This window comes from Microtus pennsylvanicus, chromosome 5 (assembly GCF_037038515.1).
Source record: "Microtus pennsylvanicus isolate mMicPen1 chromosome 5, mMicPen1.hap1, whole genome shotgun sequence".
Lineage (NCBI taxonomy): Eukaryota > Metazoa > Chordata > Mammalia > Rodentia > Cricetidae > Microtus > Microtus pennsylvanicus.
The window spans coordinates 77,238,844-77,310,932 of NC_134583.1; the positions used below are offsets into that span (position 1 = coordinate 77,238,844).

Consider the following 72,089-nt stretch of genomic DNA (forward strand, 5'->3'; position numbering starts at 1 on the left):
GCTCAGGCGCACCGGTCCCCGGGCCGCGGTGAGCTCCCCGCCACGCCACACATCAAGGCCGGGCCGGCCGGCGGGTGCCTTCATTAGCAGCCTGAAATTATAATATTATGTTAAAGAACAAAGCTGCTCCCCAGAAAAATATGTGCTGCATATCCGACAAAGATAAATTGGATTATTCAAAATATTCTTGATGAAATGTTACGTTTTGCAACTAATTATCAATCTGTTTTATCTGTAGACCAGCTGGGCATTTTTGTGCATGCAAGACCGGCCTCCGCAATGATCTTAAGATGTCACTGCGGCGTTTACATCTTTTATTTCAAGGTTTAAATAACTGGGAAGTAGCTAATGTAATTCACTGCTGAGAAGAAAGGCAAGCTTCTTGATTCCCTTCCAAAGCCATCTCTTCCTAATGAACTTCTTTGGACTGTGAGTAATGAGGCTTTATTCAAATAATGTTTAAGGAAGGCTCTGTCAGTGTAATCTTGGGAAACAAAAAGGAGGGGGGAACCAATGTTTAATACATTTAAAACATCTCTATTCAAAGCGTATTAGCCCCCACAAGCTCACAACAGCACTTACCAGTGAAGACTCTGGCTTTTGCTCCTGGGAGTTTCAACTTGCCGGCAGGCCTGCCTTCCGCTATGCGCACAGTGAAGACCTTGTCTTCCAGCAGGGATGGACCTGAGAAATACAAGATTCAGAATTCTGCATTTGTTCCCCGACCCCAGTAAAATTCTATCTTGTTCTATCTTGGGGATTGTACCAGTGTGACTTTCTGGATTTGGAGGTGTTTTCTGGTTTGAGATAGCTGGAGAATCGGATCCCAAACTGCTCACTTTTTCCTTGGGTGGCTAGAAAAGGCGCTTGGTTCCGCTGTATGCGAACTGCACTCAGCCCCCACCTTCCAATGTAGCACATGTAATTCGAGTGACTGTGGACTCGCACACGGATGTTCTTTCTGACCCACGCCGCCTCTTGGTGGCAACTCAGAGACAAATGGAATCTTCCTGACTTGTGCTTCAGTCTTTGATTTTTTTTTTCAGCCTTCTTTTGGCTAAGCTTGGTGAAGAAGGCAAGGCTGGTCTTCATTTCCCACCGTATGGATGAGGAAGCTGAGGCCAAAGAAAAGGGATGCTGGGCTGTGCTCAGGGTTACCCAGGGAGCCTCGGGGAGGCACGGCTGGCACTGACACGTGTTCTGAGTCCTCCACGGAGTGCTCCACTTAGTCGAGGATGAAAGATGATGTTGTAACTGCTGGGAGGAACACACGGGGAACCTGTCACTGCGCGGATTTCCCTGTGAGGGAGCACGCCAAGGACAATCAACAGCCCTTCTCCCACTGAAATGACAGAGCAGCATCCTTCTTGCTCTCCTAATTGATATCATTGTGACTGCTTTCCCATAAAATTATCCCCAGACAGGTTCTCAGAGCTGTCACCAAGCCATTTGAAATTTTGCATGAAGCAGATCTCTGTATGTGTTGCCTCTCCGCATGACTTCTTTCTCCTCCTTCTTTGGACTGGTTTTTAACAAAACGTCTTCTGCCTCATTACGGAAGAAAATATCTTTTGACCTATCTCTCTGGCTGAGTCTGAGCCTTGGGCATTATATTGTATAGTCCCAAGGTAATGGTCAAATGATGAAAATAAAGGGTTTTAAGAAATGAGGCTCAGACTTCCCTAAGTCCTATGGAAAAAAGAGTCTTTATTTTAAGGTATTTGTTCAACTCAGAAGATTCTTTGGTGGACTCTTGGATATTTGGGGCTCTGCTGAGGTCTCCTCTCCTTCTTGGCCACTTGCTAACAACAAATAGCTATGGGATCCTTTGTAAGAAGTGAATTTTGGGTTGTCCTTATCCGATACCAAAGTTTCAAAATACCCAGTCTGGTGGCACACGCTTGTGATCGCAGTGCTTGGGAGGTGAATCAGGAGTTCACGGTTAGTTCCAGCTACATAGCAAGTTCAGTGCCAGCCAGGGTTATGTGAGAGCCTGTCTCAAAATAAATAAAACCTGAAACAAAAACAGTTCCCTCGATATGAATGAACATATAACAAAAGAATGCAGTTACAGATGAAGCTTATGAGCCACAGAATCAAAACATCAAGTTCGGTTGTATTTTTTCTAATATCATTTCTAACCTAAAAAATGATCTGTATTTTGGAAGCCACAACATTCTTTTGTTTTCTTTAGTACAAAAGGGTAGGTGTGGGAGCTAGAGAGATGGATCAGCAGTTAAGAATACTTGTTGCTTGTTCAGAGGACTCAGGTTCATTTATCAGAATCCAGAATCTGATGCCCCCTTCTGGCCTCCTTGGGTACTGACATGTACATGGTACACATACATATACACAGCTACACATATATCCACATAAAATAAAATACATAAAAATAATTCTTAAAAGCAGAAGGATGATGATAATGTGTGTGTGTATGTGAACATGTATGAATTAATTACCTTAATGAACAATACGTGGCACAGGAAAGCCCTAGGAGTCTCCTGACTCTGTTTGCTGTGATGTCCACACCCTTGTCCACCCAGACAACCATTCTGTTCTGTGTGCATAAAGAGCTGGTGGTGTCTCTGGGCCTCAGTGGGACTTCGGAAGGTTCCTTAAATGTTAGAACACAGGGTTGCAGGGACACAGCCTTTTCTGTAAAAATAAAAAAAAATAAAAAAATAAAAAACAAACAAACAAACAAAACAAAAAACAAAACCCGATAGAAGCCAAACATGGGGACACTCACAGTGACCAACAGCAAGAGGATCAGAACTTCCAGGCCTTCCTGAGCTGTACAGCAAGCTCCAGGAGAGCAGCCTGTGCTATACAAGATCCTGTTTTTAAAAAGAAAAGAAAAAAAAAAAAAGGAAAGAGGGCAAGTCCCTCGAGTTCATGGGCTTCACTAATGCTGCCGTCTCCGCTGCAGCTGCTTGGTTCAGATGTTGGCAAGAGAGAGCGTCCACCAGCAACGTTGGATGAATGAACTTGCCTGTGTTCCTACAAAACTTTATTTATGGACACTGAAATTTGAATTTCATATATGAAATTTCATGTGTCATGAAATATTATCCTTCTTTTAATTGTTGTAACCATTTACAAATGTGGTAAGCATTCTTAGTTTGTGGGCTGTAGAAGAGCAGACAGTTCCCATATTTTTCACTGGGCTGCTGTTAGACCATGTGTTTTCCATGTTATTGGGGGCCCTTCCAGCTGCCTTCAACTCTCTCTTGATGCTCTTTGGCAGGGAATGACTCCCCTCTCTATGAATTTAGGACTTCTTACATAATGTTAGGCTCCTCTTAACTGTGTAACAAATTGCCCCGAGTTCTGCAGTTTAAACCACTTTGCGTTCATGATGTCCAGCTGAAGCTGGGGGTTTAGCACATTTTCTCTACACCTACTTAGGATTTCACAAGGCCAAAGTCAAGATGTTGGCAGGGTTGAGCTCTTGTCTGGGTGCTGAGGGAGCTTCTGCATCCTCTTGGGTCGTTCTCCAACCTCAGTTCTTCACAGGCATGGAGCTGAAGTCCCATTCCTAATGGCTTTCAGCTGGGGCTGTCCTCAGCTGGGCCACAGTCTTGTTGCTGCCTGCCTTGTGCTTTCTGCTTCCAGCCTAGGAGAGCTCTCTGCTTTGAGAGGCTGCTTTGATTAGATCAGACCCACCTAGAGTTCCTATATTAAAACCAATGGATGGGTGATCTTCAGCACATCTGTAAAATCTCTCTGCCTAGAAAGAAACCCAGCCAGGCATTCTATGTCATTTTCTCGGCCCTGCTCCCACTCTAAAAGGGGCCAGGGTCACCCAGGGGTAAGGTCCACTCCCTGACATTTTTTTTTTTTGTAAAATTCTGCCTAAAGTAGGCTGCAAAAGTTGATGACGTGTTGGGATGATTCAATTACAAGTCTCAGCTAGTGGGAAAACAAAACAAAAAAAAAAATGAAGTGTTAAATAAATCCTGGACATAAACTAAGACATAGCAACAAATCTAGACCAAGTATTCCACCAGGGGGCCTAGTAGACTTTGCTTAGACTAGGGGGAGGGGCTGAGAGGCAGGAGATGCCGCCAGTGAGGGCCTTTCTAAAGACTGTGCTCTAAGAGTGAGACACAGTACATGATGCAGAGATTTCTCACGTGCCTCCTAGCCCCATGAGGTTTCCTACAGAACCCAAATAGATTACATGTATACTCCTCTAACCTTCAGAAGTCAGTGGCTACCTCTTATGTGTGGGTCAGTGCCAGGTCCTAGAAAAGTAAACAAGCCGGTAACTGCCAGAACAAACCGGCCTGAACTGAGATGGCTTAAAACCATGAGGGTCTCTGAGCCATAGCTCCAGAGTCTAGAGGTCTGAGCTTCTAGTTGCTGTTGGCGTACACATGTGTGCTGTCTTATGCTCTCAATGTCTAGTGTTACTGGTGATCAATTGTCAAAGGCATCTGCTCCCCACCCCACCCTGCCAGCCACATCACTCCAATCTCTGCCTCCATTACTGCGTATCATCCTCTGTCCAGAGTTCACTGTGTGCAGTGTGACCTCTTCTTATGCTGATTATCTCTGCATAGACCCTAGCTAGTTCCCATTGAGATTACAGTCCTAAATCCTGGCAGTCTAGAATTGGGCGGATCTTTGTGGGTCATACAGGCAATGGGTAGTTCAATTAACAGAGGTGCCAGCTCTTCCATTTATGAGTGAGTGGCTTCTTTACTTAGACTTGCCCTCGTTTTTCCTTTAGAGCAAAATGCAGTCGTTTATGGTTGCCTCAGTGTCACCAGAACAACAGACACAAATAATCACTGTGAGTCAGATGATAGCATCTGGTTGGCCTTGTTAGGAGACACTTAAGGGCCCAGCACTCAGTCTAAGAAAGGGCTACAAGCAGCCTCATCTTTCCCTGGTCACCTGAGCTTGCTCTCTGGCATCTCATCAGCTCACCCCGACTGCCTTATATGAATATTTTCTCAGCATAGGAGGGTGCTCCCTGTAGTAATAAGGGCGGCGGGGCTGCGTCCCCCAACACCCCAGCCGCCTGCTCGGCTAGCTTATGCCCCGAAATAATTACACAGACACTGTATTCTTTTAATCACTGCTTGGCCCTTAGCTCTAGCCCTTACTGGCTAATTCTGATATCCCAATCAACCCATCTCTAATAATCTGTGAGCACCGGTCTTACCAGGAAGATTCTAGCCTAAGTCCATCCTGGGTCGGAGCTTCATAGCGTGCGTCTTCCCTGGAGCAGGTAGCATGGCGTCTCTCTCTGAGGTGTCTGCTCTGGAGAGGAGAGCTGTGGAGTCTGACCTCACTTCCTCTTCCTCCTGGCATTCTGTTCTGTTTACTCCACCTACCTACGTCCTAACCAATAAGATGGGCCAAAGCAGTTCCTTTATTAGCCAATGACCTTCCTCCATCAGCTCCCCTCAGATGCACTTTGGTGAATTAGGTTGTCTCTAGCCTAGCCCTTTGTAAGCCTCCGAAACAACAGGCAAGACTCAAGAGGAATAGTCAGTTTAGGGATGAAGTCTAGAGAAGTTGCCTGGGGGGGGGGCAGATGGAGACCCCAGGGGATTTGCCGGAGCCAGAGAGAGTGGACAGCCGGTCTAGGCATCAGACACTTGTCTGCAGCCCTGCTGTCCTTCAGGCCTCATGACAAGGATTGGGGTCTACTGTCTCCAAAGACTTCTGTGTGCAGACCCAGCCCTATCTCTTGTGGGAAGGAAGAAACAGGAAAGAGAGAGATGAATGAGTGCTGGGTGTGGAGGGTAGGGGGCATGATGCTTCCGCTAGCCACATTGTTTCAGGCCCAACAGTTTACCATACCAGGTCCTGGCTCCTCTTAGATCTGTGATGTCCAATCCAGCAACTATATATATATATATATATATATATATATATATATATACACACACACACACACACATATATACACATACATACCTATATATGTATTTGCAGACACACCACACACATATATACATACACACATATACATACATACGTATATATGTATATGCAGACACGCACACATATGGCTATCTAAATGGACTCTAATGAATGATCAATGGTCAGTTATCCACCTAAGCTACTTAATTAAAGGAAATTAAAACTTGTATTCTCTCAGTGTCACTCACCAGATTCTAAGTGCTTAGCGGCCCCTGATGGCTGGTGACTGCCACATAGGTTGCAGTACAGAGATTCTCTTTGTTGCCATAGAAAGTTCTATTGGGTGAGGTTGCTCTAAGAGCAGCTCAGAGCGTGTCTCCCTTGCCACGGTTTGATGAGTGACAATTGTGGGGACTTTATCCCTGAAAACTGAGTAGATTTTTGAACTCCTAGATCAAAGTCCTCGTGCCCATTACCCAGCGCCTTAACCAGGCCATTTGATGGGATCAGATGCTGGGAAGAACACAGGCAGAGGGCAGGGAGCTGTACCGATTCCGTCTGTACTTTTCATCTGCCGGGCACTGTGTCGCACATTAACATAGGTTAATAGTGTCAGTGATAACCACAGTCATTCAACAGGGGTCTTCTCAGGGCCACACCCTGGGTTTATCCCTCCCTGGGACAGGCAGGATCACATGCCTTTTCTCACAGATGGAAAACCTGCAGGCCTTGGGCAGCACCTGCTGGGCTGAGTGGTCTTTTGTAACTCTGGGACTCCGTCCTGAACAGGTTCTCTCTTCAGAGCCCACTTCCTAGCTGGCAGCATCCGCCTTGTCTCATGATAACCATTTGTGGAGCAACTTGGACCCCATAGCCTGCACCTCACATTCATACTGCTTTCCCCACAGGAAGCCTTTCCCTGAAGGCCTCTGAGCAGAGTGGAATGCGAACTCTGTCCAGGATGCAATGACACCACTTCTTCATTAAGAACTCACAGATGTTCTCCGCCGAAAGCTCATGAAGTCCATTTCCCACGTGGCCATCTTTGGGAATTTCTTTGACAGTGTCATTTCATAATCACATAGGGTCTTTCTCCTCTGAGGAACTGGACACACACTTTACACAGATAGTTTTTCCCAGAACGGATCAGCCAATGTAATTGTAGACACCGAGATGGGCGTTAGCCTCACCTTTCTGTCACGGTGCTTTCCCAAGTGATGGCATTTTTCTCTGTTGGGAGGTTTAAAACCCTTCACGGCTACTGTTTTGCTCTCTGGTGGAGATGGTGGACAATGGCTGAGGGATAGGAAACAAGCTACCTGGGCCCCCAAACTTCTACCCTCCCAGCTTCAGCGATGTTCTCCGAATGTAGACATTGGGAGCTTTGTGTTCTTCTCAGCCCTTTGCCTGTCTCTGAACGGCTGTAATAATGTGCCTTGTGTCCTCTGGTCTACGTAAACCATAATGTGGCAGATGCTGGGAAGGAGACAGGGCTCTCACCCCAGCAGCAGGTCTTTAGAATAAGGAAACATGTCTCAGTATCTACTAAGAGATCAGTTTGCACTCGATTTGATTTTCATGCTAAACCCTAAGAAATGATCTTAAGCAGAAAAATCAATTTCCCAGAAGTCTCGGATGTACACGGTAACTCTTATATTTGAACTAAATCTAGGTAGAGTTAAATAATTGAGCTTTCACCTTTTAAGTGTTGCCGATGTACTTCCTGCTAGGAACACCCCCCCCCCCCGTGAGTGAAAGCCGCAGCAGACCTGGCAAGATGCCTCAGTCTAGAGAAGATGGGCTAGAAGCAGTAGGAGTCACAGTGGCAGGAGGTGGCAGTCAGTCTGGACTCTTGTGTGCAGAGCAGACCTGGGAGGGTGGGACTCTCCACCATGATGGGGCCAGGAGGGTAGCACTTTCACCCATGATTGGAGCTGGGATTTGCTTCTTTCTCCCACAGCATGGGCTTGGGCACCAGGGGGACAGCCTGTGACCCTTTGGTTCTGGGAGGGGATGTGGATTGGGTGGCTCCTGACCTGGCTGTAGTTTGGTCCCGATTGGCACTTTTCAGAGGTTCAGTTTTCCATGTCTGAGATGGAACCTTCTGGTCACTGGGATGTAGCTGGGAATAGGATAGAGGGGTTCTGGCTGGTTGAGCTTGTGGTTTTGCCGTGGAGGCAGACATGGGGGACCACGCAATGTAGAGAAGCATGAGATGGGGGAGGGTCCTGCAGGAGGAGCATGGCCAACACTTGTGTGTACTCCCTAGGGTCACTTGAGAACATGGAGTAAGCTTCTACTGCAGAGTCCTGAAAGGGTATATAGGGTATATATAGTGTGCTCAGAGAGGGTTAGATTTTCTTGTAATTGTGACTATAGTGACTCTGTTCTCATTCCTATCCCTGCCAGCAGGGTGGGAAGAGGAGGAAGGGAAGGAAAATAAGAAACTAATGGATGATGGAGAACATAGGGACTGCTGGGGAGAAGGTGGGTTCTGGGTTTCCCCCCAACTTGAATGTTCCTTGTCTTCCTCTCCATCCTGGGCCTTCCTCTTCTTCCCCTCTCCATTACCCCATTCACCTGCAGAGATCTCAAAGAAGCTCTGTGAGCTAGGGACATGATGTCCCTACCCCCCCATCCCACTGTCTTAAAATTCTTTGCTCACATAGCTCTGCACACCTCTCTGAAGAATGCTCAGCCAATCGAGAGCACAGTGCGCCCATCTTCTTGTCTCAGGGGTTCGCATGTCAGAGTGGTTGCTCAAATCAACAACAGGAGACATTCCGAATGTGGATGCTGAAACACAACCCATTCACTGCCACACTTCCAAAGCTGGCCCTCAGAGTGCATTCACACACAAGCCAAAGCTCCGCCGACAGTATGGTGTGGACAGCCTGCCCAGCCTGCTCGCATGCTGTGAGTGACCCACTCCGTTTTGGAGCGTGCGTTTAACAGCTGGATGTTTGCCTTGCCAATTGAGAGTACTCAGATCCCATAATGAAGGCATCGATATCCCGTTGTAAGGATGACGTGTCGTGGGTAGATTTGGGAGATAGAAAGCAGATGAGGGTCACTTGGAGGTGAGCTGTGGTTTGCGATGCTCGTGGTGGAGGCTCTGAAATCCAAGCTCCCCCTGAGCTCCGCTGGCCTGTATTTGTTTGCTTATTTTGGCTGCTCTCTCTGCTGTTGGAATCCCTTCTTGTTTCCCTCCAGCGGGGCCAAATGACATCCATTTAATCTAAAACCATGAATTCAAGGTTCTGGGTCTGTTTCTGTCGCCAGCCAGCTGTTTGACCTCGGCACACTGCTCAGATTCTTGCTGCTTTCTCATAGTGAAGGGAGGGAGGAGTCCCCGTGTGTGACCCCCGTCCCCATGCCAGTGTTCAGCAATGCCATGGGAACTGGATTCGTGGAGACTTAGGTGGACTTGAGATGAGTTCATCCCATGATGCTCCTGGAGCAGATCCTTCATATGAGGTCATCTGGAGCCTGTGAGCAGAGGCAGGAGCAAGCATGTTGATTTCCTTCCTTACAGATTTGCTCGAAGGCGTGCTGGACATACTTGGATCTCCTTGGCTGTCATGTCTTCATTTAATTTATTTTTCTCCAGAAAGTTCCAGTCATCTCCATCTATAAGTGCAACTTCCACACCAAGAGGACTTGACTCCCTGAAGAAGACATGACCTTTATGCTGTGACTTGTTGTCAGAGTATACCTTCCCTCCTCCTCAGATGTTTCGGATGACATCAGGCAGTGAGACATGTTCTCTGGTTTGCACTATTTGCTGGCCCCTAGGGACATCGTTTTTTTGGCTTTTATCCAGAAGGAATGAACAGTAAATAGATGAAGAAGTATATTAGGCTGAACTGCTGACATTTGTATGCAGGGCAGTAAATGTTTGTAGATGAAGAGCAGGAGAGGATTTTTTTCATAAATGCTTTTGTGACGGATTTTATACTAAATCATTTCTTGACATTTCGACTAAAACCAACAGCTTAGATAATGGATCTGATGTTCATACCGTGCATATACTCTGCCTTGATAAATCCTCCGCTACGAGGACCTCCAGGAGGCTGGATTCCCTCTGGACTGGGAGAAGATTGTCTGTGGAATAAATTAACTGGCTCGGGGGAGGTTCGGGGGGACCTCAGGAGGTTGTGCAGGGTTGGGCTCCGGCTCAAACCCTGCTGGGCCCTGGGCTGAGGCTCAATTAGTGCTCTTCTTGGGTTTTAAGTTTGGGGCTGGACCCTGCTAAATAAACTCAGCCATAGCCATGGCTTTATGAGCGTTCTATCTTCTGATGGAAATATTTGCTAAGGAGAACAACAGACCTAGAGCTGGGCGGGAAACGAGGGACCGAAGGCGGCAGAAAAAGGGGAAGCCATGTTGAAAAGAGCCGCTCTAGGCCACCCCTCCCTCATTGTCCTCCACTCCTCCAGCAGACACCTAACAGGACAAACGTGCCAGCTCTTCAGGCTCTCTCGGCAGCCTGATGTGAGCTTGTGGTACCTGAGTCCAGGCTGAGGGGCATGTTTTATCTCCTTGATCTGGCTCACATCTCATGAGGTAGCTTCACCAGACTCCCGTTTCCCTCTGTCCACACTCACGGGGCTAGTGTCTCTACTCGGCAACTTCTAGTCTTTCAAGATGACTCAACTTGGAGGATAGGGAGCTAGCTTAACTGGTAGAGTGCTTGCCATGTAAGTATGACGAGCATAATCTGGGTTCCCAGCACCCATGTAAATACCGGGCAGGCGTGCAAGAGACAGGGTATCCTTGGAGTGAGCTGGTTAGCCAGACGAGCTGAGTTGGTGAGCTCTGGGTTCATGTGAGTGACCACACCTCAGTGTATAAGTAGAGAGTGATTCAGAAAGATGACCAAAGTCAACGCTGGGCCTCCACATGCTTGCACGGATGCACATCCACACAAATACACCACATACACATTTGCACATACAAAGATGGTCCAAGTTCCGTTTTCCCTGGAGCGTGCTGCCCCCTTCACAATGAGCACCCACCCTGAATTTTGTATCAGTTGTCTCTGCCCTGGACAGCACCCATGCAGAACTCAATGCTTCTTGTAGGAGGGTCTATGCATAAATGGCCATTACCAGGGGCACGTGTGATACGATACAGTGCAGATTCTTGATCCTGCATCCTCAGATGACTCAGAACCTGCGTTTGCAGCATCCGACTGGCTATAATTTGTTGGTGGGCTCGGGAGAGGAAGGATTGTCATGGTCACTTGCTCTCTGTGCTCAGCACCCATGAGGCACACCAGGGAGCATTTGTGGAAAGAACAAAAGACGGGACGGATGAGAGCTGGAGGCAAGGCAGGCTGTAAATCAGAGCCGAAACCTTGCTTTACATCTCACTGTTATTGTACATGTGTCGTGCAGTTTTCAGGAGTGATAAGTGGCCTCTGTCCTGATCCGTCACAGTAATGGATTAAGCCATCTTTCAGGAAAAAATTAAAGAGCCTTGACAATGATAATTGCTGTTAATATCACTCTGGACATAGGCTTCCTGATTGATGAGTTTGGAAAATTTGCTTCTTGAACAACAATTAAACAACATGAGGAATAGCTACTGAGACTGCCAGGGGGGGGAGGGTGAAGCCCATGGTCCCTAGTGTGACGGCAAAGGAACCGCTTCAGCAGGGCTAGCCAAGAGTCCGAAACGTGGACGTACAAACTCTGTAGACTGCGACCTGGGTCTGTGCGCAGCACAAGAGGCCAGACCCCAGTGCAAGGCGAGAAATCCATCCAGCCTGTAACCATTTGCAGCACCTTCCTGCTCTCAGTTTCCTTTTCCCATTTTACATACTCCCCCTCCCCAGTGACTAGAGCTTGGCAGCCTTCCCGAGGTATCAAATTCCAGGAGAGAAAATACACAGGTCATGTGTAAGGACTAAATAGAACCCTTCGCTGAAAACAACTTTTGTCAGGTGTCTGGGAAACAGCTCCGCCTTCAGCTACGAGTTAATCAGACATGGAGCAGCCTGCAGGGGCCAGGGGAGCAGGGCCCTCTGCTGTCTCCCGGTCCTCCCCACTCACCTTGGGCAGGTCACGCCCCTTCTGGGGTCTGCGGTGTTCTCAATGCTCTAATTAGGGCTTGGACTAACAGGGGCCAGGCTCCTTCCAGGCCTGAGTATGTAATTCTATCCTCCTCCCAATCGTCGGCAGCTGGGATTCATAAAGTGGGCTGAGCTCGGGATACTTAGCCGGGCTGTGGCTGAAAAGGACCTTTAGTTTGCTTTGCGCCTTGTGTTCTCTTTCATCTAATCGTAGAAGCAGGTGAGGGGTGCACTTTAAGGACATCCAGTGTGTAAGGCAGCTTAATCTAACCGCTCTCCACGATGACTGCTCAGTCCCGGCAAGTGCACATCCTGACGGATGCAGTGCGGGGGTGGTCGGGAAGGGGCATTGGCACATGTGAACATGGACAGGCAGGACCGAGGGGGTCCCACGCATTCCTGCCTCATCCTCCAGTCCCTAAACACTCCCCAGCTTTGTCTCTGCAACCCCTGCCACATGACAGGGCCACCTTTCCACTTAGAGAATGGGTTGGCCCCTGAACATAAGCTGGACCCCCTAAAGCCCCTTGCTTTTTTGGGGAGTTAGGTATTGAGGTTGACTAGAGGGAGCAATGAAGGAAGTTCCAAATGCTAAGATTCAGTGTAGTCTGCTCTAAAGGTGACCCTTCTCTGAGGGTGTTGTCGTCTCAGCCAGGTAACCCCCAAACTCACGGCCTATGCAGTATGGGGGTGTCTGCACCTCTGCTCACCCTCTGCCTTCTGCTGGTGACCCTCCATGTAGAGACACACTTGATAAAGCTACAACCGGTCCAGAAGGACCCGAGCTGTCAAAGGCCCTCAATCCATCTGTGTCACTGCCGTTAAATGACACTCTCCTCAGGTCTCTGGCTGCTCCACTCCCACCTCAGATGTATTTCCTCCCCAGCATGCTGACTTTCTTTCCGATTTGTACCGGTTTGCATGCTAGCACAGGGACCAGGTTCTCTGACGAGGACTTTTTCTGTCCTCTTGGGCTGGATGACCTAGGGTCACTCCTGCAAGGAGTGCGGGAACATCTTCCTATCACAGGCTGCCTCCATGGCTGGTCCTTTCCTACATTTTCTCAAACCATGTCCTGGTCTTCCCATTCCCTCAAGAGGAAGAAAAGTCATCGTTAACACTAGGAAATTTTTACCTTGTTAATTTATCCCAGATTTAGGATTTAAAAAAAAATGAATCCTCCTGCATGATTTACCCTTAAATCTAACATAGACTTGAACCCTGCCCCCAAATTTAAAGTTTGAATGACACAGGAATAATTCTTGTTCAGGTCCTGGAGGATGCTTTCTGGGTACCTTCACAGGTGGCTGATCATTAACATGGACAGCCTGTTAATGGGTTGTTTTTCAGCAAATACACACATTTAAGGGTGGATGGAGATCTAAAGATGAAGGTAAGACAAGTTCCAGTAAGGGATCAGGGGCTGAGTGAGGGTGTGACCATGTGATCACCCATTCTCTCTCTCCCTCCCTCTCTCTCTCTCTCTCTCTCTCTCTCTCTCTCTCTCTCTCTCTCTCTCTCCCTGCCCTTTCTCTCTTCCTCCTACTCTCCTTTATTCCATCCCTTCCTTTCCCCCCTTTCCCCTCTCTTCCTTCCTTTGGCAGGGTTTCCATGTAACCCAGGCCATCCTTGAACTTGTTATGTAGTCCAGGCTGACTTTGAACTTCTGACCTTCCTGCCTCTATCTCCAGAGTATTTTATATTTTTTCTTTTTTATTTCTTTTAAACTGAATGACAGCCTCTCTGTCTAGCACCAGACAGGAGATTTTTATGTGGTAGGATGAGCCCCAGTACTGCTTCTGCTCCACTCAGGAGGGAGCACAAAGAATGCCTGAGCTGATTTTCAGTGTGGACATCAACGGTGGCACCAGCAGATGTGACCAAGGTGCTTTATGTCCCTTTGCAAAGTGTCTTGGAGTAAAGGTCCCTTCAGACCCGTGTAAGGATGACAATACATCTAGAATGTCAACCTTGGACACATGGTAACCAGCATGTAAAGTAGGGAGGTCTGAGGAGCCATCTGCAAACGGGGAAGCATCTTATCCTAGCACAAGGAGGTGGCGACATGGCCGAGGCAAGGGGCAGACGTTGGTAAGGGATTCAAGCCATTCTCTGTCGTTTGTGACATGGTCATTCTGTGGGGCTTTCCTCTCCAGGAGAGCAGGTCCAGCCCAAACACACGGTGAGTTGGAATCTCTCTCAGTGACTCCTTGCTGATGCCTGTCTGTGCTCTGCCTAGAATTACTGTTTTCTGGCACCAGCCACATCTGGCTCTTCCCTGGGAAGGCTCCAGAGCTCAGTTGTGCAACTCCTCCACCAGCTATGCATTAGGTTTGTTCTCTAAAGACCCCCTACATGTGGGGGTGCACTGAAATCACCTTTGGAAAAGATCCTCAGGTCTCCCTCAGACTTCTGCTCAGCACTTCCGGTCAGCGAGTGCTTTATTGGAAGTCTGGGTCTATATGGGCCTTTGCTTTGTTGGGACCAATTCATGTCATCTTCCTTTCTTCTCTGATCTTTGGAATTACTCCATCCTCTCTTCAAGATTCATAGTAATGCTATCTTTCTTAAATTGAAAAAAAAAAAAAAACTATGTGTGCCTGTGTATCTCTGTGCCAGTATGTGTGAGTGAGTGCAGGTTCCCCTGGAGACCGGAAGAGGAAACCCCATTCCCTGGAGCTGGAATTATAGGCAATCGTGTACTACCCAGAGTGGATGCTGAGAATGGAACTTGGGACCTCTGCAAGAGCAGTGCATGTTCTTAACTGATGAGCCATCTCTTCGGCCCCTTTAGAATTCTTGTCAGCTTTTGGGGTCATTGCTAACTGCATGTGACAGGCCCACTTACATAAGATTCCTCACTGCTTTTCTGAGTTCAGAATTTCTCCATCGAGGGTAAACATCCCAGAGGAACCCGGATACGATGTCTTGGTATTCACATCTGCTGCCGCCCGAGTTCCAGCTGAGTTAGGTTTGAAGGGGCCAGTGCCTGTGTGGAGAACAGCATGGGGTTTAGGGGAGCTGGGACACCCACAGGGGCTGGAGTGGATTCTGTTCCCTCCGTCTCTTCTCTCTCCTTCTTCTTTCTCTTGGTTCACCCTCTGAACCCCAACTCCAGCTGTCCTGGTTCCTCACGTCAACATTGACCAAGTTCCACGTGAACAGGAACTACTACATGGCAGTTGGCAGCTTGCTGCCATTTCTGGTCACTTTTCTTCCCTCCAGATATGAGTCAGAACCCTCTGTGTCTAAGAGGGCCTGACTCCTGTGTGACGTCACACAGGCAGTGGGCTCTCCTTCCCAGGTCTCACAGTCTGGATGACATGGTGCCTTTCACTACACTACACCCTGTTCTGAGGCTCCCTTCAACAAGGGCCCTCTGGGGATGTGATGGAGACGGGTGGGATTTACTCCCTCTCTAGCTATTCCAGCTAGATCTGCAGCTGAACATCTGAGGAGCAAGTCTGGATATTATGAGGCGCCATGGGGGTATCAGAAAGATGAAGCCTCTGGGTGATGGTCCCAGAAACTCACCAGACAACACCAATAAGGGCAGTCTCTAGGGATTTCAGCCTTTGGAGGGAGGCTTCCTTCAGGAAACATACTAGGGAATTAGAATTTGTCATCCGGCCAGCTGAGGGCAACTGGATTATTGTACTGTATCTATTGTCCAAGAGCCAATGAAATGGGTCAGGAGAAGAATTACCCAATATGTTAGGAGGAAAGATGCCTACAAGTTTGCTATGTGGTAAATCTGAGAACTGAGCTCTCAGGTTCCTCAGACATGGGCCCTGGGCTCAGGAGAGATGAAGCGGTGTGCTTCAGGGTGGTGGCAGAGCTGGCCAGGAGCCTGTGCCTGTTAGGGAGGGTTTCCTTCTGTCCTGTCCAAACACGTGACTGTGTGTGGAGTGTGCCCAACCTTGGAATTGAATTTTAACCTCAAGGACTCATTCGGATTTAAATCTGAATGCTCCTGTGTCCTGTGGTGGTGGAGTGCTATCTGCCACACGGTGTATGCAGGTGACCACAGTGATTTATGTGGTTTGATTCTGTGTCCAAAGGTTTGGGTGCTGGAAGCTTGGTCACCACTGCAGTGATGTTAAGAGGTGATGATTCCTTAAAATAGGAAACCCAGTAAAAAGCAATTAGATCCCGTTCGTCTAGGGACAATGAGCGCAGATCAGGGTATGGATTTCATAACTTTTACGGGAAGGTGACCTTGGGTAGGCAGTGACAACTGGCCCACGTGAGTCTTCCTGCCCAGTGAGTGTTCCTTCCCTCAGGTGCTCTGAGCCAGTGGAGGTGTCCAGAGGTCACTGCTGCTGTGGTTCCTCCAGAGGCCATGCTGAGAAACAGGAGTGTTGACCCTGTGTGGCTCAAGGTGATGTGAAGAAGAAGGCAGAGGCCAAACCAAGGAGTTCAGATGGGCACATAATCTGAAGAACGTGGGACAGTTTGCTACATCGAGTTGCAATTTGTTTTTTTATCTTTCTTTTGTATGTGTGTGCATACATGTAGGTGTACATGCACGTGTGTGTGTGTGCATGTGTCTGCGTATGTATGTATGCATGTGGAGCCCAGAGGATAACCTCGGATGTAATTCCGTAGGACCTATCTACCTTATTTCTTAAAATAGAGTCTGTCACTGGAACTCGGAATTTGTCAATTTAAAGGATGGTTGGTTAGTGAGCTTCAGAGATCTGCCTGTCTCTGCCTGCCCAGCTCCAGGATCATAAGGATGATATAATGCCTAACTTTATGTGTGGGTTGTGGGGATTAAACTCAAGTCCTCTTACATGGGCAAGCACTTCCCTGACTGAGCTGTTTCTTTAGCCTTCATCCATTTATTTTCTGAATTCATTTCCTTTCTAACCAAACATAATGCAAGCCAGTTAAATAGAACGGCTCCATTTGCATTTTACTTGTTTGTTTATACTATTAAAGACAGAATCATGTGAGGGCACAGATTCAGCCAGGAGGAGCTCCTCGCAGGATTGTTTACCCGAATGCAGGACAGAGGCACTTTGGGTCCATTCAAGAAGCCTTTGCTCTCCATCCTCCCATTGATGTTGGAAGAGCATTGTTCTGGTTATGTTTCCAAGTGAGGGAGACTGACTGTGAAATAAAATGTAGAATACAATTGCAGTTTAGTCTGAAAAAGGTAAGTGCACCCATGAAGAGAAATCAGGATAATATGCCCCAAACCATAGTCATTATGAGAAGAGTAATTAGAAAGACAAAAATCTGTTTTCTTTTTGCACTCCTACGAGTCTGTGAAAAGCCATGTACTACGGTAAAATTGAAGCACACCATTTCACCTGCCTGTTTCCTTTGCCGAAACTAGAAGAGAAGGGGGTCGCCTCATCAGGGCGGAGGCTGAAGAACCAGCCCCACGTTGGAGTTTGGAGTTCTGTGCTGTGACTTTCTTCAGTGAGTCTTATGCCTGAAAGCCTACTAGGAAGTTCCCCTGGTACTCAAGCAAACGGCATTTTTCTCTGCCAAAAGCCAGGGTCAGCTGTCTAGTCTCTCTAGCCCCCACATTGAGCTGGCCTAAGGTGGAGAAGCCAGTAGAACGTACATCTGTAAACAGTTGGCTGTCCTGCTCACGGACTGAGAAAGGCATGCCGGCTCCTGCTCCAGGGATCATACCTAGGAATGGCTCTGTACAGCCCAGGGCCCTTCTGATAAAAATGTGAGGGCTAAACTCGGCTTCCCAAGTTCCTGTGTGTGGGGGCACAGGCAGAGAAAACTCAACCCCAGGATCTTGACTCTGGCAGGGAGAATCCCTGGGAGGTGAGAAGAGATGCTAGCACAGGAGTCAGACAGGTAGGGCCCATGCTAGTGGGGGTCCATAGAAAGTGGTGAGTCCTGGTCAGAGAGCAGGAGCTTGCACTTGGATATTTAGGCTGCATTTATTCACACCACTCTTCTTTTTAATACACTCATACAGCAGTGGGTTTGCTTATGACTGCAGGAGAAAATTATTATTTTTTATAATACGTTTTTTTTTTTTCAGTTTTTTGAGACAGATTTTTGTGAAGCCCATACTGGGCCCGGAAGTTACAATGTAGCCAAGGATGATCTTCAACTCCCCCTCAGGAGCGCAGGGGTTACAGAGGCATACCATCCCCCCACTTTATGTAGTGTGGGGGCCCTGTCTTCGTTTCTCTCCTTACTGCTGGGACTATACACCGGACAAGAAGGAAATTAAATGAGAAACGGTTACTCCTGGCTCACGGTTCAAGGGCACCATTCCATCATGCTGCAGAAGACACGGCAGCTGGCCCACGAGGCTGAGTGGGTCATAGGGCATCTGTATTCAGGGAGTAGATCACACACAGGAAGTAGGGTTGGCCAACATAGAATCTCAAGACCCAGTAAGCTACTCCCTCCGGCGAAACTCCACTTCCTAAAGGTTCCACAGCCTTCCAAATAACACCACTAACTTGAGACTGTGCTCAAACACATGGGCTTCTGGTGGACATTTCTCATTCAAAACACACCAGGGTGGAGTGTAGGGCCAATTGCATGCCCAGCAAGCATTATACCAACAGAGCCACACCCATAGCCTGATAATTCTTCAGAATGCCAGGCATTCTTGACACGCTCTGACTTTCAGGTCAAGGCAGAGAGGTGAGTTTGCAGGCAGTCAAGGGCTTCTTCATGCCAGTGGGCCTCCTCGATTCCCCTTGAGAGTGGCGCCCACTCCCAAGCATCACTCAAGGCCACTTGGTGCTTTGCTCAACTGATCTGATCATGGCCAATGAAGTTCTCTGAGATTCTTTGGAAGTGAACAGATGTCAGTAGACTAGAGTGCGATGAGATATAGACCAGCAGAGGAGAGGTGATGGCTGTGTAGGCCTCCTGGGTACTGACTGTTCTGAGTGCTGAAGGCAATGGGGCAGGAAAGCTCTCTTCTGTAGCAGAGGGGCTGAGGGGTGAAGAAATGAGAGGCTCGGGCCAAAGGGATGGATGCTTCAGCCGGTAAAGGTAGCTGACACCAAGCCTCACAACCCAAGTTTGTTGCCCAAGACCCATGTGGTAGAAGGAAAGAAATGCCTCCAGTAAGTTGTCCTCTGACTTCCACACCTGTGTGCCTCTGAGGACCCACCCCCTCCCACGTAATAAATATAAATAAGTAAATAGTAAAAATAAGCTTGTCACCTGTGTCGAGAATGGCAGCTGGGTCAGAGATGGCTGGATTTTAGCTGCTCTTCAATTTGGCTGGTATGGGTGCGAAGCCTGGCAGGTCCCAGGAGACGGCTCCCGCCATGGTCCTCAGGTTCTAGCCAGTTTTCTCAGTCTATTGCTGCACCTGTCCCATGCCCACAGCTGGTTCCAGGCATTTAAGATAGTTGGTGGTAATTGTCGATATGTCTTTCTGGGAGTTGAGTATGTGTCTTGTAATTAGGGGGCGTTTAGAATTCTGTGATCAGGTTTTTGCATTGTTTTTTTCTCCTCACTTTTTCTTTTTTTGCACCGTTCCTCAGGGAACAACGATGAGAAAGACCTAAAGAAGTGTCACAAACACAGTGTTAGGAATGAGCCCGGCAGTGATTTTCAACCTTCCAGACAGATGCACAGAGATGCATCTGAGGACTGGGGATAGAGAATTTTCTTTTTACTAGTCTGAAAGTTCAGGTTTTAGAACTGGGCTGTTTCTCCCCCACCCCAATCTTCTGCTGGTTTGAGAGATTTATATTTTTTCTTCTAATAAAATGGCCTGCCATTTAGAGCCTTATGTATTTGCATGTGAGAAGAACATATTCATTTAGCTCATCTGTCCCTAGGGCTTTGTTCCTTTCCTTAAGGACCAGGGCCCGGCACCCTTGTGAAGTTAGGCTGGTGCTTTTCTGCCTCTTCTGAATCATTTAGACTTTATCTTTAATATGTATTCAGATGCTGATCTTTTCAAAAATTCAGAAAGGGCTTTTGCCTTTCCCAGCACCATTCCTGGCATCTCAGAATGCCGAATGAAGCACTCCCAGCTAAAGTGAGAGTCCCCAGTTCTGCGTGGAATGTTCTTATGCTCTGTGCCATAGTTGGCGGTGACTGTTGATCATGCTTTCTGGGTGTTTCCCATGTGTCTTTTAATCAGGACTTGTAGAACTCTGTGGCCAAGACTTTTAATATTCTTCCTCCTCTTACTCTCATTTAGAGGGAGCAATGGAAAAAACACAAAGAGTTGGACTTGGTGCTAATCGTTACAAATGCCTAGGTCGGCAAGTCTTTATGAGACACCGGTGTCAAGGCTACGAGAGGCTATCTCATGGCATGCCAACATGTAACCTCAGTGTTTCTCCCTGGCAACAAAAGCAGTTTCTCCGCCATATAAACCAGCCTTATTGGGGTGGAGGGAACATACAGTTACATCTGAGACTATTTCATCAGTGTCTAGAAGTAACAAATGAGTCCAAGACCCCAAATGTGCATTTGGTTGGGGATCCCATCCTCCAGCGCTGTGGCAGCCAGACACGTTTCCGTGCAGGTGGGCCTGACCTCACCTGCTTCTGGCTGCAGGGGACCTGGACTGCTGCAACCAGAATTACCATCCCTGCTGCTGCAAGGCTAAAGCTGATGAGCCAACTTCTCCATCTGAAGAGGGACCATCCTCTGGCCAGCCCTCGTGGCTGGCCTTGTACCCTCTTCCTCTTTCCTGCCTCTCGCCCCTCCCTCTACCCCACCCACAAGGATGGAAGCTATCCTCTTCTGTGTTGGTATATTTTTAAAGAAAGTAGCCCTTCCTAAAACAGGAGTTGTGAGCCGGTCTGCCAATGCCAGGAAAACAGCTTTCTCGGCACGGCAGGTTTTGGATATCTGGAGTGACGGAGTTGGCATTGTTTGTAGAAGGTTAAGTAAGATTAATGAGGAAAGAGAGGAAAGCCCTAAAAGGATCAGCCTTTCCAATCAATGAGAGAATGCATTTAACGTGGGCTCCACCTGCAGTTTCTTTGGCGTGTGTGTCCTGATGCCAATTTGAAAGGTTTTGCCTTTAATGCTTGTAAGTAACCTACCAAGAAAGACCAGTGTGTGCTGGGGGTCTAGCCGTGCCCGATTTAAGCCTTATCCTGCAGCCCATGTATTGATCAGGAGGCATTTGTAGAAGATGGAGGCGTGTTTTAATAAGAGCCGGAGAGCAGGCGCTCTCCTCCTTATTCCCAGGACTTTAAATTATGAATTGCCACTTCAGCATCTTATTCGGCAGAGGAGAGAAGAGGGTGGGCAGTTTCACCGCGATAGAGTAATAGACACAAAATGAGAAGGTTAGGGTCTACCGAGTGACCCAGTCACGGAACCTGAGAGGCTCTCCAGAGTGGTGCTGAAGGAACTTTGGAAAAAGCAAAAAAGCAGGTTTGCTTTTAGCTTTTCAGGGAGTTGTGTGCTGAAGACCATGTAACTCCCATTTTTGGGGGGCGGGGATGGGGATTGATAGGAGGCCAGTGTCGTGGAGCTGGTTTGCGATCACCTGAAGATGAGCCCCTGCTTTCTGCTTCCTGCTGGACATTTGAATAGCAGGCTTGACGAAGCCACTTAACTCCTTCCAATTACAGGGGCCAACTGGGCATACATAAGAGGGGTGGGGGTGGCTTTCTGGTGTGCGAGCAGGTTCACGGGCCAGTGTCGTAATCAGATTCCAGAAACTGAACTTGCGGAAAGTTTGTGCTAGCCTTGTGGATTTTCATTTCAGATGTTGTCAACTCAAGGGCATTTGGGCCAATCAATATCTGCCTGTCTTCTCGCACATAGAAAGTTGGCTATTAGAAAAGAGAGGCTTACAGCAGGCTCAGCCAATACCATTAGCCCTAGCCTAAGGGCAGTTCTGTCCATGTGCCCGGATAGGCACCTGCCCCCTCCCCTCCCCCACCATTAGAGAGGCCACTTGGGATGTCATTTGGACAGAGCGGGCAAAGAGCACTTCTTTCTTCTTTCTCTTTTTTACACCCAGACTCCCCCAAAATCAATAAATCTGTTCTTTGCTTATTTTCAGAACTTTACTTCAATATAAGCAAGGACTTCCCTTCCAGCAACAAACTCCAGTAACACCATGTCAGGCTTATGTGTGTGTGTGTTTGCTTTTTCTGTTCCAATTTGAAAAATAATTGGAAATAATATCTGATTGATGTTCTCACCCCCTTCTTTCTTTTTAGCTAAAAGATTTCCTAGATGAAAGACCTTGATCCATTGCCTTTCAGGATTCAGGACTTGGTTTTCTGTTCCAGGCAGTCTTTTCTGTTCCGAATGGTTTCGTGAAATGGAGGAGGTGAGCTATTGTTCTCCTAAGCGGAGGGAACTCTGTGCAAATTGGCTCCTTGTCTGCTGCGCCAATTGCGAGTTCCTGATGTTTTCTTTGAGATTGTGTCTTTTAGGGGAACAAGAAGAGCTCTCGGGCTCAGACAAAATCCCGAAGCAGTTAGGATACCAGGAGAGGAAGGAAGAATAGTGAATTGGTTAGTGAGCGTTCAGACTGTCTCCTGGTAGGGTTTAAACTTTTGCTCAGATTGGCATGCTATTTCTCTCTGCCATTGTTCCTTTCTTTCGTTGCCTTAGTTTTTGCTCTTGTTAGAAGGAAATAATGCAGTGAGATTGGTGTGGACTGTTGCAAAGGCCTAAGGAAAATGGGAAGGGGAGGCGCTCTCAGTCATTCTAGGGGGGACACTAAGCCAAATTGGATCCAGCTGTTGGTACAAAAAGGTGCAACCAGGGCTGTGTTAGTGCCAGGGTTATGTAATAAAAAGAGATGTAAAGTCTTTGGAACTCAAAAGAGAACTACAGGAAGAAACAATTGGACCCAGGCAGAGATCAAACTTTGAGAAAGGCTAAAGTACCAGCAACATACCCAAGAAAGGATAAATGCGATCTCAGAAACAGGGACAGGGGGGATTAATGTGTAGTTCTGTGATCTAAAAATCCAGCCTTTTCTAGAGTTACCCAATACAGAATCAGTGTGTCTCTGCGGGAAATAGCATCAGAATTTAGTATTCCTCACAAAGAGTGGAGAAGCAAGGAATCCAAGCGGGCATGCCAGTCCAAGCCAGCCCCCTCTAAAACCACTCATTCTCAGGCGGAAAGAGTGTCCTCTGAGGTAAAGACATCTGTTGGCAGACAGCAGGAAAGATGGGGAATTCCCTTCCGTTCCTGAGAGAGCACAGTGTTCAGCTCTTTCTCTAAATGCGACTCAGGATGGCTTCCTCCCTGACAGTTGCTGCGGAGATAGTATAGTCTGGCTTCCTGGCACACAGTCTCTCTTTTTGTCATTGTGATTAGCAAGGGTAATTTTCTGGCATGGTTCCGGAATGGTCCATAAGGGGTTTTCATGTCTGAAAGCAGAGGAGAGCTCAAGGTGAGATGTCCTGCCACAGCAGAGAAGACAGAGTTTGACTGTGAAAACGAGAACTGTAGCCTTAGAGCGTCGGGTTGGGAACCAGGACTGCCTGGGCCCGGGGGCAGGCCTGGCAAGGTTGTTCTCAACTCTGCCACCTAGGGCCTGGCCAATGAGGCCCACAGGGCCTAGAGGACTAGAAGACACTGCTCTTCTGGACAAAGCTTTTACTCCTTGGGGGCCGGGCTAAGCAGAAGTCTGCTTTGGTTGAGACTATGGGTCTTTCTGTTGAGGTTGCCATTGTCTCATGCAATCTAATTGCACAGGTGCCTAGCTCTCTGACAAAGCAGCAAGTGGCTTGTGGGCGGAGATGTCTCATTGGCAAGAGTACACTTGCTGCTCGAGCATGACAAACGAGTCCCGATTTCAGGACGCTTATGAGAAGCTGGATATGGCTGCATGTGTGCCTGTCACCTCAGGGTGATTGTCAGGAGTAGAGAAAGGAGGATCACTGAGCTTACTGGCCACCAACCCAGTCCTGGGACTTCGTGAGCCATCTCCAGAAGATATGGTAGACAGTGACAGAACAGGACAACTGATGTCCTTCTCTGGTCTTCTGGTGAGCTCATGGACATGTGTGCTTGCAGACACACATATCTGTGCAACTGATACCCCCCCCCCCCGTGCCTTTTGCATATCCAGAACCTTTCAGAATGCCACCAGGCAGAGGTGTCACTCACATACATAAAGCCAAGTAACTCACTGAACAATGGACTTTCCCTATAGAGGAAGCAGAGCGCTGATTCACACCCTGCTGGGAAAATGGAGTACAATGCACAGCAGGATGTGAACCTCTTACTCTGTGAACATTAAGTGGTGCTCCTCTGTTGCTGTCCTAGCTCCAAGCCTGGAATTATGGACCACAGTCCGAACTCCTCCCCAGCATTTCCTCTGGCGTAGGAAGGGGATAAAACTTAGGCTGGTCTGATTCCAGCTGGGATTGGACTTTGAGATACAGCCTGGCTAGAAAAAGTAGATCACTGGGATTGGGATGGGACTTGAAGTCTCTTAGTCCAGACCTGGACCTTCTTCCTCTTTGCTCTCTTCTTCCCTAGTGTCCATGCAATGGGACCAACAGCTTCATGTTCCTGTTGCTATGCCTTTCCTGCCTCCACAGATAGCATCCATTCTTTCTGATTCCGACTTAAGCAATTTATTCCAACTGAAGTTGGAATCACCCCATCTCCACCCCTTAAACAGCTTGCCAGGCGTTTGGTCTAAGCAAGGACAGAAGCAACTAACAGAACATTCAGTTCTGTTTTGGTTGGTGGTACCCAGAGTTTTGGTGATGAGACATTCTAGAGATTCTGAAGAGGACTCACGTTCCAAGTATTATTCCTGAAGGAAGAGACTTCTGTGGCACAGAGGACGAAGAATTCTGCTGCTAACGTGTGATCTTTCCTCCGCAACCCAGAGAGCCAGGGCATTCAGGGTATTACGGCCTTCGAAAACCATGCCATCTCTAAACAATGTGAACAGGGGTCTGTTCAGTATAATATTTAGAGAACTCCTTCCTCTGGGGACACACACACACACACACACACACACACACACACACACACACACTTGTTCATGTGACTCTTTGCAGATAAAACATATACCAATTAGTAATTTTTCAATTCTTCTTGCAATGCTTTATATCCATGAAGACATGAAAACATGTTACTCGAATCTCCACCAGTGTGCTTAGAGGCGCCCTAGCTTGTGAGCAATGTGGACTGCCTTGCAACAGTCGTGTTACTGAATTCTTACTACTTGAGGCATCTGGACAGCCACTATGGCGTCTAGACGACACAACCGGAAGCTGAGAGCAGATAGTTTTGGGTCTCACCTCTTTCTTACGGTTAGATTGTTTTGCGAATTAAGTTCTCTGAAAGTCTACTTCTCCTTCTCTGGTATCTGAAGCTGGGCCACGAAACTAAAAGGTTTTTAAGTTTAAAAACAGAATCCCATCTGAGATGCCTACAGAAGTCAGTTTCTAGTCAACCCCCAGGAGCTGTGTGGAGTGGCTCTATTTACATCCTCGTTCTCCTCAACACTCCTTTCCTAGTAAGTGCAGCTCCTTTCTCATTCTAAACCCATCTCAGATTCTGATTGTTAGATGGCATCCCCTTTCCCTCATTCTGTACCTGGAAAACCCCTGATCTCTAATGGTCAATCAGGGTTTACCACTTGAGCAGCCTCAGGGCTGCCCAGAAATGAGTTCCTGGTCCCCATTAGACCTGCAGAATCCTGCTTAGAGTTTGGACCAGAGGTTTCAAAAGGACGTATACTTTCTCTCAGGTATGTGCACATGCACATATGGTGGTATACACGCAAAGGCCTGGAGTTGAGGTCAGGTATCTTTATTGTTCTCCATTTTATATATTGCGGTGGGGCCTCTCGCTGATTTGGCCAGGCTGACTAGCCACTTCTTCCTGGAACCCCTGTCTCTGCCTCCCAACACACTGGAATCCCAGGAGGGTCACTGCATGCCAGACTTTTCTCTGGGTTGTGATCACTTGGGCTCTGGTCCTCATGCTTGAGAGGCAAGCTCTTCTCCTACCGGGACACAGGAAAACATTTCTAACAAAAAAATCCTATGAGTCTCTCCTTTTATGCTGTGCTAGGGTTTGAGCCCAGGGCTTCCTTCACACCAGTCAAGTACTCTACCACCGATCCACACCGCCAGTTTGGTTCCACCTTTTAAAATGTAAAGATATGTAGGCTGTAGGCGTTTGTTCATTTGCACCAAGATGGAATTTTGTGTGACATGCTTGTCCTGTGCTCTCGAGTCAGACTCAGCAGAGAGACGGCACCAGTAACAGAGCCTGGGAGGAAGGCTTGGCAAAGTGCACAGAAGAAGCAAGACAGGAGCACAAGCGAGCAATTTTTTGCTCTAACGTTGTAACAACCACCCCTGCTTTGGGCACCATGGTGTCCATGCTGTCCAAATCTTGGATGCTTTCTCTGAAAGATCTGTTTCACTCTGAGATAGCTGTAGCGCTGCAGTGAGAAGGGACAGTAAGCCCCTGTGCAGCGTGCTCTGTGCACCAATTGCATTGATGATTGTCTTTTCTCAGCATCAGGGTGTTGCTCCATGCAGCTGGCTGGCTTTCTTCAGGCTCGCCGTCTTCCCATTCTCTTTCTTGTGTTTGTGCTTAGTTCTTGGCCCCTTTGTACATTTGTGTGTACCTATGTGTAGCACTGTCACCGCGTAGGACAGTTCCATCACGGGGACCTCTTGACACCTCATGAAATAAAATATTTAAGCATTTTTGTTGTGTTCTTGTGATTTGTCACTATTTAGAGAGTTGGGTTTTTTTCTCTTCCAATGAACAAGGAAACAAAGCTGTATTTCACACTTCAACAGTTGCCCTCCAGCTGCCTCCCCGATTGCCCGTGAATTCCCATTTGGCTCTTCAGATGGGAAACAGGGATCCAAACTCAGGAAGAACTTACATTTTGTTTACTCTGTGCCAACCTTCCCTTCTGCTGCTCACCTTCCTGAGAGTTTTAGAGTGACAGCAACTCTCCCTCATCCCTTCAGCATAGTCCTCCTCGCCATATCCCTTATCCCTTCAGCATAGTCCTCTTCACCGTATCCCTCATCCCTTCAGCATAGTCCTCCTCACCATATCCGTCATCCCCTCAGCATAGTCCTCCTCACCGTATCCCTCATCCCCTCAGCATAGTCCTCCTCACCGTATCCCTCATCCCTTCAGCATAGTCCTCCTCACCGTATCCCTCATCCCTTCAGCATAGTCCTCCTCACCATACCCGTCATCCCTTCAACATAGTCCTCCTCGCCATATCCCTCATCCCTTCAGCATAGTCCTCCTCGCCATATCCCTCATCCCTTCAGCATAGTCCTCCTCACCGTATCCCTCATCCCTTCAGCATAGTCCTCCTCACCATATCCCTCATCCCTTCAGCATAGTCCTCCTCACCATATCCCTCATCCCTTCAGCATAGTCCTCCTCACCGTATCCCTCATCCCTTCAGCATAGTCCTCCTCACCGTATCCCTCATCCCTTCAGCATAGTCCTCCTCACCATATCTGTCATCCCTTCAGCATAGTCCTCCTCACCGTATCCCTCATCCCTTCAGCATAGTCCTCCTCGCCATATCCCTCATCCCTTCAGCATAGTCCTCCTCACCGTATCCCTCATCCCTTCAGCATAGTCCTCCTCACCATATCTGTCATCCCTTCAGCATAGTCCTCACCATATCCCTCATCCCTTCAGCATAGTCCTCCTCACCATATCCGTCATCCCCTCAGCATAGTCCTCCTCACCGTATCCCTCATCCCCTCAGCATAGTCCTCCTCACCGTATCCCTCATCCCTTCAGCATAGTCCTCCTCACCGTATCCCTCATCCCTTCAGCATAGTCCTCCTCACCATACCTGTCATCCCTTCAACATAGTCCTCCTCGCCATATCCCTCATCCCTTCAGCATAGTCCTCCTCACCATATCCGTCATCCCCTCAGCATAGTCCTCCTCACCGTATCCCTCATCCCCTCAGCATAGTCCTCCTCACCGTATCCCTCATCCCTTCAGCATAGTCCTCCTCACCGTATCCCTCATCCCTTCAGCATAGTCCTCCTCACCATACCCGTCATCCCTTCAACATAGTCCTCCTCGCCATATCCCTCATCCCTTCAGCATAGTCCTCCTCGCCATATCCCTCATCCCTTCAGCATAGTCCTCCTCACCGTATCCCTCATCCCTTCAGCATAGTCCTCCTCACCGTATCCCTCATCCCCTCAGCATAGTCCTACTCCTCATATCCCTCATCCCTTCAACATAGTCCTCCTCACCGTATCCCTCATCCCTTCAGCATAGTCCTCCTCCCCATATCCCTCATCCCTTCAGCATAGTCCTCCTCACCATATCCCTCATCCCTTCAGCATAGTCCTCCTCACCGTATCCCTCATCCCTTCAGCATAGTCCTCCTCACCATATCCGTCATCCCTTCAACATAGTCCTCCTCACCATATCCGTCATCCCTTCAGCATAGTCCTCCTCACCATATCCGTCATCCCTTCAACATAGTCCTCCTCACCATATCCGTCATCCCTTCAGCATAGTCCTCCTCACCATATCCCTCATCCCTTCAGCATAGTCCTCCTCCTCATATCCCTCATCCCTTCAGCATAGTCCTCCTCACCGTATCCCTCATTCTTTCAGCATAGTCCTCCTCACCATATCCCTCATCCCTTCAGCATAGTCCTCCTCACCGTATCCCTCATCCCTTCAGCATAGTCCTCCTCGCCATATCCCTCATCCCTTCAGCATAGTCCTCCTCGCCATATCCCTCATCCCTTCAGCATAGTCCTCCTCACCATATCCCTCATCCCTTCAGCATAGTCCTCCTCACCATATCCCTCATCCCTTCAGCATAGTCCTCCTCCTCATATCTCTCATCCCTTCAGCATAGTCCTCCTCTGTGTCTTAATTTGGCAGCTGTTTTCTCACACTTATTTTGACGTGCAGTGATGATGGAATAAAAGCCAAAACTCTTTGCAAACTTGATTTTTCCTTTGCTTGCATGGTCCATAAGATGATTTTTAGATAAAACCATCCCTAGCTCATCTTTTCAGAGCAGAAAATCATTAGAAAGAGAATGAATGCCATCGTGAAGATCGGGGCACCTGCGGTAGGAATCAGGCTGTTCTGCCCTGAAACTTCCTGCTCAGTGTCCTGTAGTTACCTGGCCCACTCAAATCTCTGCTCCACAACCAGTCTCTGGGTCTTCACTCACAGTCTTCTTACTTCAGGTGGATTGTCCATACCTTCTACATTGTCGGTATGAAACTCAGTTTGTGTGCGTACAAGGAGAGCTTTGATGACCGTTTGCTGTCCTTCTCAGACATTGTCAACGCTAAGGATTTCCTATGGGCCAAGTATTTGTTGGTTGTTGAAGACACAGAAATAAACACATCAAAACTTGACTGCCTCCTGGAGTTCTGTGCCCATTGTTGCTCCACAGGGAGTCCATCTTGACAAATGATGGGGAAAGGAGGAAGTGTGGGCCTTCAGTCAGTCATCTTTGACATTTAGGCTGTAGGAGCCCAGCTGAAAAGAGAAATGTACTTGAGGCAGGAGTGATGCAGCGTGAGTGAGGCCCAGGCTTAAGAGGCAACATGGAATACTGAGGCTGGGGTGTGGATGAGAGTCTGAGGGAGTAGGCAGAGCAGGAAGATGTGGAGAGGCCAGCTTCTTGTAGGCCACATGATCTATAGATACCATCTTGTCTAATATGGTGAGTCCTGGGTTGTACGTCTCTGTAGGAGTCTGGGTCTCCTGCATAGAGGGCTCTGAGTTCTAGGAAGACGCATCTGGAGCCAGGATGTCATGTGTCTCCTTCCGTGTGGTGAGGCCCCATCAGATCAGAAGCCTCCCAGCTCCATGTACAAGGGACTCATACCAGGCACCCTTGGCTTCCCACTGGGAGCCCAGACAAATCACTCTGGGGAATAAGGGGATCAGGTTGGCTAGTTTCTCAACTTCTTTCCAGAGTAAAGATCCTATTATCCCGTGGCTTTTCTCAACAAGCTGAGAACCGCAACAGCAGGTTCTTTTATTGCAACCCTCTGTTTTATGCGGAAGCTGTGGATGGTGGAATCCACCAACGGGCTTGGAGTCTGTCATCCTGACAAAGTCAGAGATCTGATCACAGTTTTGTAGGATTTGCTCAAATAATAATTAATTTGTCACTGAGGTAGGACTGGGGTTCACGTCCATAGGAAATCTGAATGGAGTCCCAAGGTGTATGCCAGGTATTATCTCAGATCCCCTCAGCTTGTTCCACCTGTTTCCTCTGGGCTGGACATTTCTTCAGGTAGGATGACATTCACAATGAAGAGTCACTTTCACATGTCCTCTGAGAGAACCCCACGCTTCTTACAAGATGGCTCCTGAGCTGAGCTTCGCAGGCTCAGCCCAGCTCTGTGGCTGGTATCGCTGTAGTCTGTCCTCTGGGATTCCACCAACTCTCAAACCAAGTCTGGAGAAAATGGTCTATATGACTCTGGACCTCTCCTGTCACTGTTTCACGGGGACTTTTATCCTCTTATTACATATCTGTACTTTAAAATATGCCTGTGCAGTAGGGTGTGTGTGTGTGTATGTGTTTGTGTGTATTTGAGTGTGTATTTATGTGTATGTGTGTATGTATGTGTGTATGTCTCTGTGTATGTATGTGTGTGTATGTGTTTGTATATGTGTGTTTATGTGTGTATTTATATGTGTGTATGTGTATATTTGTGTATTTGTGTGTGTATTGTGTGTGTGGTAGGCTGGAGGTTAACTCCAGATGTTATTAATTTAAAGTCATCCACATTTTTTTTCTTTTTTTTAAATGGTATATTAAGATATATATACATATATGTATGTATATATATTTTTAATATATGAATATTTCCAGGTAGTGATGGTATACACCTTTAATCCCAGCACTTGGGAGGCAATGGCAGGTAGATCTCTTATGAGCTCGAGGCCAACCTGGTCTACAAATTAAGTTCCAGCACGGGCTACACAAAGAAACCCTGCCTCAAACCATAAAAAAAAAATATCAATGCAAGAATTTTTTTTTCTTTTGAGACAAGGTTTCTCACTGATCTGGAACTCACGTCTTAGACTAGTCTGGCTGGCCACTGGACTACTTTAGCCACACTGCGATTACAAATGCGTGTCATCACGTCCCATTTTTATATGGGTTCTGGGACTCTAGCTCAGGTCCTCATGTCTATGTTTTGCTGGTTGCTGACAGTCAGCTGAGCAATGTCGTAGGCTGCGTGGCATGTGAAGAAGAGGGGAGCTGGCAGCTTTACAGAAGGCTGTGCTGCCCTCTCAAGGTTCTTCAGTGTCTAATTTTCAGCAATCTGAACCACTGTAGTTGGAGAGGCTGACATGACTTAATGGCGCACTATGACCAAGGTCCTGTTCCCTCTGGCGCCCTTCCCAAAACTCTTGTTGGACCACTATCTGCAGTTTGTAGCGATTGCTTTTGGATAGATGTGTTGTCTAATTAGTCTTGTGATGTTCATCATGGTATGAATCTATTTCAGACACCAGTGACGTGTTTGCTGTGTTCCCAAAAGACTCACAGCCCTTCTGAGTTGACACATCTGTATCACATCTGTACAGAGAGGATTCAGAAACACTGGTGTCATCTAGGACGCATGGGGATGCGGGGAGTGATAGGCAACTCTTGAATCCTACTAAATCGAGAACCTAATTGTCTGGTGAGGGTTTGCACCACAGATGTGACAACTCGGGGTCTTGTCTGGATTGTTGCATCATAAGGAGAAGGAATGGGATGCATAAGGGGCAGGGGCAGGCTACATTCCTCAGGCAGTCAAACACCTGAGAGCAGCCAGGTGGTTCCAACTCCCATCTCGGGGCATGGTGCATGGTGATGCTCCTGACCCTGACCCGTGACTTCTGTTTTTCTTAGTCTATCAGCTGCAACTTCACTATGCCCCCAGATTCTTCATTTCCCACTATGTTTTGCATCTCTGCCATCTGCAGCAACGTGAGGAGAATGTATGTCTCTCAGGGTATAACTCCGTGGGGAAGAGAAGAAGCCGCTGATGTTGAAGTTAGCTGGGTTTGTGGATGGACCAGATTCGGAACTTCCTGTGGTGCTTCCTGGGCCTCTGGAGTGCCATGGTTGTGCTAGGACCTTGCGTCTGACTCTCTGGGTGCCTTCCCTCTGACTCCGGCTTTGGCTGGGTTATCTTTCCAGTGCAGCTTCTACCATCTACCAGTCCCTTTACAATGTACCAGGGCAGTGTTTGTGAATGCGCTGCATTTCTCATCCTAATGTTCAGGCACACCCATTACAGAGTGCTTAGAAATAAAGAGAAGCACACAACTCATGACCCACGCATGCATTTCATTTCTATATCCCTCTAATATCTTGGGTGTGTATTTTTTTAATATTTATTTATTTATTTTTGGTTTTTCAAGACAGGGTTTCTCTGTGGCTTTGGAGCCTGTCCTGGAACAAGCTCTTGTAGACCAGGCTGATATCGAACTCACAGAGATCTGCCTGCCTCTGCCTCCCAAGTGCTGGGATTAAAGGCGTGCGCCACCACCGCCCGGCTTGGGTGTGTATTTTTGCTAATACATTTGGGAGAGTTTTCTATGTATCATCTAACACCCTCCTTAGATATCCCTGCTCTGCTCCTTTCTTGTCTTTGCCATCACCTGGGATCATTTCCTCCTCTGCACCCTCCTCACTGCCTGCTCTCGGGTGTGCTCTGCCCCGACCAGTGCCTACAGCCCTTGCCCCAGCATCCCTTGGCACCCAGGGGCTCCTGCTCTGGGCACCAGCTACTGGGTTTGGGTCTCTCCCTTGGGTCTTAGTCACAGCTGACCCACAGTGGGTTCTTTGACTTTGTTCAAACTTCGGAGCTCAGGCTCTGTGCTTCTCTGTCTCCCTGTGACTAGTCATGCCTGACACTGGGCTACCAAAAAAGCTCTTTAGCTGACTGTGAGCACGGACAAACACTCAGTTCATGCCAGACAAAGTTCTTCCTTCGTGGCGGTGGCCATTGCAGCCCCTACCCTTGATGCTTTCCTGGTCCAAAAGAAAAGCTACTGCAATTCTTGATCTTTGACCTGAGAAAGTTGATCTCAGACTTTGTTAAACGTGATGCCCTCCAGACCTGGTCGCAGGAATGCAGGAGCAGACGCTCCAAGATTCTTGCCACTCTGAACCATTTTTTTCTCTTTCAGTTTTTGTTGTTAAGGGTTTCTCTAATCGACACACTTTAATTACAGGAAAGGAAACTGAAGCCAGGAAAGATTGGGCTGTCAATTAGCTGACTTCAAGCCTGTTGCTCTTCCTGCCACTCTGTTCCGTGTCACTAAGTGTGGCTGAGCCATTCTTTTTAATGTGCATAGCCTTCAACTCAAAGGCTTCTGGGGACGTCAGCCCTGATCTTGGGACTCTTGTTTTTTTACTGTTCTCTCTCGGTGTCTCTGTCTCTATGTTTCTCTCTCTGTCTCTCTCTGTCTCTCTCTCTCTCTCTCTCTCTCTCTCTCTCTCTCTCTGTGTGTGTGTGTGTGTGTGTGTGTGTGTGTGTGCAGGGTGGGTTTTTGGGTGTGTGGTCTTTGTGGGGAAAGACCTTTCTGCAGCTGTGTAGCAACTTTATAGAAATCCATGTGTCAGGGGTTAGTGCTCCTAACATAGGGGCCACACCTGCACCCATACTTTTTTATGATCAGACCCAATGAAAATCTCCTAGTTATAAAGATGCTGCCTCAGAATAATAATAAAAAAACTAATAAATAATTTGTTGTAACCTCAGGGTATCACATTACCACATTACTTATTATGGAACTAGGGTACCATTTAAATTGCTTATTTACAGCATTAAAATAAATAGTGGATTGGGCAATTTGCAAAGCAGAGGATGTGTTTCCCATCACACCCCTCCCCTCTCCTGCTGTCTCATCCCCCAGTCGCAGCAGACCCTCATTCTCTGCTGGCTCAGGGTTCTTTTCCCACTGCAATAACTCCATTATGCTGTTAAAGTTCAGGGTGTGTGGAGAGCCCGATCCCCGAAGGCATTTGCCGGTCTTGGTTTTTTATCTTGTCTAATCCCCGTGGCCCCCTGTCTGTGCTAACATGTGACTGCAAACATTCTATAGGATCTACCAGTTAGTTGTTCCTTGAAGGCCACTGGCCTCTGTCCCTCTTAAGGCCACTCATCTGGCCCCTCTCAGATCTCTGAGGTAGGGGGGCAGCAGGCAACGCAGAAGAAGAAATATCAAGCACATTAGATCAAATGGTAGCCTGGACCCCTAGGTGAGGAACAGAGCAGGGTTAGGGGCGTTGGAGCAGGCTCTGTCCTTCCTTGGATCACTCAGGGCTTGGACCTCAGTCTGTGAAGTGCCCCCCGCTTAAGCTCCACTAATTGGGTAGGATTGCTGCCATCTGATGAGTCATAATTAGGATAAGGCGGCTCTAGTAGGAGCCTTCTTATCGGGTGAGGGTCAGGGACTAATGACTAGCGAGAGAAGGTGAGGGTTTTTGTTGATGCCTGTAGTCTCTGTTGGGGGAAAAAAAAACCCAAACCCAGTCCTGCACGTTTCTTCCAGAGGCACCAAATCTTCCCCTCATTTGCTTCAGTGACCTCTCAAGTGCATCCTCGCCCCGAGGGCTCCGGGGCCGTCCGGCAACTGTTAAGCCCCTTGGGTTGGAAATCTTCTCCCACGTTTGCCCTTAACACCAGCCGCAGCACCATTAGCCCCAGCTGTACTGGAGCTCATTAGAGGCGATCGATGGGGGAGCAGGATAAAGAATGCCGCTGCCCTCCCAGCTCCCTTCCTGCAGATTTCCAGGCGTTCCCACGCGCTGCCTCCCATCAGTCACGCAAAACAAGGGCTTCTTTAGAAAACAAAGGCAAAGCGGGCCCGCGTCCGGGAAGTTCATATTTCTCTGCTTGGTTTCAGGTCTCAAAGAAATGTCACTGTGATATGGAAAGCACACTGCTCTACCTTCATGGCTTCTGAGCCTGGAAGGAGAGAATAAGAATGTTTCTTAATGCAAGCACGAGAGGGTCCGTCCTCCCTGTGTCGAGGAATCACGGTTATAGATCCCGGGCGCAGGGCCGAGGAGTGGCGAACTTTAAGAAGCTGCTGACCCCAGCAAGCACAGGGTGGAGGGTGGAGGTCCCGGTCTGGCCAGAAGGTGCTGCTGTAGAGCTTGCTAACTTCTGCCTCCAGGGACGCGAGAAACCAGAAGAGCCTCAGGGACAAGGCTGGAGCCTCCTCTCCCTGGACTTCTACACTTGAGCAACTTTGAGAAGAACTGAGCCGAGTTGTACCTGGGATGCTTTGGCTGTGATCAGTGGCCTTCAGGGCCTAGCACAGCAGTGGCCTCCTCTCCTATGTGTGGAGATAACAGTGGGTGCTGAGTTTCCTCTCCTGTCCTCTCCCTGACCTTGATCCCTGTCCCCCTTCTCAGCTAGGTTGGTGTATTTGTCTGCTCTCTGTTTCTTTGTCCCACAGTTATCACATCTGTCATCCTTTACCACGCAGATTCGGTGGGTGGGACCGGGAAAAGGAGAAGGTAGTAAAGACTCAAGGTTGGAGTGGAGGCTACCCTAGCTCATGCAGTGGAAACTATAGAACACTCTATCCACATTTTCTGCGCATAGCACTGTGTGAATGGAAGAGCCAACCTGAGTGTCTCATCTGGTCAAGGATGGAGAGGTTCTCAGGAACCTTTCTGGGAAAGACCCTTCAGACTGTATTGTTTCTCCTGAGCCAAGAAGGTGCTATCCAGGAGACCAAGCAGAACATATCTGGACATGACCAGCCACCTGCCACCCCAGCCACTAATCACCAGCCCCCACCAGCCACCTTCCACCCCAGTCATCAGCCACCAGACCCTACCAGCCACCAGTAACCACAGCCATTAGTCACCAGCCCCCACCAGCCACCTTAGGCATCAATCACTAGCACCTAGCAGCCACCAGCCACCCCAGCCATCAGCCACCACAGCCACCAATTACCCCAGCCACCAATTGCCTAGTAATCAGCTACCAGCCACTCCAGCTACCAGCCGTCTAAGCTACCCCAGCCATCAGCCACCAGCAACCAGTCAGACAAAGAGCAAGAAGTCTTCATCTGGAAGTGTGGGGTTCCCAAGCACTCAGAAGAGGCCCGAGAAGGGACTGGGTTTGCTTCTTATGAATTGTGCTGCAAGCTAACCACACGTTTGGAGAAACTTCCCCTCTCATCCTTATCTTGTACCTGAAATGTTTGTTTAGAATTAAACCCAACTCAAGGATAGGAGAAATATAAGACTTTCTTTGCAGTGACACAACTTATCATGAGACAGTTTTGTGGACTCTGAAACCTCCTATGTAAAAAGGATTAGAAAATTCCCGAACATTTCTAGTTCCTATTCTTCATTTTTAAATTTTTCTTAAAAATTTTAAGATTTATTTCATTTCTTTTTTTGTTTATTTATTTATTTTTTAATTTTTTTTAAAATTTATTTATTTATTAAGGATTTCTGCCTCCTCCCTGCAACCGCCTCCCATTTCCCTCCCCCTCCCCCCATCAAGTCACCCTCCCTCATCTGCTTGAAGAGCAATCAGGGTTCCCTGACCTATGGGAAGCCCAAGGACCGCCCACCTCTATCCAGGTCTCCTAAGGTGAGCTCCAAACTGCCTAGGCTCCCCCAAAGCCAGTACGTGCAGTAGGATCAAAAATCCACTGCGATTGTTCCTGAGTTCTCATTTCTAAGTATGTCTTTGTCTGTGTGCCTGTGAGTGTACTGTATGTGCACCTGAGTGCAGTTGCTCACAGAGGCCAGAAGAGGGAGCTGGACTTACAGGTGATTGTGAGCTGCTTGACATGGGTGAAAGAAACAAGCTTCGATCTCCTAGACCAGCAAGAGCTGTTAGCTGATGAGCCTTCTCCCCAGCCCTTCCATCAAGGTCAAGGGAGACTTTGAACCTATGAAACGAGAATAGTTTTTTTTTGTGCTCTTGTTGAGACCAGGTCTAATGTAGCCCAGACAGGCCTTAAATTCACTATGTTTTCAAGATTGGCTTTGAATTTTTAATACGCAGCTTCAACCCCCAACCTGCTAGGATGATAAGGATTTGGACAGGTATTTCTTGTAACTGGATATAAGAAAACTCTCAACAAGCTCAAAGAATTCAGACGTTAAAACTGCCGTGTGGGCAGTTGATTATAGAGCACTAGTTTAGGGAGACAGAAAATAAAAGTGAGAAGTTACAGAAGACCAGAGGAAAGAGATTAATGAATAAAATGGTAAAAGGGAAAAATTGTGAGCTCGGAGGGCAAGGCAGGAAACATATGCACAATGGCCATCCCCAAAGAAGAGCATGTAGTGCAGGGAGCCAGCTGGAGCTATCACTGGGGGACATGAAGGAATCCTGTGTCACCAAACAAAATCAGGCCAGCAAGGTGCTTCAGTGGGTAAGAGCATTTGCACCAAGCCTGATGACTTAAGTTTGTTCTGGGAGCCCCACAGGGTAGAAAGAGAAAACGGACGCCTGTAGCTTGTCCTGTAACTTCTACATGCTTATCAGAGATATATGCAGTTACATACATGCACACAGCAAATTTAAAAAAAATGAACATAAAATATCATGGAATTGAATTTCAAAGACTAATGCATTTAAAAATTACTTACAGTTTTGTTTTTGTACACATGGTCATTGAGTGCCTGTTAGCCACTGTGACTTCCTGGCCATGAGGGGCTGTAGTCTGGAAGAGTGAGCTAAAATTTGGCCTCAAATTTATTCTGGCCAGAGTATTTTATCACAGTAACAAAGCAAAGGCAGAAACATTTCTGTGATAAGCCTGTGTGGCCTTTAAGCCATTGGGACTGTTTTGTAGGAGGAATGCGGAAGAGTTTTGTACACGGAATGGACAAGCCTTTAAGGTCTGAACACAGAGCTTACTGTGCTGCTCAAATGGAAGCCTGGAAGTAAAGACTGCTGAGAGAGACATGTGGACAGTGGACGCCTGGCTCACGAGGTTTTGCTGAGAGAAATGTGGACAGTGGACACCTGCCTCACGAGGTTTCAGAGATGAGAAAGGACTCTGTCAGGATCTGGACTAGGGCCTTTCGTGTGGTATTGTTTTGTCAAGAATCTGGCATCATTCTGCCTGTTTCCTGATATCCAGAGTGAAGTTGCATGGAGAGATGATGGACTGATTAGCAGGACGCCATCCAAGTTGATGCTGGAGAGGCTGCTGTAATTGAGAGGGCAATTGGCACCACTGTGGAGAAGTTGCCTGGGCTGCAGTGAGAGAATGGGACAAGTGCCCTGAGGGTAAAACTCCATTCACCAGAGGATCGACTGTGTAATGATCCAAATTTATTCAAAGGAAAAAGCAAAAGCCTAAACTAAAGGAGTTCATTGCCCCGACTCCCAAAAAACATTTCCCTAGGGTCAGCACACAGAAACGGAGGTAGCTGTGGTCCAAGCAGGCCAGGCTACATTTTGAGCTAGCAGCAGAACTTGGCAGTGCTGTGTCAGCCACATGGAACTGGTTCTGGAAGCATGAATGATGTAAGATTTAGGGGGTCCAGGAAGGCATCAGAAGTCAGGGATGGTGTGGCAGGGTTGGAGCTCTTGCAGAGAGGGACTGAGAGACTGTTCTGTGAGGTTGGGAAGGTGAAACCTCAGTTACAGTGGAGACCCTGGAGTATTGGTGACGTCAGAACTAGGAGTCATGGGCTAAGGAGAGCTGCTTGTGGAGTGCTGCTCATTGGAGGAGATGCTGTGTGCACAGGCGGCAGGGTGGAGGGTGGGGTTACCCAACTGTGTTTGATCCTAGCTGTTTATATTTCAAACTCTGGATGCTGGACAGGACGCTCTAAGATTTGTTGTTTGTTCTGCTGGATTTGGAGGGGATGGTTTTGGTCTCATATGTGATCCATGTCTTCCTTTTTTGGAATCAGAACATTTACTTTATGCTGTTAGATATTGAAAGTATGAGACTTGATATGCTTTTTTATTTTTAGGAGCTCACATTGGATTTTTAAAATGTTTAATTTCTTAAAGATTATGGGGCGTTTTAAATTTGGGTTGTATTTAACATTATGAGACAAACATACAGCCTTGGGGAAAGGGTGTGAAAGTTATAGTTATGTGCACATGTGTGTCAAGTTGACCGGGGTGGGATTGCGATGGTTGGTTATGTTATGGTTGTTGATTTGATACAATGTAGAATCACCCAGAAAGAGCCTCTAAATGAGGGATTGTCTAGATCATATTAGCCTGTCTGTGGGGGGTTATCTTAACTACATTCATCGAAGTGAGAAGATAGCATCCCCTAGTCAGAGACTCCTGAACTTCTAAGAGTGGAGGAAGTGAGCTGAGCACTGGTGTCAATGCATTCCCTCCCTCTGTCCTCGGCTGTGGAATGACCAGTTGCTTCAAGCTCCTGCCTCTTGACTTCTCTCCACCGTGATGGGCTGGAGCATGGAGCTAAAACAAAACTCTTTCTTCTCTAAGCTGATTTGTCAGGGTATTCTTTTACCGCAGGAAATAAAACTAAGACAACTGAAAGGTAAGTTTAGTCATTTTTAAACTAAACAAAGGTAAGGAAAAGTTTAAAAAAGTACCTAGGCACGGTGGCATATATCTGTAATATCAGAGCCAAAGAGTCCAAAACAGGAGGTCAGTCTTGGCTATATAGGAAATATAATAACATTATATATAATATAATAAATAAAATAAGAGATTGGATAAAGACATATGTGGATAAACAAAAAAATAACCTAGAAAGTGGAGTATTCATATTAAATTAGAGTTTAAGTAGTTTCAAGTGTTTTGCTTTTGTATTGGTAAAAAGCAGAAATCATAAATTTGTATGAATCATAAACTTTTATGTGGAAATTATAATTATTAGAATATAAAATGTATAACCAAATGAAAGATAAGAGAAAAAACCACAATGTCATAATTACGAGTGAGTTTAACGTGAAACATTGCACAGGACAAGTCGGAAAACAGCAGGGAGAGTAAAAACAGGCCATATGTAAAGAGCACCAACTTGGAGTTTAACAAGGGTTAATGGGCTTCGCATCAATCATCAAAGGAGGGCAGTGTCTGCCGTCTATCTGTAGGGACTGATGACTGAAGGAAAAAGTCTTAGTTATAAAGAAACATGGGCCAACTGCACAGACCACAGTCATAGCTCTCATGAAATCACAAGTTTTAGCAATACTTAAAGGCTAATATTATATTCATCCAGTGAACACTGATAAAAGGGACCATGTCTGAAGCTTCAGAATTCTTAAAAAAATGAGACTATATGAAGATTAAGGGAACATGTTCACTGTCCATTTAGGAACAAATGAATCACATTAAGTATGGTTGCTAAATATTTACAGTTACGCCTATAGATTGTTGCTGCTCTCAGCTGTGGCTTCCGGCATTTCTTTCTGTAAGGGTAGCGGAAGTAAAGTCAATGAAGAGCCTCATAACTGGTCAGAAGACTCAGAATAGTGTCAACGGAATGCTCAGCCCTAAATGAGGCATTTGCAGCTACCACGTCCAGGCTCCCGAAACAGCGCAGAAGCTGGGGTAGGAAGAATGGAAGATCCTGGACATGGTTTGGCCATGGCGCTCAGGAGCTCACTACACCTGTGGTCACTGCAAAAGAGGAAACCGTCCATTCTTCCATTGAAGGGCATCTAGGTTGTTTCCAGGTTCTGGCTATTACAAACAATGCTGCTATGAACATAGTTGAGCATATACTTTTGTTGTATGATAGGGCCTCTCTTGGGTATATTCCCAAGAGTGGTATTGCTTTGGATGCTCACCTTATTAGAACTGGATAGAGGTGGGTGGTCCTTGGGCTTCCCACAGGTCAGGGAACCCTGATTGCTCTTCAAGCTGATGAGGGAGGGGGACTTGATCGGGGGAGGGGGAGGGAAATGGGAGGCGGTGGCGGGGAGGAGGCAGAAATCCTTAAATAAATAAATAAAATACAAAAAACAACCAAAACAGAAGAGGAAACCAAGATTGATAAGCACTTCAGCAGGCAGCACTAACTGGACTCAGTGGTTTCCAACAAAAGAGAGGATGTGAAAGGGGGATGGGGACGTGTTAGAATGTGGGGGAGCAGTGGAGAGGGAAGTTGGGGGGTGGCTGTAGTCAAGAGACATTGTGTACATGTGTGACATTGTCAAGGAGTAGACAAAGGTTATTTTAAAAGATAATTATGTTTACTATTAAGCAAGAGTGAGAAGCAATGTTACACTCCTTCCTCCAAATACACTTTTAAGTTCATGATGATAAAAACCGAAGACAGGAGTTTCAAGATTATTAATAAACTGTGAGAGCAATGAAAGAGAGCTTTATGAATTTGAATGTTGAAAACAGTGAACTAGATATTATTCAAGAGCTTTCAAAACAGTCATTACGATGGATTGACCACTGGTAAATCTGATTGAAGAAGAGAGGATGAAGAACAAATATGTAAAATGTTGGATTTGTGGCTATCATTGAGGGGGAAAATGAGAAGATCCTGCAGCTAATCTAATGGCTACTCAGCAGTCCAATCTCTGACTCAGTAGCCAACAAATATGCAGACTTTTCTTGGGAAAACAGAAACTTCCATGTTGCCCTGAAAAAGGGGTGAGCCCTTACAGGTTAGCAGTCAAGAGGTGAAATATGCAAAGTCACACGCAGGTTAATTTTAATAGCTCGTGAGTCAGTTCATTTACTATGTACCCTCCCACCTGTGCATGTGTGTAGAGGTCAGAGGTCAACGTTAAGTTTCTTCCTCTGTCATTCTCCATTTTTGTATTTTGAGACACAATGGAGTTTTCAGTTCTCCTACTAAACCTGAAGCAAACCACCTCATCTAGACTACCTGTCTCTGCCATCTGTCTCCTTGGCTCCGGGGTCACAGTCACACATTTTACATGGGGGCTGAGGATCAGGGCTCAGGTCCTCATATTTACACCGGAAGTGCTTTACCTACCGAGATTCCTCCCCAGAGCCCTAATTCCTATAACGTTGAAACGCTTTCAGACTAACCTGTGGTGTCAGTTCCTTTCTCTTTCCATTAAGGGCTTTGTTTTTAATTCGGTGTTCGTGCAGAATAACTCCAGAGTTCTCCAGGGTTTGGGTAAAGGCTTATAATAGAAAAAAGGACAAATAACCCCCCTGTGGCATGGACACCGAAAGTACAGGCACAAACCTGCTTCCTGCTGCAGTGTCGAACCCCCAAGACTTAAGCATGAAACCTGAAAAGTGGCAGAAACTCCAGATTCTTCTCGTTGGAGGATGAAACTGGTCTAAGCTGGCTGGCCCTGGTGTGGTGCAGTATGTGGCTGCCGAATCAAAGAAGAAGAAGAAGCAGCCCTAAATAATACATAGTCAGTGGCAAACAACAGCTTCATATGCCATATAGATCCATTCTAGGAATACAATAATGTTTTAATATTCAGAAATCTATTAATAAAAGATATCACATAGGTAGATTAAAAGAGGAAAGACCTCCATAAACTCCCGGAGGACACCTGATAAAATTCTACATCAATCTCTGATAAAAACTTAATAAGACAGGAATAGGAGAACAGTTTCTTGACATGGGGAAAAAAAAAGCCATTGAAATCAGTCGCTGTACATCACTTAGTAAGAATCCTGAACAAAGTCCTTCTGTTAAAGCCTCTGCAGCATGAGGAGGTCATGGTTCCAATACGAGTGTCGCCGGTACAGCAGGGCAGGGAGCAGGACTAAGATTAAAGAATACACACAAGACTGGATGGTTTGAGTTTGAAACACCTCCCATAGGCCCATGTGTTTGAACACTTGGTTCTGGTGGTACCGTTTGGGTAGATTGTGGAACCTTTGTGTGTGTGTGTGTGTGTGTGTGTGTGTGTGTGTGTGTGTGTGCACGCATGCTCTGTTGGAGGGTGTAGCTTTGAAGTTTAGGGCCTATCCCCACTTGCTGTCCTAGCTACTCAAACGTGGGCAAACAGCCTCTTGTTCCTGTCGCTCACTTCAGCTCACTCTTAGCCCTGTCCTCTCCTTGCCATGCTGGACAGTAAACTCCAACAAGCCCCCCTTCCCTTATGTTGCTATTCTTTGGGCCATTTTTGGGTGAAACTACGAGAACAGTAGCATAAGCTACACACCTAAAATTCCTAAAGGAATATGTTAAAGAAAGTGGTGAAGCAGCTTATTTTGATGGTGTCACACACCGATCAATAATTTTCCTACTCCGCACTAATAATTAGCTGGAAAACGAAGTAATAAAGGATTTCTGGGCCACTCGCTTGAGTTAGCACAGTCCACTCTGTGGGTGAACCTAGGAGGCCCATTTGGAGGTTCCTTTGAGATGTCAGGCTTTGAGCGACATCAAAAGGATCTTGAATAAACAGTCACTTGGGTTCTGTGTGGAGAAGTCAAAACCTCCACATCTAACTTAGCCTTCCTTTTATGACAATCCCAATCAAAACAGAAGCTGAGAGTTGTGTTTATTCTCCATTGTCAGTTTGATGGGATTTTTTTGAATCACTTGGGAGACACACCTCTGGGCATGCCCGGAAAGGTGTTCCCAGAGGGGCTAACGGAGGTGGGAAGAGCTACCCTGGGTAGTTTGGGTGCCAGACTGAATTAAGGGGGAAAGGAGGCAGGAAGTCTGATGGGCACCAGTGTGGATCTCCCTCTTCTTCCTGTGTATGGATGAGGTGTGACCCTCTGCTTTTGCTTTTGTGACCACAGCTAGAGTCTCTATTGTTACCTCACACCCCGGCCATGAGTGCCTTCAAACTGTGAGCCAAAAACCACCTCTTTCCTATGTTGTCTTTGTTAGATATTTTATTATAACGATGAGCATAGTCACTAACACAAGCCTTGACTCTGATTTCCCCTAGAAGGGTGGTCAATAATAAATGCTACCAGAGAGAAAGGCTATCAGGGGGTAATTAGGCAGTATCCCACAGCTTTAAGGGTGGATTGTAGGTGGGAGATTTGCCATGTTAGTGACAGGAAAGAAGGAAACCTTTCCCAAGCACATGAGATCTACCAGGTATCTACCTAACAGAGATTGATAGCATAGGATAACTGTGGCATTTCAAATAGGTAGGAGATGTCTGGGTGACCCAGTGAGGAGGATGGTGGCAAGTTAATCATTTGGCCAAGCATCTCTTTAGCACTTCCGGATGAAAATGCATTTCAGCAGAGTTAAAGGGTAAGCATAACAGGACTGGGAGTGCCCAGAGAAGAAGGCCCTGGGGTTCGGGGTTCAGAAGGAGTGAGGAGGAACAAAAACCCGACTGTAAGCACAAGGATGCGATTTATCCACTCAAACACTGAAAATCGCAGGGCGGGAGAGATGGTATGGTGGATAAGGTGCTCACTGTATAAACATGAGGATTGGAATTCATCTTCAGAACCTACGTCAAAGTGGGGCAGGAATGAAGCCTTCCAGTAATCCTAGCAGTGGGGAGACAGGGACAGGGCATCTCTGGAGGAAGGTGGCTGGCTAGACTGGCCAGAACTAATTAGCTCTAGATGCAGTGAAGGACCGGCCTCAAGGAGTGGAGGGTGATGAAGGAAGACACCTGATGCCAACTTTGGGTCTGTACATGTATAAACATACTATGAATATGCACCTTCACACATGGACACACATACACACAAAGTTAAAAATTCCTACACCAAATTACACCCTCACCTTTCTTAATTATAGACATCAGGGGTTGTTATTTTAAATATAAGATCCCCTGTGATTCAGAGGGAGCAAAAAGTCAAAACACATGTGAGAGTATCCATTCACTGAGAACTAGAGGTTCTCACCGAGCATTTGGAGGAGTGTCCATGTTGTTGGTCAGAGGCCCTTTGGCTGATAAAATGGTGAGTCTTGAAACTCCAATGCTGCTGAAATTGCTTTAGTGCGCAGAGCACTAACTGAAAGGGGTGTATGGGTCTCTTTCAATCTCAGGGATGTGAGCAATTGTTATTTTCTTCTTTATCCTCCTCTGAGTTTCTGGAAGTGTTGGCAATGATGCTGGGTTTCTTATTCACCAGTGGCTAGAAGTATCCTAATAGAAGATGGCTAAAAGTCTCACAAGGACCTGGTCCAGGCCTTCTTCAACACTCTCTGGATGCACTTCTCTTCTTCAGCGGCACTCCTAGATAGACAGGCATGTATTCTCTCATCCCTGTTTCTCTTTTTCTTCTCTGTCTCTTGTTTATTTCTTTTAATCAGCTGAAGACAGCTCTACCCTAGAAGATCTGACAAGGCAATGGTTCCTAGCTCCCTTGCTTGATTACACACCCTCTATTTACAGCCTGGCGTACCCTTTTCAAATCCGATTCCTTTTTCCTACTCTGGCTTATGGCAGCCTGGTTTAAACCTCAGCAACTCACAGAGGCCCCTGGAGTTGGAAGCTGGGGAGGAGTTGGAGGTGGGATGCTCCTTTCTCCTGCTCTGCTGGCTCCCCAGGGCTGACCAGGCTCCCACAGTGCTTCAGCTGTTCTGCGCATGACACGGAATAAACTCCTCAGTAGCAGCAGGAACTCCCTCGTGAAAATAAGATTCAGCACATGAGCATAGCAATTTTGAGTTTGATTTGAGATGAACAAGTAACATCTTAGAATAAGTATGCATACTTACTGTTTGCCTGAACTCTGAGTTTAACTTGGACAGCCTGCATTTTATGTGGCATGCACAGTGTAGCACACATTTTTGATAGGCCATGTGTGTGCATGGCCTCATGCCTTCCTTTGACCTAAGTTGTTTTATTTGGTAGTGAGGCCTTCACAATTTACTATTAGGTAACCAGGGTTTGCCAGGACCATGGTTTTAAACAAATAAAGCACACTCCCCCCCCCCCACACACACACCATGGCATCTCTTTAGGCCTTGCCGATGGGTGGTTGGCTCTCAGAACATTTTAGCTTGGCTAGTCCTTTCTGAGATGCAGCCTTTTCCCTACTCTTTTCTCAACACAGGGTCTCATGTAGCCCAGGATGGCCTCAGGCTCCCCATGTAGCTAATGATAACTTTGAATTTCTGATCTTCGTGTCTTTATCTCCCAAGTGCTGGGATTACAGGTATGCTTCATCATCCATAGTTTATGCCATGCTAGGGACAGAGCCCAGGGCTTCATGCTTACTTAAGCCAATATCCCACTGTCCAAGCTACACCCCCAGACCCAACTGCAATGTGACCATGTATAGACACTGTTACTAAAACTTCTTCCGTGAGGAGACATTAACAATGTCTACCTGTTCCTCCCATGACCCTGATGACAAACTGAGCTATGTTCATGTCCTAATTTACTCTGAAGAGCCAATGAATTTATTATGCTGACTTACAGAGCCATCGATGAGGGGCTATGGGCAGGAGCATGGACAACCTTAAAGCAACCACAGTGGAAAGTGTATCCCCAACATAGACGCTAATCCCCACATGGTAATGTAGTTGGAGCCTACTTTCCTAATTCTTCCCCATGTATTCTAAACCCTCCTTGAAAACCCAAGACTGTAGGTAAGCAGGAAATGCATACAGCTAGTTGGGAGGGATGACTGGATACTTAGGGGAGGGCCCTATGGGAATGAGGAATGTCAACAGTCCAGAAGCCCGTCGTCTCTGATAATCTTTTGTGAGGAGATCCAGCCAAACTCCTGAAGATGGAGGCAGTATGGCTCAGAACATAGCCTGGTACAGCAGACATTAACGTTTAGAACCAGGAGGATAATGAAGGAGACAGTGCAGTAGAATTGAGGTGATAGTTACAGCCTGGGGGTAGTGGTGGAATTCCTTTCCTCCACTAGGTCTGGGGCAACAAATACCCCAAACTGTCCCTTTGGGTGCCCGCAGGGAATAAAGACAGCTCTGGGTTACCTGTGTGGATGGAACAGCATATCTCTCCCAGGCCTGTAGGTCATGGCTTCTAGTACCCTGCCTTTTTTTCTGTTGAAAGGAAGTGCTGAGAACAGAGAGCTATGCAAATCAGGTAAGAGGATTTGAAACGCGGGTAAGCCCCCAATCTGAGTGGAAGGTCGACTTCCAGTTATTTTTAAAACGCCCAGGGAATGGACGGCGCTTGTTCCGGATCACTTTAGAATAGAAGCTGGTCAATTAAACTTTTATTTGCAGAGGCTCACTCCTGCTTATAAGCATGTGCTGCCTAGCTCCACGCACAGGAAGCTGCCTCTCCGCTTGTCACCCGGGACAGGTGAGGTAGACATGGCATCTGGACTTTTCCTTGGAGTCTCTTCTACTAAGAGCAGAAAAACATGGTTCTGCTGTTGCCTGGCATTAGTCATCCTCTCCCCGGGAAGGAGCCTGGCCAGCGCTGGCCTGGGAGCCTGTACTTTATTACCTCTCTGGCTTTTGGTCATCTGCCAGGCGCTGCCCAGAGGTGCCAGAAGGCTGTATACAATGTGCTCTCGGAGCACGGCTGCCTGCTCGCTCTTTCCAGCTGCTGGCTCGCAGCACAGCTCTTTGTAAATTTTGTTGGAAAAAAAATGTGTTCTCAGGAGGGTTCCATTCCAAGTTGGCAGGCACAGGAAGTCGGATGAACTGGAGTCAAACTTTTCAAGGAACAGTTCAACTTGGATCTTAGTCCACGCTTCATCTGGGCTCCCACTTCTGGGGCCCGCAGGTTTGGAAGCTCTGGAGCTGGCTGATAACAGGGTTGTATTTATGGCGCCCCCAGTGGGGAGGATTACTGCTCCCCCAGCACAATCCTGGTCTTCAAAGGGTGAGCTGCCCGAGTGGGGGATGATTTATATGGTCCTTGCAGGGAGAGATTGTGAGCAACATTTAAACAAAGATCTATGTTTTCCTTCTGGAAAAATAGTGGCTTCTCATTCAGAAAAAGGCAGTGAGTGTCCTGCTTCTCATGTGACCGAAACCATCTCTCCTGTCTCAAAGTGTTTCTCACACATTACTATCATGGTCTTCGCCGCCTCTCAACTGCTGTGGTTCCCACTTTTCCCATTTCCAAATCCTCCCTGCTAACTCTGCTGTAGTTTAATGAAGACCCCAGCCCTGGCCCTGGTTCTCGCCATAGACAGTTTGTCATCATCCTTCTTAGGTTCCTGGTTTCTCTGCACGCTGCTGCTGGTGGACTGGCAGGGATGCTGTTTTGAGCAGCGGCAAATGGTAGAGGAAGGAGAGTGGGCGAAAGAGAAATGTGTTTTATCTTTGTCCAGCCAATCGTTTGAAATGACCCCTTGGCTACATGGTGGTGGATAATTACATATGTTATTTTTATTATTGTGTGAATGTGAAAACTGCAGATTTTTTTTAAGTGGCAAGATTTAGAGAGTCCAAACTTGTTCTATTTAATACTTTTGTCAAGAGAAGCATCTTTACCCACAAAGACAAGTATTTTCATATGCGTAGAGGCTTATAGCCATGAGACATTTTTGTAAAGCAATGTAGTATACTAGGTTATAAACTTCCCAAATATTAAAATCAAGCACTTTGGGGAGAGATATTAACTCTTTTAGGCAATGCACACAATTCCCCAAGTGCTCATTGTAAATCCAGGAAATCACATTGTTGGTGGAGTACACGAATAATTTTGCTCCAAAGCATTTCTGCACCATACGTAATTCCATTTTAGGGAGTAAAGATGTTTAGCGCATATCAGGAGGGCCTGCCTGTTGGCTCTGTCTCGCACCACTGTTGTCGTAAATCAATGCTGTGGCTGCAGAATCAGCTAATTTCTCGGAAGACTTACATGGAAACACGTTCTGCAGTTGTTTACATTGGGGGGGGGGGAGCTTTCAATCTGAATCATTGTTCCAAAATAGATGAATGTCACGTGTGATATCTGTTAATGTACTTCAAGCATTGGGGGAAAGGGAGTAGAAGGTGGAAATCGAGCTGCCAAGATCTGCTTCCAGTTGTGGCCAAATCCCAGGTAGTAATGGGGAGCTGGAAGGAAGGGGTCGGTAGCAGCTTTCCAGATGGGAAGACCGGTGTTCATGTGCATTTCCCATGGCTGTGCCGGCACACTGGAAGCAGTCCTGTGAGAAGCCAGGCCTGGCAGACTCTGGGACCAATGACTGGCTTAGCCTGCAAAGGCAGGAGTCTGGAGTTAGGCTCCCAGAATGTTCCAGACAGATGGAGGAAAGAGAGGGGCTCCACTCTCTTCCTCGGGCCTAATTCTACACGTTGGAATCCTGAAATGTGTCTCCTGAGTGTGTAGATCAAAAGCCTGCGAGTTCAGCTTGGAAGGCGGCTACAGACCTGGTTATCAGTCAGGAAGCAAAAGCCTGTTCTTTCTAAATAGGTGATGTGCTCCTTCTCCACAGGCAAAGACAGCAGTCTGTAGATCAGCGGTAGCCTGAGCACAGTGTGTGGGATTTGTCTCCGTGGGCTTGTGATGTACTTGGCACAAAAGTGATCCTAGCCGATACACTGGGATTGCTTCATTTGCGTCTGAGAAACAAGGGCTATGCATTTATTGGGAACATTTCAACGCTGAAGAGAAGTACATTTTAAAGATTTTGTAAATGTCCTGAGAGATATCAACAGTACAAATGAGCATCCCCTTTTCCACCCAGCCTACCCAGGAACAAAATCTTATGAGGGGTGTGTGTATGTGTGTGTGTGTGTGTTTGTGCACACATGTGTGTATATGTCTTGTGTGCATGTTTGTGTGTGCTTGTGTGTGGGGGGGAGAGGGTGGGGGATATAGTATAGACCAGAACACATCTTTCAACATACCCATAGCAGAGATACAATTAGATGTGTCAGGCCCAGTAGCTAGAAGCCACAGGGAGATAGGCTGGGAGCAAGCTCTGAAAGAAGGCATGGCTTAAATCAGAGCTACAGATAACAAGGGAACATCCTTTTTCTAGATTTGCCACCATGTTTAATGACCAGTGGTCCTTAATGTCACCACAAAGACCACCACAGGGACTCATGTCAGAAAATCTGAGCAATGAACATGGAGGCTCCAGGCCAATGGTTAGGCATCGTGACTTAGGGCAGTTCAAGGCAGGGCGAAGGCCCATCATCTATCAGAAGCAGCGACTGTCAGTGACACCCCTCCTTCTGGAGCCTGTCCAGCTCCCAGACCCTGGGGAAAGGTGATGTCATAGGTTTGCACAGCAATCTACAGATGAGACCCTTTTTATATATCTCTCGTATAAGTTGAGTTTTATGAATGGGATGTTTTTTTCCCCCATTGCTTCCTTTCCTTCAAGAAAAAAAAATCACTAAGAGTTCACTATTAATAGGTATATCAGGAAAGCAAAATCATGAGATTTTGGACTAGGGAGAGTAACAATCTAAAGTTTTGAGATGGGCATACTCCGAGAAGCTGTTTTAATAATTAGGATTGAGTGGGTCTTGCAGCACTCAAGGGGGGGGTCTCTGCATGTGAGGACAAGTTTTGTGTTGGACGATTTGCTCCAGTTCCTGGGGCCTTCTCTACCTCACACACTGATTTGAAACAAAGAACAGAGTAACCCCTGCTGTTGGTAAGATACCAGTGTCACTGAGGGTAGATGCCACCCAACATGAGGTGCTGGTCCCTTCCTGAGATGGGGGTATAAGTGGGGTCTCTTCTCATCTTTTCCACACTGCCTGTGGTATTGGGGGTGCTGCTTCCACCTTTCTGCCTATCCTGCGAGGAATGAGTCTCTCTCTCTCTCTCTCTCTCTCTCTCTCTCTCTCTCTCTCTCTCTCTCTGTGTGTGTGTGTGTGTGTGTGTGTGTGTGTGTGTGTGTACGTGCGCATGTGTGTGTTCCCTGAGCCTGATCCCCAGTGTCGCTCAGTTTTCAGGGCCCCTCAGAAGTTTGCCTTTTTCAGTGGACTTTAGATACCTGCAGCTTTGGCATTAGGACATTTCTTCTACTGTTGACTGACTTTTGTTAGTTTGTTTTAATAACTGGGGTTTTGATGGCCCTTTTCCATTTCCAACCTTTCCCTGGAGATTTTCCTATTTCTCCAACCTTCATTTTTCCTCAAATTCACTCTTTTGATTGAATTGAGATTTGAGTTGGGTACAACAGCTGGCTCATCTGGCCCCTGGGGGTGAGTCACCGTGACCCAACAGGCTGGGCTTTGAAAAGCCCTTGTTACCTTTCCAGTGTCTGTTTAACGCCAAACCCTTAAGACTCACAGACCTTGCTGTGCTAAAACCACTCTGCAGCCCCTGGCCTGCTGACAGTCACAGACTTCAGAGAATGACGGTTTTGCCTCCGACAGGCTGTAGGACTCCAGAATGGAGCTTGAGACAGTAGGTGATAGAAGAGGAGAGGGATGTACAGTGAAAGCTGAGGGCATCGGCATGCACCGTGGACTTAGCAACTCGACATCCATCGTTTCTTCTGCCACGAGTTTTATTTGGAAGAGGAGAACGGTGTAGGGTTCCACTGTGAGATCAACAGATATGCTAATTACCATATACCATTTAACTGAATTATACATACATACATTCTTTCCTGTTTGAATTTTATAACTTTGACTCTTCAAATGGGTAAATTATGTGGAATGAAAGTTGTACACTACTGGGGTCTTTCGAAAAAGGATTTCACCAGTGTGCCTGTGAATCCTACCCCCCTCTCTTCATGGCTGGAGTCTGGCTCTTCTCTGAGGTGTGGATTTCCTGGAGATAGCTTCAATCTCACAAGTCACTCCGCTGCCTCACAGCCAGTCACACCTTGGTGCCATTTCCCTTCCCTGTAACCTGACATTACCAATTGACTTGACCGATGAATAACACAGAGAGAGGTTAAGTAAGTTCAAGTTCATGTCACAAAGAGCCTCATGGCTTCTACAGGGAAATCTTGGATGCTCTTAGAAACATGTCCCTGAGACTGCACATCTCATATAGTGAGATGTCTAAGCCACCTGAAGAGGCCAGTCTTTCACTCCAGTAAGCTTTGAACTTCAGACTTGGACCCCAATGGGCTGAAAAGCAGCAGTCTCTTATCTTGAGCAAGCTGTTCTATGGAATGCATCTCCATTTTCTTGATATACCTTTTGAAGCACAATGATTTTTAATGTTTAGTGGATCTTAGCTTATACATATTTATTTTGCTTGGTAATGTTTTGAGAAACTATAAGCCAAGGTCATGAATTTTACATGTTCATGCACATATTCTTTCTGGTTCTTACATTTAGGTCCTGAATATATCTTGAGTTTAGTTTTGTATATAGTATGAAGTGTAGACCCAACTTCACTCTTTGAACATTGATATCTATTTAGTATGATTAAATTGTCTTGGGACTCGTATAAAAAAATCAATTTGTCATATGCATTTGCATTTGTTTCTCACTTTTCAATTTATTCCATTGGTTTTGCTGTGTCTGCAGTTTTAAGGACTAAACTCACTTGGTTGTCATTACTTTGTAGTAGATTTTAAGATTAGGAAGATGAGCCATCTCACTTTAATTTCTTTTTTTTCAAGATTATTCTGGATATTAGTTTTTCATATTAACTTTAGAATCAACTTCAGGAACAAACACCCCTACCAGCTGGAATTTTCATAGGGACTATGTTGAGCATGGGTAACAGTCATGGGAGCATAGCTGACTTAATATTCATCTCCCAGTCCATGAATACAGACGACCTCAGAGTGGCCTTAATTTTTTTTATCAACGATAGTTTGTGTTTTCAGTAAACATGTTTCACAACTTTTGTTAAATTAATTCTAACTATCCTACTCTTTTTTGATACTTTGAAATGAAGTTGATTTCCAATTCAATATTTGGCTTATTCATTAATAGCATGTAGAAATTCACTGCTTTTTGATTAATTGATTAGTATCTGTGTGATATTACGGATGAACTCCTTTGTATTGCTTGTTGGTTTTAATTCCTTGGGATTTTCTCTGTGCAAAATCCTGTCCTCTACAAGTAGAGATCATTGTAGTTCTTCCTTTCCAATACAGATATTGTTGGCTTTCAAATGATGTTAAAGTCTCAAACCCAGGAAGAAAGGCTGAGGTGGCTATTTAACATATTTCCCAATGTCCCTCAGTGCCTACCTGTTGCAAGGTATGGCTTACCCTGGCCTCTAACCCGACTCTCCAGCTCAGAGACTGATCTGCCCTTCCCCCGTTTTCTCTTCCCTATATATTATTTTGCCTATGGCAATGTGTTGGCCCAGGCTGCCCCCCTTGTTGGCAGCTCCTCTTTGCTCTCTCCCCTCAGTCCTTCTCATGTGGTCCATCTTAGTCTGGGCATGCTCACTGTGGGCTCTCCCAGATGTTCCTGCTCCTGACTGTGCTCTCCTTTTTATCTCCAGGAAACTTCCCCTTCCACCACACCTAGGAGCAGTCATGTTCTTTCCTTTTGATTTCTTTTTTTTAAAAAAATTCAGTTGTGGTATATACTAATTCTGATATGTTGTTGGATTGATTTACCTGTTTTTTTAATACTTAAAAAATTTTATATATATAAGTGTTTGCCTGCACTTACACAATGTGCATGCAGCATCCACGAAGGCCAGAAGAGGATGTCCAATCTCCTGGCACCGGAGATTGAACTACCTGTGAACTATCATTCATTTGGGTGCTAAGAATGGAACCAGAGTCCTCAGCAAGAGCAACCAGTGCTCTCTGCAGCACAAAAGGTACTAGTATTTTATTGAGAGAATTTGCATACATCTGCACAAGGGACTTTGATGTGTAGCTTTATTTTCTTGTGATGTGTTTGAAATCTTCATAGTATTAGTATTGTAGAGGAAGTTTGAAAGTGTGTCCTCTTCTACTTGAGAGGAGGGTAAGTTAATGAAAGGTTAGTATGAACTGTTCTTTAAATACTTGGTAAAATTTATTACCAAATCAATGTGCTCCTGGGATTTTTTAAACTTGTTTTTTGGGGGGAGGGTGGGGGAGTAGGAGGGAGCAGCTTCTAATTCAATAAATTCAGCATCTTTACTCATTACCAGTCTATGATGATTTTCTTGAACTAGACATTTCAATTTTCTGCCGAAGTGTTACTCATAATAATACCTTGTAATCTCTTTGTATTTCTGTGAGGTTGGTGTTAATGCTAGCTCCCCATTCCTAATGCGAGCCTTTGAAGTGCCCTCTGTTCCACGGACAGTCTAATGGAAGGTTTGTCATTCTTAGTAAGTCTTATTTTGAGAGCCAAGTTTTGGCATTACTGTTGTCTGTTATTTTCTGCTATCTGATCTCATAATTTCTGCTCCAATATTTCTCACTTTAAGTTTGTGTATGGTTTGACTTGTTCTTTTTTTCCCCTCATTTCTCACTCTAGGAATTTGGGTTATTGAATTTAGAATGCTCTTATTTCTACATAAAGACCTTCCTAGCAGTGCTTTCGCTGTGCAGCCAAGAGTTTGCGTACATTGTAGCTTTGCTTTTATCACACTCAAGTATATACATTCTTTCCCTTGTTACTTCTCTGTTGGTGCTGTGTGACTCAGGAATGTGTTGTTAAATTTCTATATATCCATGAGTTTCAAATTTGTTTCTGTGATTCACTGCCAATTCCATGCCATTATATGATTTCAATACATTAACATTGATCCACATTTTCTGCACAGCCTAACGTTTGGACTATTTCCTGTGTGTTTGAGAACAGTGTCTGATTGTCTGCTGTGAGGAGGGATGCAGTACAGATATCTGTTAGTATTTTATAGCGTTGTCTGCTTTTCTATTTATTTTCTTGTTTATTTTCTATCTAGTTGCTTTATTCCTTGCTGAAAGTGAGGCGTCAAAGTCTCCAAATTTATTATTGCATTTTCTGTTTTCTTCCTCATCTATCAGCCTTTGCTTCGTGTACTTTAGATCTCCGCTTTTAGGAGTGTATGTATTTATATTGATCATATATTTTTGATGGATTTACCCTTCCATCCTCATAAGCCATCAACGTTTGTTTCTGGTAACAATTTTGCAACTAAATTTTGTCTCAGTCAGTCCATCTATGCTTTGATGCTATTTTCCCTGCATTTTTTGCATTCTTCCGCTTTCAGCAGGGTGACCGAATCTAAAGTATACTTCTGGTAGATAGCATGCAGTTGGATTCTGCTGTTTCCCAAAGCTTGGTTTGCTCTAAGCTGCTATTGAATCAGATCCATCAGTCTATTCATTTTCTAAGAAATTACTAATAAGGCGTGAATTATGCCGCCATTTGGGCATCTGTTTCTCGTATGCATTGTGCCAGTTGTGTTCCCAGTCCTGGGTTTCCTTTCCTGTAGATTTGCTGTCCTTCTTGTTTTTGTGAGACAGACCTCACTATCTATCAAGGCGGTCTCTAGCTCATGGTCCTCCTGCCTCAGCCTCCTGAGCCCAGGCATGAATCAGCATCCCTGGATTGTACGATGACATCTGCCTGTGACTTTGAATATATTTTTTATTCTTTCTAGTGTCTCATGTTTTAGTGGTCACTGTATGGAGTGCAAATAACATTCAATTTATAATTTTCAGATTAATACCAACTCATTTCAATATTATGTGTATTTTTCTCCTGTTTAGCTCTAGTCCACCTATTTCCTTTGTGCTATAAAGTATATACAAACCGCAGGTTAGTAATTACATCTTTATGTGTTGCTTGCCCACGAACACAGACTTAAAGCAATTGCTTTATTTAATTGCCTTTTAAATCACGCTGGAGGAAAAGTTACAAACAAGATATACATCAACACTGTTTTTTTCTTAATATTGACCTGTTGAGTTCCTTTGTCCTTTGTCTCTTTCTTTTTGCAGATTTGATTAGCTGCCTAATGTCTACTGTTGTTCGATTTCAAACTGACTCCCTTTAACACCTTTTTTTTTTTAGGGCAAGATTACTTATTCAGTGGATTATCTTAGCTCTTATTCATCTGGAATGTCAATTTCTCCTTTATTTTTAGAGGATAGTTTTTGGAACATAGAATTCTTGGTTGACTATTTTGGTTGGCTTTGATTTCTTGTTTTTGTTTTTTTGTGAGACAGAGTCATAATATTTAGCCAATGGTCCTGAAATGGACTCCAAGATGGACTCCAATTTATGGTGATCCTTTTGCTTCAACCTCCTCAGTCCCGAAATAATAACAATGAACCACCATGCCTAGCTTGTTCTTTTCATACGAGAAATCTTAAGCAGATCCCCTTGAAGCTATAAAGCCGCTATATTTTCTGTATTCTGTGCCTTGTTTTGTTTCTGTGGTGGCCAGTCATTGCCATCAACTAGGCACAAGTGGGAAGAGGGAACCACAACCACCCAACTGCTTCCATCAGATTGGCCTGTGGGAAATTTTCTAGTTTGCGAATTGATGTAGGAGATCCCAGCCCAGTGTGGACAGTGTCATCCTTAGACAGGTGGGCCTAGGCTGTGTTAAGAGTTAAGAAAGGCAGCTGAGAAGCCAGGAGAAGCAAACAGCTTCCTCTGTTGGTCTCTGCATCAAGCTCCTGTGTTGAATTCCTGCCTTGGTTCCCCTCAGTGATGGACTGTAACTCGCATTTGGTCATGGTGTTTAATTCCAGCAACAGAAAGCAAGCTAGGATGTATTTCTTTCTTGAGTAACACTTCGTTGGTTCTATATTCTTTTATTTTGCCATGTTTTGAATTTTATTCACTAGTCCTTAAAAAAAAGTCCTTTCTACCTATGGATAGAAGTGGTCTAATGATGCATATATTAAAATATTTTACCTTTAGCTTTTCTTTTCGATTGTTCTGATTAATCAGAGGGAAGAGGCAGTTGGGGTTCATCTGTCTTTGCTTTAGCATTAAATATTTATACCCTGTGCTCGTGTTATGCATTCTCTCTAGCCACAGAACTCGCTTCCCTTAAGTACAAAATAGGGACATATAGCTTCTTTATGGTTTGCTCATTATTTCTGATTTTCTGAGTTAAAATTGATGGGTTCAAATAGCTGGTTGACTATTTCAGCTTTTTATGCAAAGCAAGGAAAAAAAGATTTTGAAGAACAGTTTCTTTGTTTTCTCTGATAGGCTGTTTCATTCTGTCTAGGGACACTATAAGCTATAATTTTTAGGCAAAAATTTAAAAGTGCGTTTGTTCATGCATGACAGTTCTCTGTGGACTTCAAATTTATTTGAAGACATTAGGTTGGATTTGCTTTAATTATCAGCTGTTTTGAAAGCAAAGGGATAATAATTGCTTACTGGCTCATTTGGAGGAACTCAGCTAGTGGTTTTCACGCTGGTCTTTTGATCTAATTAAGGTGGCTGTGAGCGATGAGGGTGGATATTGCTATGGTTCTATGTGGGCTGAGTCCCACGTGCTATGAAGAGGACCTTGGTCTTAGGCGATTGTTTACCAGCATTGAAGAACATGGTTGCATACGTGTTCACTACCAGTCACGGAAATGCATTCAGCTCAGCAGCCAAGAGAGTCTTATTTTCTTTACAGTTGTGAAATGTAGCATCAAAATCATTTTCCATATTCTTTCAAAAGATTGATCTATCTATCTATCATCTATCTATCTATCTATCTATCTATCTATCTATCTATCTATCTATCTAGTGCATCTATTCCCATGTGGTCCCCCAAACACTTTCTGGATCCTTCTTCTTCCCCCATGTGGGGCTCAGGCATTCAACTAAGGTTGTCAGGCTTGGGGCTTGGAGCAAGCCCCTTTACTACTGAACTCTCTTGCTTGTGTGTTTTTCCTGTGTTCAGAGTATTTTCCTGTGTCCAGAGCATTTTCATCACTAATTATAGTAATAACCATAATTATAATTAAATAACAATGTGTGCTTCCCCACCAGCTTTTGAAAATGTTAACTCTAAGTGATGCTGTGTCACATTGGAGGCAGAATTTCCATAATCTTAATTTTTAATTTTTCTGAGACATGCTAAAAATAATTTTGGAGGTCTGGTGACCTCAGGCAGGAAGCTACGAAGACCAGAGTGATTATTATGTATACATTCTTGCTTTTAAGAAAAATTAAAAAGAGGTTTACTTAACTGATAATACACAGACACACATACTATTTCACTTTATTTGTATGGGTTTCTAATTCATTGCTGAGGACAAGTGTTAAACTAAGAAAAGAAATTTAAGAACCATTCCTGTCTGCCATCACATGGAGACACATTGCTTGCTAACCTCTTCATTTGTTGGTAAAAGTGCAGTAACTTTCATCTGGTTCACACCTAAGGCCACATCCCCAGATTAATTTGTACACACGCATGAGATGAGAGGTTCCTTGTACCAAGTGAGGAATATACGCTTACAATAGTGACTGTCCCGCTATCCGTATGAGAATTTGTCGGCTTGACACAGGCTAGCGTTATCTGGGAGAGGGAGTCTCAGAAGAGAGAGTATCTCCATTAGTTTGCCTATAGGCAAGTGTGTAGAGCATTTCTTGATTAGTGATTAATGTGCAGGGACCCAGTCACCCATGGGCGGTGCCACCCTGGGTCTTGGTGTTGTATAAGAAGGGAGGTTGAGCAAGCTAGGAGGAGCTAACCAGTAAGCAGCCCTCCTCCATGACCTCTGCATCAGCTCCTGCCTCCAGGTTTCTACCCTGAGTCCTTGCCCTGATTTCCCTCAGTGATGGAGTTTGACTGGGCAGTTGCAAGCTGAAATCAACCCTTTCTTCTATAAGTTGCTTTCGGTCATGGTGAGTGTGCTGGTTTGAAAGGAAGGGGCCACCGTAGGGAGAGGCACTACTAGGAGGTATGGCCTTGTTGAAGTAGGTGTAGCCTTGTTGAAGTAGGTGTGGCCTTGTTGAAGTAGGTGTGGCCTTGTTGAAGGAAGTGTGTCACTGTGGGGGCCAGGCTACGCCCAGTGTGGGACACAGACTTCTGCTGTTGTCTGGGCATCAAGGCATCAAGATGTAGAACTCTCAGCTCCTTCTCCAGCACTGTGTCTGCCTGCATGCCACCTGACATGATGATAATGGACTAAACCTCTGAACTGTAGGCCAGCCCCAGTTAAATGTTTTATCTTATAAGAGTTGCTATGGTCACGGTGGTGTCTCTTAACAGCAACAGAAACCCTAAGACTGTTCTATCACAACAGTAGAATACTTACTAAGACAGTGTTCTATCAGCAATACAACCCTAACTAAGGCAGTGTTCTGTAACAGCAATAGAACCCTAACAAGACAGTATTGTATCACAGCAGTCGAACCCCAGCTAAGACAGTGTTCTATCACAGCAGTAGAACCCTAACTAAGGGAGCCTCTTCAACACTGGCATAAAGACATTTAGAAATTCTTCAGTTTTCTTACCATTTGGCAAACTCTTTCCATCAGAAAATACTCACTGGCCTTTCATGTCTTGTAAGGCTTTGAGCTCTCTGGTTCTTTGGACCTCCCTCCTTGATCTGCCCACACTCTACCCTCTGCAGAGCGGCACACATCATCTCAGGACTCTGCATTCCTGCTTCCTTCTGATGGTCACACAGCTGATCCTATTACTTCTCAAACTGTCTCCTGGGTCTTCTCCAGCACCACTGAGAAAGAACTTCCTTGACCATGCTGTATAAGAAGGAACTTCTGGGCTGCAGGTACTGCTCAGTGGTGGAGCGCTGGCCTCTCTCTCTTGCATGCTTAAAATCATAGGTTTCCTTTCCAGAACTGCAAAACAAAACAAACTAACTATAACAACAACTCCTCCCCCCACCCCCAAACCTCCAAACCGAATATGGGCCGGAAGAGGACTCCTGTCTGAGCTGTAGAAGCCACTTTAATAAGCCTGGTGTGTGTGGTGGCACACGCCTTTAACCCCAGCACTCAGGAGGCAGAGAAGCTCATGTATTTGTTCTCTGGGGGGCAGTTTAAATACCCTGTGGGAGTGGTCTTGAGAATCTCTGAGGAGGGGTCGCCTTTTGGCAGGGTCTCTGGGAGGTGGAGTTTGTACTGAGGCAACTCCTAGGGAAGGGGGTTGGAATGGACCTTTCCACCCAAACATTCCATACTCTTTGGATTTCGGGGTACCAGGGCTGGGGTGACGCTTCCAACCAAGCAAAACCCTGTCTTGAAAAACCAAAAAAAAAAAAAAAAAAAAAGAAAGGAAGGAAGGAAGAAAGACAGAAGAAAGGAAAAAATCCTGGTGGGGAAGGACTTTCTTGTAATTCCAGCACTAGGGAGGGAGAGGTACAAACATCACTGGGCTCACTGGCAGAGTAGTCCCATGGAATCAGCGAGGTCCAGGTAAAGATGAGAGAGCCTGTCTCAAATAGTAAGTCAAGTAGCGTTTAAGGAAAACACCTAAGATAGACCCCTGGCCTTCATGTGCACCCCAAACATGCATGTACACCAATACATACACAAATACACAAACACATATTTGCTATAATGTTTGTGTGTGTGCACGCACACACATACACACTCACACACACACTCACACACACACACGCTGGTTTCCAATTCTCTTTCTCCTGCCTTTTGTTCATTTTCTTGAAATGAAACGAAATTACAAGGTACATACTTACCTCTAATTTATTATTATCAGTCAGGGCACCATCTCCATGTGGAGCAGACAAGGGAGGCTGCTAGTCTTGGCACTGAGAACCTAGAGCATGCCTGACCAGGTGAGAGAGAGGGGGTTGGGGGAGTCTGAGAGGCTCATGCAGATGTATTCCAGACCAGGGTGCCTTCAGAATCTTCCATGGAGCTTTGTATCCCTGTGCACAGGCTCTGCTACCGTGATGATTTATTTTCAAATTAGTATCATACTGTGATCATTTGTTTCTCCTTCAGACAGCCCATAGGGGTCTCTAAAAGCCGAGTCTACTTTCTTCCTGTTATATCCTCTGTGCCAGGTTCCTGCTGTGAGTGAAAGTGGAAAGGAAGGGAGAGAAGGGGACCTCTGGTGGAAGGGAAACCCATGGTGCTGCCAGTTAAAGTTTTCTGTTTCCCTCTAGTTAAGGGAGTTATGTGGTTCAGTGAGAACATTTATTTGTTTATTTTTTAAACTTTATTTTATGTGCATTGGTGGGAAGATATCAGATCCCCTAGAACTGGAGTTATAGACAGGTGTTAGCTGTCATGGGGGTGCTGGGAATTGAATCCAGGTCCTCTGGAAGAACAGCCAGTATTCTTAACCACTGAACCATCTCTTCAACACCCCAGGGAAGACTTGTAATTGCAGGAGAGGTGTGAGAGTTTGTGTAGAATAAAGCAGAGATCTGAGAGGTAGAGACAGAGAGAGAGGGAGAGGGAGAGGGAGAGGGAGAGAGAGAGAGAGAAACTTAGTTTTTGGTGCAACATGATCCTATCACACAGGAGCAGGCTCTGTTAATGCAGCAAGGTATTTCTTTGCATGCATTTTTAATTAAGAAAATATAATTTGAAGGTACTTTGCTGCATGGAAATGTATCTTCACACAAGCACATATACAAACACCTACAAATGAAAATAATTTGAAAAAGGTAAAGCACGGAGCTTTTCCTCTGCCCACCTCTCTGAGCTCTTCACTCCAGGAATCCTCAGTATCACAGAGTGAGGTTGGTCTGGGATCTGCCACCTTGAGTGATGTCAGGAGTCACACCCCCCCTCTACTCCAGTAACTCAAGCCCAGAGACCTGTGGATCTTCAATGGGTTGGAGTTTTAGGAGCTGCATCCTCTAATGGCGAGTTTGTCAGTAGTCAACACATCATGTTCTCCTTGACAGTGACCAAGACTGACCAAGCACAGTTCATCATTTCTTATTTATGTGTTTGTTTGTTTATTTTTGCAACAAGATCTTATGTAACCCAGGCTGGCTTTGGCTTCGCCGTGTAAGGATGAACGTGAACTTCTGCTCCTCCTGCTTCCATCTTCCACTTACTAGGATTGCAGGTACGTGCCAACACACCCTGTATGAAGTGCTGGTGGTGGAACCCAGGGTTTTGTGTGTGTGCAGTCACACTACTGAACTACATCTCTAGTCCCCCTCACGACTTCCGAACCAAGTTGAGTGATGACAAACGAGTCCACATTAAACACAAGAGGGAAGAGCTCTGTAAAGAGGCTTGTTCAGCGTGGGTTCTTCATGAGACACACAGTGGCAGGGCCTAGAGTGTAGGTTTATACAGAGGACACCTGTGATGGGAATGATAGCAGAATTGGACACGAGACTGTGAGGCCATTTTGATTAGCACCTGTGTCCTTCCAATGGGACCAAAACCACCTGCTGGGGGGATTTGTATTGGGAGGTGTGTGGTCCCCATCAGGGCTGCTACTCTGTCATTCTCTAGATCTAACCAATGCCCACCTCTAGTTCTAGTGAGTGACTACAGATTACCTTGGTGGAAAGGTCTAGTGGGATGGGCAAGGAATTCTAAGCCAGGCCATCAGCTGACCTGCTTCCTTCAGCGCTTCAGGGAGGCTTTGCCAGAAGGGGCCTTTGAAACCTTAACCTCCATCTGTATCAGGGCTACCTAATTTGGCTGAGCTTGGTGAAATTATTTTAAATGAAGGCTCAGGAATGTGGAAGTGTGTGTGTGTGTGTGTGTGTGTGTGTGTGTGGTATGTATGCATGTGTGTGGCTTGTTTTCTATTATACAACATTTGACATTTCTCTACCTTGAATTATTAGTGCTCTGACGACACTGGATTTGCCCCTGTCAGTACTCAGATTCTATGGCATGTGCCAGGCTCCAGGATGAGGTCCTCATTGTCCATGACAAAATTGCGAGGTAGTGTCATGATGGGTGGTACACTCCAATGTCACCGCTCTAAGAGATTATCCTTAGCACGTAATCCCTCTCACTTCCTAATTTTTAATATGCCCCTCCCAAAGGCTGAGGGAGAGTAAGTAGGAGAGCCTCAGGGATTTGCTGGTTACACAGGGGAGATATAGATTTCTGCTCTGCTGGCCTAGCCAGCTGCTTCCCCTTTGGCTTTCCGTTTGTTTCATTTCCTTCTGGAGCACAGTTTGGGGACTATCTTGTATCTCTCTGTACTTACAGAGAATTTTTCTTCATCCTCCAAGATCACCGTTCTTTTCTCTACAGTTTATTTATGACTGTCATTGTGGGCCTGTATACAGCTGGATGTTACACCTTAAGTACTATAGTCTGTGCATATTATTATCATCTACTAGCATATAGTAACCAGGGGAAAATGTGTTCTGCAAATGGACCTAACCTAGGCTCTCAATACCATAATGGTGGTGTTGCAAGCTTCTGTGGCGTGTGTAGTGTCGGAAAGCTCTGATTGCCTCTCTTTCAAGACCACAAGAAACTGTAGACAGGTGGACTACAGGGGTCAGCTTACAAGACACCTTTAATGATGATGGAGGGGTCTATTGCCACCAAATGTCTGTTATTTATAATAATATGCTCACCCATGCAGTGATATTTTGGAGTCCCTGCTGGGCCTACACCTGGTGCTAGGATATGGAGATGCGGAGACTGTGGTCCAAGAGGAGAGGCAGCAGGAAGTCAGTTCAGTTCAGAGACTGTGGTGGTACTGTGGAGTGTTTGCAGGGAAATGGGACACAATGCTCCTGTCTGCCCTGTTCAGCAGCCAACTCAGACTCCATTTTGGGATGTGGTCCCTTGGCTTCTCGTGAATTAGGTCTGGCTTTGAACTCGGCTAACTTACAGTGGTTTATGGGAGTTCAGTGGGTGAAAGGCTCCTTGGAGGGTAGGGCCTACCCAAGCACACACTTTCCGCGTTCTCTCAAATGACTTGAAGGTCCTGTGACAGGCTCACTGGTTTACCTTTTCAGACTTCACAGGCCAAAGACCAGCACAGGTAATTTGCCTCGTGAAACAGATGCATTTTGTGTAGCCCAGATCCACAATGCCTTTTATGGTGGCCGTCCATCAGCCCCTTTCCAAGGGGGTTGCTGGGAGAGTCGAACGGGCTGCTTGCGTTCATTTTCCCTGGCTGTGTGCTTCAGCAAACACTTTACAAGTCAATTGACTGTGGAGTCACTGACTTTAACCAGGAATTCCACGCTTTCCAAGGAGGTTTGCTGTTCTGGGAAGTCTGCTGGCTCTGAGACTTGACTCTGGATGAGGAAGAGGCATGCTTTGTATTCTCCTGTCCTGTCAGGAGTGAGTCAGGAGTGCCTTTTAGGCATAGAGATGGACCGGGTACCAGGTTGGCAGTAAATGACAGCCACTTTCCATCAGTACTAATGGTGTCCTCAGGTCAGTATACAGGCAATGTCAAAACGATAAGCTGAGCTTCATCTTAGGAAGGCACACCTGGCATTCTGGTGGCGTGCTGAGGGATGCCCAAGCTATTTTGAACTTCAAGCATGGTTTCTGATGTGTGAGCAGAAGCCTGTGAGGTGGGAAGGTGCTTACTTAACTCTACAGGCAAGGCCAGTGTGTGTGTGTCTGTGTGTGTGTGTGTCTGTGTGTGTGTGTGTGTGTCTGTGTGTGTGTGTGTGTTGGGGAGGGGGGATGGAGACAGGAGCACAAGGAGGTGGGGTGATGCGGGTGACTCTGCAGATGGGGTGGACAGGGAAGGCTTGGCTTTGAAACTCTACCAAAGACCTCAGTGTTCAGTCTGAAACCAGTGAAGACAGTCTACAGAGCATAGGCAGATCCAAGCAGTGTTTTTACCAAGGGAATCTGTAGCATAGAAGAGGGAGTGGGGTGACCCAGGAGCAGGGTGACACAGGAAACAAGAGTGGGCCCCATCTGTCAGTTTGCAGACATGAGTGGGGAGGGTTAGGGGAAGAAAGAGTGAGGTGAGTGAGGTGCTCAGTGGCTGGGTAATGACAAGAGGTGGGGTCAGTATCAACACCCGGGTGTGGACTCATTTGCTGGGATGGGAGGTGTCGGGAGGATGGTGAGGGAATATAGACATTCACATCTAGGGCCTTTGGGGAAGTCCAGCTCCAGGAAGATAGATGCTCACATCTTAACCGCGGACACTTGTGATTGTAACTTCTTTGGAATCAGTCATAGATGTTGTGAGGCCATGCTGACTAAGGTGGGCCCTTATCTTGTGATGGAAAGGCCCTGGTGCAGTGACAGGGGCCTGTAGGAAAGAGGAGGGGTTGATCTAGATGCCAGGACAGAGAAGCAGGGATGGTTTGGAGACAGACTTAGCGGCACAGACAGCACTGAGGCTTGCTAGGATCATCTGTAGCCCTGGACCTGATGGGAGAGAGAGCCAGCATCCCCGACACTTCAATATCTGACTTCTGGTGTCCGGAACGTTCTTGCAAGACATACACTTCTGTTGTTTTAAGCAGTTCACTTCATAGCCTTTGTTGTTTAGCCCCAACACATGAACACAGGTTCATAAATGAAATATGGGGATGAAGTTTATGGAGCTATAGACATAGGCCTGAAGTCCTAGCAGGAAGGCCATGTGATCGTGGTAGCTGTCCTGGGAGCAACCTGCTGTCTGGGGAGAGCAGGCATACAAGGATGGTGGTGTCACAAGGCAGAGTCACCATCTTCCTCGGGAGAAGGCACCTTCCAGACCCACTCCTATTGAATTCTATTATTAGGTAAGGCAGGAGGCTCTTCTCTCAGACAGTGTATAGAGTCTCCCGTGGGTGTCAGTCAGCTGAGGTCTTGTTAGCTGCAAGCTGGAGCTCGGTGCAAGCTAAACAAGGCAGTCTGCAGGTTGGCATCTGTGCTGCCAGGGCACAGTACTGCTGTGAGGCCAGGAGCAAGGAGACAGCACCCAGAAACCATGCCATGGGGCCAGTGCCAGAGGACCCAGGAGAGGGAGAGGTGTGCACGGATCCTGAAGGCAAGGCGCAAGACCTCGGATAGGGTCAGGTTGGAAACCAAGGACAGAAAGGAAGGCTCCTAAGATACCCGGGAGGCAGTTAGGCACTTGGGGCTGCCTTGAAGCAAGGTCACTGCTGAGCACCAGGACACTGGAGATGGAGAGAGAACTAAGGGAACGAAATAGCTGGGCACCAGGAGAGTGGTAGTTTCATTCTGCCCTGGCGGAAGCGGGTGAATGATTTGGGATAAAATCAATGCCAGATGAGAGGGCTTGGGTGGGTGGTCCGCAAGGTCTGCAGTCCAGTTTTATCCCAAGTTTTCTTCCTTTGTAATAACAGGTGGGTATGACATTGAGCAGCTAGGACTTAGGTTGCTTTTGACATTGAGAAAGGACAGAGACAGGAGGATGGCTCCTTCCTTTTCCTCCTCTGCTCTTCCTCACCGGGACACCCATAACACAAGCCTTGACTTTGCTGTAGCCAAAGACACTTTGTTATACAGGGGAAAAGCCAATTCCCTTTGGGCCTACAGAGCTGGCTCAGATCAAGTCTTCCGTAAGGCCAGGAGGAGGATGGACGGGTTAGAGCTGGTATTTGAAATTATCCGTATGAGTGTGAAGATGCTCCGAGCACAGTGGGCCTGGCTGCATCTCACATTCAGAGCCCCTGTACCTCTCAGTGTTTTACACTAGTCCCGAGGACCAAAGCCATCTCAGAAACATTATAGGCGGTATGTGCACGGCATAAATTCTTCAGGCTATGGGCTACAGAAACTTGGAGATGACCCCCATCAGCTGCCTCAAAGCCTTCCACACCCTGCCAAGGCTGCACCGGCCTGAGAGAAGCAATGATTCTTGTGCAACGTGTGTGGCGTTAAGACTCGTGACTACTGAGCTGGGCTGAAATCTGCTCGGTGCCGCATGCAGGAGGGCCACCGTGGTGCTCTTTGGTGCACGGTGGGCACTCAGCTTTCGGAACTCCGTTGAACAATAACTTCAAATGGCCCAGCTCCTGGTTTATGGTCAAACACTCCCCAGTACTTTCAGTCCCACTCTCAAGGCTTATAAAGATCTTTTTTTTTTCCCAGAAAAAATAAAACTGCTGCCATCTCCTGCCAAGCTATAAATGATTCAAATGTCAACTGGCCTAGGGCTTCTGCTATGAGGACGTGTTAATTTATCAAGGAAACAGACGCATGGTAGGGTGCTTGTGGTCCCTGCACCTCCATATTTGTTCTTGAAATCACGGGGTACATTTCCTGTGCATACTCTCTGCCTTCCCTTCCTCCTCGGGAGATGGACGACACAGACAACGGCAGAAGAGCGTCAGAGAACTAGATATGTGGCAGTTTGATTTGATTTGGTTTATGTGCTTGTGGACTTGTATGCTTTACGGATGACGCCATTCCTGAGGTCACCGCTCTTTCCAACTGGTAGACAAAATTCAGGAAGTTACTGGAGGACCACAGCAGAGTTGGGGGCAGGGGTGAGAACCAAGCCTCTTCCAAGTCACTGGGTTAATCCTGCCGCTTTCTTTTCTTTTGGTTTACAGTTTGTGTTTGTTTTCCCACCCTGTAGTCCAGGCTGTCCTGTATTCAGAATGTAGTCTGGGCTGTGAACTTACTGCTTGTAAATCTTCACACCTAGTAGTACTTTAAATTTTTTTTTCATTCCTCAAGCTACTGAGCCTTTCATGTTATTTCCTGGCTCCTGGCAGTACCTTTCTGGGAAAATCTATTCATTCATTTATTTATTCATTAAAAAACAACAAAATTTTCATTTATTGCCATTAAGACTGCAAGATCAAGGGCCTGGGGAGGTGGCTCAGTTGGTAAGGTACTTGTTGGGTAGTGCAAAGTCCTGAGTTCAATCCCAGTACTCAGCTGAAATGATGGGCACACCTTATAACCCCAGAACTGGGGAGGCATAGACAGGAGCATCCTGGGGTTTATTGAACACAATGACATTGACCTCTGGCCTGTGCAAACACACACACGCACACATACACACACCACACACACACACACACACACACACACACACACACACACACACACACACACAAAACAATAGCAATAACTAGCAATAAAAGCTGGCCTAGTCTTCAGACTGTTCTTTTTTTATCCCAGCGGAAGCTGTCCCTGAGTCTGCCCTCTCTCACTTGGGGCCACACAAGAAGCAGCTCTCAGAAAAACATTTCCCTGTAACAAATAACAGGGTGGGAGGCACCTACCCACCAGGATGGGACAGGGCAAGGGCAGGAAAGGTCTGGTGAGATCCAACCTCTGATGTGGAAACATCGATCTGGGACTCCGAGGGGACACTTAGCCCTGTTGAAATTCTCAGGCAGAATGAGAAATGGAGAAAGAAGAGGTGCCCGTGTGGAGAAGTGCACTGGTGACACCAGGGCCGCTGACCCCATGGCCCCAAAGGCAGCACTTAAGGACAATTACGGGGCAGGAGGTAAGTGGGCCCTGCTCCCGCACTGACGCACGTCAGGGCCCATCACTAGCAACTCGCTTAAAATGCTCCCGACAAACTCGCTGACAAGATCCTCACGGTCGGTGGCAGTGGTCACAGAGTCACTTAGCATTCACTCCCAAGAGAGCCCAGCATCTCTGCCACCTTTGCCTAACAGGCTTGAGACAGGATATAAGGAAAGTCAAGCAAAGGCCGAGGAAAGGAACTAAAACACAAAACAAGAGGTAGCTGATAGATCTCATTCCCAGCATGGGGTGTGTAGGGATATCCTATGGAGCTTCCTGGGAGGGAAGCAGAATGGTTGAATCTGCAAGGTGGGACCCTCTTATCACAGAGAGTGCTGGCCTCAGCGGCATGTGATGGCCAGGTCAATGTGGGAGCTTGCCAGGGCCCGGCCATGGCATAGGCCGAGTGATACCGTTGTAAATGGACAGGCAGATGGGGCTGAAGCATCTGGGCTCAGAAAGCAGCAGTCTGTCACTCCTCCGCAGCACCACAAAAAGCTCATTTTAACCTTCACAAAATTACAGAAGATGACAGCAGTGTTAAAAATATGCACGGGTGGAAGAGTGGTTCCTGAGGGTGTCATTATCGCACCGGCAATGCTAAATGATAGAAAATATTAAGGGGACTTTTATATCGTAACAAATGAGGAGTTGCACACGAGACAGCTAGGTTCAGGGCAGCAGGTGCATGGGGGGGGGGGACAGAGTGTAGCCTGACAGGAGGAAGAATGTAGGCGCAGCCATCCGCAGGGATGTCAGCATCCCCATCAACCTGGACCTTCCTCATGATCGGTATCCCATTCCCTTTGCTGGAATATTCCACATCTCCACCTCATCCGATGCACAGAATTAAAGAGAAAATAGATTTCTCCAAATGGCCAAGGGGAAGATGACAGAGTCCCCTACCATCACTGTTCCATCACTCTCTTCAGAAAAATGGATGAGCGTTTGGGGTGTTTCACCTGCTCTAGCCATTTCCTGGTTTCCCATGGATCAACAGAGACATGAAACCCTAGGAAAGGATGACGGGAGATGACAAGACTTAATTTTGAAAAGCTCTTGAACACCTCATCCCTTTCTTCAGAATCTTCTACAGACTGTGAACCTGGAAATATGCCCGCCCGCTTCTGCCTCAGGACTGATGGTTGTGAAAGAAATGAAGACTTCTGTTCATCCTTGGGATGTGCCTGCTTGGAGCCCACGGAAGGACCAGCCATGAGGTAAAGATGCTGTTGTGTTGCTCTGCCAGTGAGATCCCTGGTCCTGGGCCTCAGGGGATGGGCTCTGTGGCTCTTCCTTCTTATACACTCCGTAGGGGGACCATGAGGAAGGAGCTCCAGGGATGGATTTGATTGGCAGCAGAAGCTGGGCAGAGTGTGGTCAGAGAGCTCCCTTGCTCTCCAGCTTTGGTCAAAGGTTTATCAGGGAGCCCAGAAAAGTCTAATGTGGCTGTTCCTGCTTTCCTGGATGGGCAGCTGGTATTGCTGGGTGTCTGGGACGAGTAGGAAAAAATTTGTTTGAAAGTTTAAAGAAATAATTACTATTACCTTTCAGGAAGAGGGTTGTGTTTTTGTTTTGTTTCGAGTTTTAGTGCTTTTGACAAATTTACTTAGTGAATGTGACTGATAGAAAATTAATTGACTATTATAATAATGAAATAAAGTAATGGGAGTTTATTTCCAATGTTGTATTTTCCCATTATAAAGTTTTTTTTCTTCTTCTTTTTTTTTTTTTTAAAAAAAACAAACCTAAATACCCTCCAAATAGATTTGATGTCAGTTTTTGTTTTCTGTCTTTTATCGGCTCCAGGCAGGGTAGGAGGATAAGGATGGAGATGAAGGATGTAAATGGGTCTGGTCCATGTGAGCACAATTTATGCCTTCAGGGAGATGATTATGGCGATGAAAGGCACAAAGGGTCTGAGCCATGTTAATATCCTGCATGCACATGGCTTGCCCACAGATTTTTAATATGTTTCAACTTTTTGGGGATATAATTCCATTTACTTTGTATTATGCATAGCCACCCACTCCCATGACTGCACATGGCATGTGCGTGTATGTGTGAGTGTGTGAGTGTGTGTGTGTGTGTGTATACAGGAAGTCTGAGAATATGCACTACTTGGAGCCCTTACCTCCTTGAAACCAAGGCAATCTGACCATCTCCATACATGTCCCTTTGTCATCTACACGCATGTAGTTTTGTGGCCGCCATGTTATCCGTGGAGCCTGGCCACTTTCCTGCAGCCTGATTCCTACATGCAGCTTGGTCATATCTGTGCATCCTGGATGCACTCATCAGCCTGGTTCAGACATAGCCCCATCATCTCATCTCAAGGGGGAAATCAGATGATGGAGAGGCCTGCTCACCCTAGCTGGGCCATGCTTTGCAGAGGTGGAACAAGGCACTCATACTTTGGCAAGCAGACAAGGAAGGATCGTTTGGCTGTGTATTTTCCAAATCTAGGAACTTCCCATGGTGGACCTCATTCATTTCTCCATATTGTTTCTTAATCTTCAGTGAGAGTCAACTGCCTTCCATAACTTTGATGAACGTTATTCAGGAAATTTCCACCAACTTCCCTTTCTGATAGTAAAAGCTCGTAGTATCTTCCCAAGGAACAAAGCCTTGAGATATGTATGAGGTACTGGGTAGGGAGCTGACATCACATAGTGGACCAAGGCAGCATGGGCTCTGTCTCGTAGGACTCGTTGATGCCCATGTAAATCCCGATTGAGCAAGATCAGTGGAACCTTTATCACCAGGCCTTGAGAACGTGTCAAGTATGGTATATCGGTGTCTTTACTGTGTTACTATGTTGAAGTATCATAAACAAAGTCACTTAAGAAAGAAGTGTTTATTTTGGCCTATGGTGGCAGAGTGACAGGAGTCCAGGACGGTCAAATGGAGAAGCCACAGCAAGCAGCAAGCAGGGAGGCTGGAGTAGAAGCTGAGACCTCACATCTTGAAGCACAAACACAAAGCTGAGAAGGAGAGTGAATGGGTGAAGGGGGAGAGAGAGAGTGCAGGAGAGCACACACCCTAGGAATGGCTTGTGGCTTTTGAGACCTCAAAGCCCACCCTTGGGATGTATTGGGGTATATTTCTTCCAGCAAGGCTGTACCTCCTAGACCACCCCAAAGGACACCACCACCTAGGGACCACGTGTTCAAACACGTGAACCTATGGGGGACAGTCTCATTCGAACCACCATGTGTGGTGACAGAGAATTAACAGTGAAGAGGGTGAGTGAGGAAGCCCACATGGAGGGGGTCGTACTTCAGTGAATTTTGTTTTAATGGGGTGCTTATTTGCATGGCTCATGTGTGATCCTGTGCCCCATACTCAAGACCAGAACACGGCCTGTAAGAAAAGTTGCCAAACCATACAGCAGTTCCTGAGAAAACTAGGCCTGCTAATTCCATTGCTGGGTCGGGTCCTAGTTTCATCTCCCTGGCTATGATAAAGCACCCTGACAAAAAGCAGCACAGGATTATCTGCCTTCCAATTCCAGGTTACAGTCCATCATTTTGGGAAAGTTCAGGGTGGAACCTGAAGTAGCTGGTACCATCAGATCCACAGTGGAGGGCAGAGAGAAATGAATGCATGCATTTTTAGTGCTCAGTTAGATCTCTCTTCAGTACAGTTCAGGGAGAATGGTATTCCCCTTTCAGAATGGGTCTTCCCATGTTAAGATAACCAAGACAACCTGCCACAGATGTGTTCACAGGTATCTTGATCTGGACAGACCTTCACCGAGACTCTATTCCCAGGTGACGCTAGGTTGTGTCAAGTTGAGAATTTAAACTAGCCATCACAGGAACATAACCAGAAATTGAAGTCTACGGCAGAGACAGCTGCACTTGTATGTTTGTGGGACACTTCAGGAACAGCCAAGATATGAATCAATCTTGGTGTTCATTGATGGATGAATGGATAAAGAAATTGTTTCTCTATACAGTGGACTAATACTCAGCCATGAAAGAAGGAAATTCAGTTACTGTTTACAACTGGGGTACATCAGGTCCATGAAATAAGTCCGGCACAGAAAGACACATCTTCAAGTTCTCATTTACAGATGGAAACTGAAAGTTAACATCAAAGAAGATGAGGGTAGAATAGTGTTTACTAGAGCCAGGGAAGGACATGGATGACGGAGTAGGAAGAGGGTGATTGATGGGTGCAGGCATGCTGTTAGATGGAAGGAGTAGCTTCTAACATT

General features: G+C 46.4%; 1 long non-coding RNA gene across 1 annotated transcript; it reads left to right on the forward strand.

Moving 5' to 3' along the window:
- The first annotated feature begins 21,988 nt into the window (after positions 1-21,988).
- Positions 21,989-40,298, forward strand: LOC142850988 (uncharacterized). The gene is made up of 3 exons (XR_012910727.1): positions 21,989-22,014; positions 22,105-22,217; positions 40,287-40,298. It is a non-coding gene; the product is annotated as an uncharacterized LOC142850988 (long non-coding RNA).
- The last annotated feature ends 31,791 nt before the right edge of the window (positions 40,299-72,089 follow it).